Source organism: Dreissena polymorpha, chromosome 1, assembly GCF_020536995.1.
Source record: "Dreissena polymorpha isolate Duluth1 chromosome 1, UMN_Dpol_1.0, whole genome shotgun sequence".
NCBI classification, from domain to species: Eukaryota; Metazoa; Mollusca; class Bivalvia; order Myida; family Dreissenidae; genus Dreissena; species Dreissena polymorpha.
In genome coordinates this window covers 121,127,844-121,199,932 of record NC_068355.1, presented here as the reverse complement: position 1 = coordinate 121,199,932, position 72,089 = coordinate 121,127,844, and the positions used below count along the sequence as shown (strand labels likewise).

Below are 72,089 nucleotides of genomic sequence, written 5' to 3'. Positions count from 1 at the left end.
AACAAAACAGAAAAATCTATTTTTATTATTTTATTTTTAAAAGACCGTCCAACCACCCCACCAAAGCTGACAATGTCACATGAGGATTAATCCTTATCTCACGATGTCGTTTCCGGTACTAGAAAGTCAACATCTCCCAATCTTATCCTCCTCCCCAAAAACATACACGCTGTTCTGTGTTTTTGTAATGGCTCTGTTTGTGTGAGTTAAAGCAAGTATTTTTAATTTGTATTTGTTTGGTTCTTACCTTTAAATTAAAATATTACAACAGTAATTTACCCCACCCACTATTCTTGCATGACATATGACAGTTATCGATCATATTCACATGAAATAGTATATTATTATATTTGTAAGTCCCATAGGTGAGTATAAATGTAGTAAGAATAATAATTTAACTAAACTGCTTTTCAGGTACAAATTGAAACATGTCATAACAAAAAACAATTTTCTGTACAATGTGTTTCATTTACATATTCATTTTTTCATAACATGTTTAATAATTCACCAACAAAAACGTATTTGTTTAAATAAGGATACTATTTTCTCAATTGCTTCAATTAAGAAGCTTACCAAAATCATGGAAAATATAATTATGTTGTTTGTGTCATTTGCAAAAAAATGGTGTTTCCTAGGTTTTGGTCGGCCATCTTGTATTCAGACCCCGTGGGCAGAAACATTGGGAAAGCCACATGCTTGTTTGCTGCGAACCACGAGGACTATCTGATGTTGTAGACGGTCTTGTTTTGTTCTGGTGACGTTTCGCGCACATAACAAAAGAAAAGATCGTCTCTAAGGGAGGTAAGATTCTGAGGCCAGACACGATATGCCTACAAATGTTGTGTCCCGAAGTTTCGTGTCAAGATAAGGAATACTAGCAAAACGTTCACGATGATTCCGATTATGAACACAGGTGGAAGTAACGTACCCTGGATGGTTTTTTTTTGTTATTTATTTTTTTAAGAGCCCAATATATTCAAATAAATACATAAAATCATGTTTAATGAGAAAAAAAAAATTGACAAAGAGCCGTGAAAAAAAATCCCCACCCTCTGATATTGGAATCATAACAAGGTCATTAACTAGAATTTATCATAGACCTGTCTTCGCGGGCCGCAAAAATGTCAAAAGTAGCTTTAATCAAAAGCATCCATTTATCCTCCTATGGGCAATTGGACAACCTTTCAAAAAAGTTCACTTTAAAAAAATCTGTCCAGCCGATAACTCACAGTCGGTCGAAAACCGAGCAATATTTCGAGTCCGTTTGTCAACCCGAATAAATCTTCTACAGACTTTCAAACAATATTTTTGAGTTTTTGACCCTTAATCAATAGCTCGCGTCCTATTCCTTTAAAACAACGAGGCGTGTCAAATAATGCATGCACATGCAACCACTTACCCCTAAAAACTTATTCCAATACAATCAGAATGATAAGTATTTTTCATTTATTTACATTTATTAAAACATCGTTGTTGTTGTTGATTGGATATTTATGTGCCTGGCTCTGTCAGTGTAATTCACTGCTAAGCCGGGTTCAAGAGCGATGGCTACTTTCGTTTTCAAGTAAATCAAATTTAGAGTAATAACAGTTGTTGCAAAGAAAATATAACATTTTGGAATAAGTTTTTAGGGGTAAGTGGTTACATATGCATGCATTATTTGACACGCTTCGTTGTTTCAAAGGAATAGGACGCGAGCTATCGATTAAGGGGCAAAAACTCAAAAATATTGTTTGAAAGTCTGTAGAAGATTTATTCGGGTTGACAAACGGACTCGAAATATTGCTCGGTTTTCGACCGACTGTGAGTTAACGGCTGGACAGATATTTTTGAAGTTAACTTTTTTTGAAAGGTTGTCCAATGGCCTATAGGAGGATCAAGGGATGCTTTGGATTAAAGCTATTTTTGACATTTTTGCGGCCCGCGAAGACAGGTCTATAATAAAGTCTAGTTAATGACCTTGTTATGATTCCAATATCAGAGGGTGGGGATTTTTTTTTCATGGCTCTTTGTCAATTTTTTTCTCACTAAACATGATTTTATATATTTATTTCAATATATTGGGCTCCTAAATAATATATATGAAAAATACTATCCTGGGTACGTTTCTTCCACCTGTGATTATGAATACTGTCTCTATGAACTCATAAATACACTTGGCGTCGCAAGATCTGCAAACGTTAGTAGCAACTGATACACTAGTATTTCGGTCACCATCTGTTTGAAATGGCGTTGTTTTTTATCAAAGAGTGATTTAATACATCTAGTTTCGTGTTTTTGTTTAAATAATTACATCCGTTAAAATGATTGTGTATTTCACCAAAGGTGTACATTTGAAATGATTGTGTATTTCACAAACATAAAACATGTTGACGATTCACCAAGAAAAACTCGTTCAGTGATTGCTACCTAAGCTATTACTTTTTTTATTGAACCACGCAAAACTCTATTTTAAAATCAGATAAAATTATGTATCTTCCGAATTTCCAATGACAATCTGTATCGTTATTGAAATACTGATAACTTAAGTATAGAGGTCCATTACCATTAAGCAATGTAGATCATCATAGAACATGGAATACTGAACAGTTAATCCGCTATTTGTCTTCATATTGAAGTTAACAAGAACATTCATGTAATGTTCATGGGCTCGTCTAAATCCTGTATCATAACAAATTTTAACGATTTAATCAACTTCTGGGAGGTCACTAAAATATCGTAGGCAATAACGTTTACGTAGGCATAACTAAACGCTACATTTCCAAATACGCCCACCCTATATGGCTACTGAATAAAACACTCAACCTAAACATATTAATATAAAATGCTTGCTTCTTACATGAATTTAAGGTTATCTATGACATTTATCCATCACCTTGCTATTTCAAACAATTTGGCTAAGCCGTTGTTCGGTTTATAATAGACTCTTTGTTATCTTTAAAATGTATAAACTTTTTCCAATATCTTGTCAACAAAAAAGCCGGTATGTGAGCAATTGGATTATCGTTATTTATTTAATTATGAATGTTAATATTTGTATGGATGCGTTTCATAGAAGCAAACATTGGTCTTAACATTGGTCACACAATTTATATGCTTGATATACTTGATTGGTGGGAAGAAAAATCTGTTCGGTAAATTATAATTAATTTTACTAAATGTGTTTTTTAAAACATTGTCATTTTTAAATATCGAGACTAATATAATGATATATTTTCTGTTCATCTTTCTACTGTACTGCTATGTTTTTCCTTCCAAATCATACTTTTTTTAGACTGACTAGTACTTTTTGTGTTTGAAAAAAATGTTTTTCTAAAAACAGCATTAATAATATTTTACTCAATCTGGTTTATTTACGGTCAGCGCATGTGAGTCTAGGTTTATTTTCGCTTGTCATTTTAATAAGTGTGAGCTTAGACTAGACATCAACCTTTTTAAAACTCGGACGTTTGCAGTCTTTTCAGAGGCGGTTACCCAAGTTTTAATGACGATTATGTATTGTTAATGTTTGTGTGGCATGTAATGTTGAGTAGTTTAACGACAATGTTTCACTTTCGTTAAACAAAACTTTATACCTTACAAAAAACGTGTAACTAGTAGTGGTGTTGAACGCTTTTATTATGGTGTGTGTGACTTTTGGTGGAAGTGAACGGTATCGCGTAGTGCTATTTTGTAGTATATATTACAATAAACAATATTTTTGGATTATTATTATGATTATTTTTTGTTTAAACATTATTTCAGCCATATTAGGGCGGCAAGTTGACTCATATCCCGGGGTTAGCTAGAGTATGACTTCTGAGTGCCAGCACCTGCTCTCTGCTGAAGTAATGAGTCACTTGATTTGTACTTTGTAAATGGAAACAAAAGAAAACTAACTTGTGTGTAGTTATTGCCAGACAAAGAAGAATGCATATTTTTCCGTCGATATTTGTTTTCCTATAAACTTGAAATCTACACTACTGACTGTTTGGTAGACAACCTTAGTATCCTATATTGTTGGACCTTGGCAGACATTTTTCGGAGGTTTGATAGATCGTCCCACGTGCAAGCTCGGTGGGTTTGGTTACCGAGTTGAACTCATTACTCGTTAATTTCACAATATAAATCTTTGTCTGTTATCATGGCATTGAAATAAGTTATTTGGTGCATTTATAATTTTGTAAACATTGAATATAACGCATGCGTGTTACATTTCAATGTTTTTGGTCGTTCTACACAATTATAAAATGTGTATTTTCTATGACATGCACCATTTTTTATTTTGGAATATTTCGTATTCTCATTCAAATCGTACACCGCTAAAGTTTTTAACAAATTAACATTGCAAAAGAAATAATCAAAATTTTCGCAATAAAATGTGATACTCACTACTTTTATAACAACCTTTTTGTTTAGTTACATCGTTATATAACAATACAATTTAAATTATTAATTACCAAATAAATTACTCGTGACCGCTTGAGCACACAGAAATGGCAATTCCCCAAAAGGAAATGGACAATAATAAAGGATTACTCTCAAAAACACTTATGGCATTTTCTCGCATTTTTTCTCGAATTTTAATATTAATGTTTCACCCTCAGGATATTTCTATTTATGCACACATTAAGCTTCCATACATTTTGCGATTCAGTGAAATGCCAAGTTTTCAAATTTCGAGCAATATTACGTCGGTAGCTTTTAGCTATCAGAAACAATTGTTTTTGAAGTCGATTAACTCAAAACTAATCATAGCATTAGATAAGACGAATTGTATAAAAAGCAACCTATGTTATATAATAAACAATTTAATTCTAAGAATATTTGTTTCTGTTTCAAAATTAACAACACGAGTTGCGAATCAAATAAGCGTCGAAAAACTTGAGTACAATGGTGTAATTTTATTCAATTTGACGTTGTATCACTTATGCTTTATTTTATTTTAGGAGGAATATGCTTTTTGATGAGATTAAAATCCAATATGTTTGTGTTTCTGAAACACTGTTTTAGTACCTACCTTATAAGCACACATATATCGGCCTTCTCGTGGAAGTAGTATTGCTTAGCCATTTCTAGGACTAATTTGAAGCAAAATACGCAAATGTAATTTGTCCAAACATATTGTAACAATTCAATACTATATAGACATTTGCCAGTTTGCTCGTTCTAATAAAGTGAATGCCGCACATTCGTTCCAACGGCACTCTTTTCTACCCTAATTTCGACACAATCGGTTATTCGTTCCTATGCTGTTTTGACAACCTGTTCGTACGTTATTTTGACAATGCGGACAATGGTTACTAAATTTTTGTGACAGCCGGACATTCGTTCCGACGTTATTTTGACAGCCATGAGATTCGTTCCTTAATATAGTGCCAGCCTGGACATTGGTTCTTTCATTATTGTCATCCTGGTCATTATTTTCAGATGTGATCCAAATTTATTTTACAGGGACAAACATCCGATCTGTCCGGGTTGTCAAAATAATGTAGCAACGAATGGACGGGTGGTCAAAACAGGCCCCTATGCAAACAAAGGTCAATGGTCAAAATAACGTAGATACGAATGTCCGTCTTGTCAAAATAAACGTAGGCAGGATTGAAACAAAACAAGTAAAAACATATAAAATTCTGCTTCCTTAATAGGCCACAACTGTTTCAAATGTTGTTGAGTGAACCCATTGATTTCTACAGGAAAACGTGGATATTTACCCAATAACACAAATGTTTTGTTCCATTGCCTTAAGGTTTGAATATGCCAGGTTGTATCACCTTAATCCGGTTGTAAAAATCGATGGTCGAAGTGTCACACGATAAGCGAAAAGAGGGCCGAAGTCTGGGGAAGAGGACAATGACAACGAGCGAGGCATGGTATTGTACCGCGCATGGGGGGTTAGAGGGTTAGGGAAGGGTTAGGAGTAGGGTTAGGGGTCGGGTTTGGGTTAGGATTAGCCTTAACCCTAACATTAACACCAACCCGACCTCTATCCCTAACCTTAACCTAACCATAATCCAGGTTTGTCTCCCCTTATACCATGCCTCGCTCGTTGTCGTTGTCCTCTTCCCGCCGAAGTCTGAAGAAAACGATGTCAAATCAGAGGCGGTAATCACGTGATGATCAAAAGGAAGTCAAGATGGGGACGTCCGTGCCGAAACAGGTATTTCTCGCAGTTTTATACCCTTGATTACTTTTATTTAATAATTTAATGCCGCTCACTTTCAAGCCATAGCAGCAAGAAAGTGATTATCGTTTATTTCGTAGTAAAATTTGCTTTATATCTCGACTTTACCCTCCGCAAATTTTCTTAGCGGGAGCTTTTTGCCATGTAAGTTGTGATCTTTGCTGGGTTTCACTTATTGAATTACTCTCCTGCATACACAAAGATACATATTTATATTCACAATCCGTATACGAGTAGTCTATTTATGTTTATATAGCGGTCTGGTTTTGAGTAGACGTCTAAAACCTGTTAAATAAAGTTTTATGAACGAGAATTGTACATGATCTAACTGGGTTTCAGTTTTAAAATGATCGAAAGGGGGCCCGTTTATAGGAAAACTGAAGTTCTAATTTGATATTTATCTTTGTTGAGCTCATGTAAGTCACGGTATTCAATCAGGTTGCAAATATATATGCTTGTGCGGGTGTGTGAAAATTGGTTGGTATTACGGCATTAATAAAATACTTTAGTATAGCAAAATTGAAATGTCGCCCTTAGTTGTTGATTTATTTTTCTGTTTTGCTACACATATTTCAGGTAATGTTAAAATGTAAAACACGTAAATGCTGTAAATAATGATTACAGTATGTTTTCATATTTGAAACCGAACTTTCTAGGTGAATATGGAATCGAACTCAAACGCGACACGTCTTTGGACTTAATGTGGCCGACAGTTCCAGTTAAGGAGTGGCTTCATGCGTCATGTAACAAAAAGGACAAGCCCCATACCGGCGTTGCGGGAAGATGTTTTTTGAAAGAAACAAACTAAAAATGAATGCTAGCAATCATGTAAAAAAGATCTCGATGATTTGGTGCCTTGTAACCTTGTTATACATTAGATAATTTGCATCCAACTCTATTATGTGATTTAAAGCTTGGATTTTAAGTTGGGATTTAAAGTTAGTTAATCACATTTATATATTGATTTCGGTGATTTGAAACTGTGATTTACCGTTATATTATAAAATTGACAACCAACAATACCTAAATATGTTTGAGGTCGTGTCGAATGTTTTTAAAACTTCTTGTCAGTATTTAATGGATATTTTTTTCTGATCAGTGTTTAATGTATCTGAAATACAGCCAATGATAGAGCTTGTTGTTTTAAATATTTGATAATACGTTGTGAATGATGAAACGAATTAAAGTAACAAAACATATGATTTTTTTTTAAATATATAACTTACACAGGCTGATAGCAAGATGATTTATTATGCCCCCCTTCGAAGAAGAGGGGGTATATTGCTTTGCTCATGTCGGTCGGTCGGTCGGTCGGTCGGTAGGTCGGTCGGTCGGTCGGTCCGTCCACCAGGTTGTTGTCAGACGATAACTCAAGAACGCTTGGGCCTAGGATCATGAAACTTCATAGGTACATTGATCATGACTTGCAGATGACCCCTATTGATTTTGAGGTCACTAGGTCAAAGGTCAAGGTCACGGTGACCCGAAATAGTAAAATGGTTTCCGGATGATAACTCAAGAACGCATACGCCTAGGATCATGAAACTTCATGGGTAGATTGATCATGACTCGCAGATGACCCCTGTTGATTTTGAGGTCACTAGGTCAAAGGTCAAGGTCACAGTGATCCGAAATAGTAAAATGATTTTCGGATGATAATTCAAGAACGCATATGCCTAGGATCATAAAAATTTATAGGTAGATTGATCATGACTTGCAAATGACCCCTAATGATTTTCAGGTCACTAGGTCAAAGGTCAAGGTCACGGTGACCCGAAATAGTAAAATAATTTTCGGATGATAACTCAAGAACGCATATGCCTAGGATCATGAAACTTCATAGGTAGATTGATCATGACTCGCAGATGACCCCTATTGATTTTGAGGTCACAATGTCAAAGGTCAAGGTCACGGTGACCCGAAATAGTAAAATGATTTTCGGATGATAACTCAAGAACGCTTTTGCCTAGGATCATGACACTTCATAGGTACATTGATCGTGACTTGCAGATGACCCCTATTGATTTTCAGGTCACTAGGTCAATTGTTAAGGTCACAGTGACAAAAGTCGTATTCACACAATGGCTGCCAGTACAACGGACAGCCCATATGGGGGGCATGCATGTTTTACAAACAGCCCTTGATCATTTTTAAGTCTACTTAAGATATTTCATATTGATCACTACACAAAGCAGTATATAATCTATTCAAATTTTGTCTACTTGAAAGTTGTTCATTTCAGTAAACATTTATGATTCAAAGTAGTTAACAAGTAGTTTGTTGGCATTAACTGAAATTTATACTCTGAAAGTTTGCAAGTGGCTTTTCGATCTACTTCCAGAAAGAAAAAAACATTCAGAAAAAAATCATATTACTTTCTAAAATACCTAATCACGACTGTAACAATAACTCAGTAACCACTTTGATTCAGTAACCAGACAGGGTAATGACGTGATAGTCAAGATGGCGATGTCCATACCGAGACCGTTATTTTTTCGCCGTTTTATTCCTTTTATTACTTTTGTTTATATTTTAAATGACGCTCACTTTCCAGTCATAATCAGTAAAAAGGTGATTAGCGTTTATTTTGTATTTAAATTCGCTTTATATCGCGAAATTTTCTTCATGTAGCCCTAATTATAAGGTCATCCCGCTAAGAAATTTCGCACCAAGTAAAGGTGAGATATTGAGCGAATATTAGTATGAAATAAAAGCCAGTAACTATTTTGTTAATATGGCTGGAAAGTGAGCGGAATAAAAAATAACTAGATATGTGTTTGTCAGAATGTGCAGCTCCATGAGATACACATGCATGCCAAATATCAAGTTGCTATCTGAAGTGATATAGAAGTTATGAGCATTGTTCGAAACCTAAACGCGACACCTAAATGCAAAGTGTGACAGAAAGACAGACGAACGGACAGTCCGATCACTATATGCCCTCCTTTGGGTGCATAAAAATTATTTTGTATAGTTACAAACCTTCTTTTACATACCATATCTACTTAAAAAGTATGCATATTTACTACACAATAGGTTCGAAAAAGTGAGAAACATCTCTATTTTGAACTTTTCCATTTCAAACTATTTTTAACAATCACTTTGACTGCGCTTTTTCTGGTAATACTTTTAAAACATATACTCAAGTAATGCAATACCCTGTATAAATTTACCTCTCAACAAATCCAGATGGTCAGCCAAGGAAAGGTATTTGCTCATCCCCAGGGTGCTGTTTTCCCACTCCTGTTCCCCTTGAGCTGGCAAACTTGTGCAGGGTACCTTGTCTAAAAGTCCATACATCATGAGGTAACATCTCCCTTTCGCTCCATTTTTGGCAGCCGATGTGCACACATTCCTCAGGATCTTCTGTTAAACGTAAATTTTGCCTTGGCCAAGAGTTTAACCTTCAAAATTAAAATATAAAAGTACTCATTAAATATGTGGGAAAGCAATCTGTTTAATATCATGACCAGAAATAGCTAAAAAAAAAATAAGATTACAATAACCATAAAACCCAGCCATTATAATTCACTGTACAAAACATTTACACTTTTTCATTTGTATGTTTATGTATTTGTGTTTCAAATTGTGTTTTTTCCCTTTAAATTGCAAAATAACATAAGAGAATCTGCCATAGCTATCTTATATCTGAAAAAAGCTTAACATTAAGTGGCAGATTTTTTGTTATTAATTTTACAGGGACAAACATCCGATCTGTCCGGGTTGTCAAAATAATGTAGGAACGAATGGACGGGTGGTCAAAACAGGCCCCTATGCAAACAAAGGTCAATGGTCAAAATAACGTAGATACGAATGTCCGTCTTGTCAAAATAAACGTAGGCAGGATTGAAACAAAACAAGTAAAAACATATAACATTCTGCTTCCTTAATAGGCCACAACTGTTTCAAATGTTGTTGAGTGAACCCATTGATTTCTACAGGAAAACGTGGATATTTACCCAATAACACAAATGTTTTGTTCCATTGCCTTAAGGTTTGAATATGCCAGGTTGTATCACCTTAATCCGGTTGTAAAAATCGATGGTCGAAGTGTCACACGATAAGCGAAAAGAGGGCCGAAGTCTGGGGAAGAGGACAATGACAACGAGCGAGGCATGGTATTGTACCGCGCATGGGGGGTTAGAGGGTTAGGGAAGGGTTAGGAGTAGGGTTAGGGGTCGGGTTTGGGTTAGGATTAGCCTTAACCCTAACCTTAACACCAACCCGACCTCTATCCCTAACCTTAACCTAACCATAATCCAGGTTTGTCTCCCCTTATACCATGCCTCGCTCGTTGTCGTTGTCCTCTTCCCGCCGAAGTCTGAAGAAAACGATGTCAAATCAGAGGCGGTAATCACGTGATGATCAAAAGGAAGTCAAGATGGGGACGTCCGTGCCGAAACAGGTATTTCTCGCAGTTTTATACCCTTGATTACTTTTATTTAATAATTTAATGCCGCTCACTTTCAAGCCATAGCAGCAAGAAAGTGATTATCGTTTATTTCGTAGTAAAATTTGCTTTATATCTCGACATTACCCTCCGCAAATTTTCTTAGCGGGAGCTTTTTGCCATGTAAGTTGTGATCTTTGCTGGGTTTCACTTATTGAATTACTCTCCTGCATACACAAAGATACATATTTATATTCACAATCCGTATACGAGTAGTCTATTTATGTTTATATAGCGATCTGGTTTTGAGTAGACGTCTAAAACCTGTTAAATAAAGTTTTATGAACGAGAATTGTACATGATCTAACTGGGTTTCAGTTTTAAAATGATCGAAAAGGGGCCCGTTTATAGAAAAAACTGAAGTTCTAATTTGATATTTATCTTTGTTGAGCTCATGTAAGTCACGGTATTCAATCAGGTTGCAAATATATATGCTTGTGCGGGTGTGTGAAAATTGGTTGGTATTAAGGCATTAATAAAATACTTTAGTATAGCAAAATTGAAATGTCGCCCTTAGTTGTTGATTTATTTTGCTATGTTTTGCTACACATATTTCAGGTAATGTTAAAATGTAAAACACGTAAATGCTGTAAATAATGATTACAGTATGTTTTCATATTTGAAACCGAACTTTCTAGGTGAATATGGAATCGAACTCAAACGCGACACGTCTTTGGACTTAGTGTGGCCGACAGTTCCAGTTAAGGAGTGGCTTCATGCGTCATGTAACAAAAAGGACAAGCCCCATACCGGTGTTGCGGGAAGATGTTTTTTGAAAGAAACAAACTAAAAATGAATGCTAGCAATCATGTAAAAAAGATCTCGATGATTTGGTGCCTTGTAACCTTGTTATACATTAGATAATTTGCATCCAACTCTATTATGTGATTTAAAGCTTGGATTTTAAGTTGGGATTTAAAGTTAGTTAATCACATTTATATATTGATTTCGGTGATTTGAAACTGTGATTTACCGTTATATTATAAAATTGACAACCAACAATACCTAAATATGTTTGAGGTCGTGTCGAATGTTTTAAAAACTTCTTGTCAGTATTTAATGGATATTTTTTTCTGATCAGTGTTTAATGTATCTGAAATACAGCCAATGATAGAGCTTGTTGTTTTAAATATTTGATAATACGTTGTGAATGATGAAACGAATTAAAGTAACAAAACATATGATTTTTTTTTAAATATATAACTTACACAGGCTGATAGCAAGATGATTTATTATGCCCCCCTTCGAAGAAGAGGGGGTATATTGCTTTGCTCATGTCGGTCGGTCGGTCGGTTGGTCGGTCGGTAGGTCGGTCGGTCGGTCGGTCGGTCGGTCGGTCCGTCCACCAGGTGGTTGTCAGACGATAACTCAAGAACGCTTGGGCCTAGGATCATGAAACTTCATAGGTACATTGATCATGACTTGCAGATGACCCCTATTGATTTTGAGGTCACTAGGTCAAAGGTCAAGGTCACGGTGACCCGAAATAGTAAAATGGTTTCCGGATGATAACTCAAGAACGCATACGCCTAGGATCATGAAACTTCATGGGTAGATTGATCATGACTCGCAGATGAGATCTATTGATTTTGAGGTCACTAGGTCAAAGGTCAAGGTCACGGTGACCCGAAATAGTAAAATGGTTTCCGGATGATAACTCAAGAACGCATACGCCTAGGATCATGAAACTTCATGGGTAGATTGATCATGACTCGCAGATGACCCCTGTTGATTTTGAGGTCACTAGGTCAAATGTCAAGGTCACAGTGATCCGAAATAGTAAAATGATTTTCGGATGATAATTCAAGAACGCATATGCCTAGGATCATGAAACTTTATAGGTAGATTGATCATGACTTGCAAATGACCCCTAATGATTTTCAGGTCACTAGGTCAAAGGTCAAGGTCACGGTGACCCGAAATAGTAAAATGATTTTCGGATGATAACTCAAGAACGCATATGCCTAGGATCATGAAACTTCATAGGTAGATTGATCATGACTCGCAGATGACCCCTATTGATTTTGAGGTCACAAGGTCAAAGGTCAAGGTCACGGTGACCCGAAATAGTAAAATGATTTTCGGATGATAACTCAAGAACGCTTTTGCCTAGGATCATGACACTTCATAGGTACATTGATCGTGACTTGCAGATGACCCCTATTGATTTTCAGGTCACTAGGTCAATGGTTAAGGTCACAGTGACAAAAGTCGTATTCACACAATGGCTGCCAGTACAACGGACAGCCCATATGGGGGGCATGCATGTTTTACAAACAGCCCTTGTTCATTATTAAGTCTACTTAAGATATTTCATATTGATCACTACACAAAGCAGTATATAATCTATTCAAATTTTGTCTACTTGAAAGTTGTTCATTTCAGTAAACATTTATGATTCAAAGTAGTTAACAAGTAGTTTGTTGGCATTAACTGAAATTTATACTCTGAAAGTTTGCAAGTGGCTTTTCGATCTACTTCCAGAAAGAAAAAAACATTCAGAAAAAAATCATATTACTTTCTAAAATACCTAATCACGACTGTAACAATAACTCAGTAACCACTTTGATTCAGTAACCAGACAGGGTAATGACGTGATAGTCAAGATGGCGATGTCCATACCGAGACCGTTATTTTTTCGCCGTTTTATTCCTTTTATTACTTTTGTTTATATTTTAAATGACGCTCACTTTCCAGTCATAATCAGTAAAAAGGTGATTAGCGTTTATTTTGTATTTAAATTCGCTTTATATCGCGAAATTTTCTTCATGTAGCCCTAATTATAAGGTCATCCCGCTAAGAAATTTCGCACCAAGTAAAGGTGAGATATTGAGCGAATATTAGTATGAAATAAAAGCCAGTAACTATTTTGTTAATATGGCTGGAAAGTGAGCGGAATAAAAAATAACTAGATATGTGTTTGTCAGAATGTGCAGCTCCATGAGATACACATGCATGCCAAATATCAAGTTGCTATCTGAAGTGATATAGAAGTTATGAGCATTGTTCGAAACCTAAACGCGACACCTAAATGCAAAGTGTGACAGAAAGACAGACGAACGGACAGTCCGATCACTATATGCCCTCCTTTGGGTGCATAAAAATTATTTTGTATAGTTACAAACCTTCTTTTACATACCATATCTACTTAAAAAGTATGCATATTTACTACACAATAGGTTCGAAAAAGTGAGAAACATCTCTATTTTGAACTTTTCCATTTCAAACTATTTTTAACAATCACTTTGACTGCGCTTTTTCTGGTAATACTTTTAAAACATATACTCAATTAATGCAATACCCTGTATAAATTTACCTCTCAACAAATCCAGATGGTCAGCCAAGGAAAGGTATTTGCTCATCCCCAGGGTGCTGTTTTCCCACTCCTGTTCCCCTTGAGCTGGCAAACTTGTGCAGGGTACCTTGTCTAAAAGTCCATACATCATGAGGTAACATCTCCCTTTCGCTCCATTTTTGGCAGCCGATGTGCACACATTCCTTAGGATCTTCTGTTCAACGTAAATTTTGCCTTGGCCAAGAGTTTAACCTTCAAAATTAAAATATAAAAGTACTCATTAAATATGTGGGAAAGCAATCTGTTTAATATCATGACCAGAAATAGCTAAAAAAAATAATGTGTAGAATACAGATACTACTGCACAAACCACTGACTCATGAGCTGGGAACTGCCTATCATCAAGTGTTTCTATCCTTTAATCCCAGGACACTCTCCAGGCAGTGGATCCGTAGTGTTGGCCAAACACTACGGGTCAGTGGTTTAGCGTCCAGCTCTTCTCCTCTCGCATCATCCACAGCCAGTTGGATGCTTTTTCTGCAGCTTGTCCAAGTCTGCCTACAGCCCTCTTCCTGTCACCTCCCTTGATCCCAATGTTGCTGAGCATTCTCCATACTGATTGGGCTGGAAATCCTCTGCACCCTATTTCAACGGGGAACAGCCAGGCACTCCAACTACGACTTTTACACTGTTCTTGTAGCTCAGTGTACTTTCCCATTTTCCGCTCGTAGGCCTCATCACACCTAGTCTCCCAGGGTACAGTGAGTTCTATCATCACCAGTTTCTTGTCCTTGGGAGACCATATAACTATGTCTGGTCTCTGTGTGGTATGGACTATGTCTGGGAATACCAGCTGTTTTCCTAGGTCGACCTTCATCTCCCAACGCTCTGATTCATCAAGGATAGATGTTGCTGCGGTTCTTGCCTTCTTGGCAGTTTGTCCTTCCTTGACGAATTTGATTGTTGGTACTGCCTTCTTGTTGGTAGGTCTTGTCTTCCTTCTCTCCCGCTCTAGTATGTCTGCTAGCTCCTTGAGGACTGTGTCGTGCCTCCATCTGTAGCGGCCTTGTGTTAGCGCTGTCTGGCAAGATGAGAGGGTGTGCTGCATGGTTCCTGGTTTGTCGCACAGCTGACACTTTGGGTCTTCCACTAACCCCCATCTGTGTAGATTGACTGGAGATGGCAGCAGATCATATACGGATCTCAGTAGGAATTTGAGTCGAAGTGGTTCGTAGTGCCAAATGTCTACCCATGTCAGGTGTCTTTCTGTGGTCTGCCATTGTGTCCATGCGCACTGCCCTCCCATCCCGACTGCTCTGGCGCGCCTGTCTTCCTCTTCTGAAAGCCTGATCTCATACTGGACCATTTGGCTTCTTTCTTTCTTACCGGCAGTGCTCCAGCGTTGTGGTTTTGAACTGCCCAGGCCTTGTCTTCCTATAGCTGTGGTGCCTACGATGTCTTTGTGTCGTAGCCTGCTTTCTGCCTGGGCGACTGCCTGGCTTGCTGACCACTTTCGCCCTGTGCGTGTCTCGATGCCTGCCTTCCATATCATGTCATCTGATGACTCTTTGAGGGTTACCACCAGTCTTCCTTTGGCAACCTTGAACTCTTCAACTAGTGAGGTCATTGGGAGTTGAAGTTGGTTGGTTCTGCCATACAGTCCAATGCTGGTGAAACTAGGAGGGACACCAAGCCATCTCCGGAGATGCCGGTTGATCACTCTCTCGAATCCTTCTACAGTGGTTGTAGCTATCTCGTACAACATAAGGGGCCACATAAGCCTAGGTAGTAACCCATGTTGGTACAGCCATGCCTTAAACTTGCCCGGGAGTCCTGTCTGGTCTATAAGCTTCAGACCATCTTGGAGCTGGTTTTTGACTCTAGTGATGTTGTTAGTGTCCTTCAGGCTGGCGTTGTACCACTTGCCGAGGCACTTGACTGGACTGTCAATAATGGATGGAATGTCTTCCCCTTGCACCTGTAGAGTGAATCTTTTGGTGACCTTTCCCTTCTTGATGATTAGGCTCCTTGACTTCTTGGGTTTGAACTTCATTCGTGCCCATGTGACCGTGTCCTGTAGGGCTGTTAGTACCCAGCGGGCCTGTACATGTGTGGTGGTAGTGATGGTCAGGTCATCCATGAACCCCCTGCTGGATGGGAGGTGAATACCTGACGCTGTTTTTGGTCCTCTGGTTTCCCTCTTCGCGGCATTGATGATCAAGTTCATGCCCATCACGAATAGTACCACTGAGATGGTGCAGCCAGTTACTATCCCCTTCTCTAACCTCTGCCATGGTGTTGTCTGGTCACCGATTGAGAATCGAAGCTGTATGCCATCAAAGTAGCCATTTATGATCCCCTGTATATGCTCTGGGATATGATAGTGCTTCATTGCTTCTTCAATAAGATTCCAATAACCATAAAACCCAGCCATTATAATTCACTGTACAAAACATTTACACTTTTTCATTTGTATGTTTATGTATTTGTGTTTCAAATTGTGTTTTTTCCCTTTAAATTGCAAAATAACATAAGAGAATCTGCCATAGCTGTCTTATATCTGAAAAAAGCTTAACATTAAGTGGCAGATTTTTTGTTATTAATAAATAAATTAAAGTATTAGTCATATTGCCATTTTATTAGGTCACTGTATTTTTAAGCAATTAATCATTACAGCCATGTTTGTTTTGAAAAATACACACATACAACTTTGACTGCATTATGTCTTTTATGTAATGTGGAAATACTGCAAAGCTAACTGGGTTGAGCATTCATTTTAAATGTTAACCATGCACCTGCCAAAACAGATATTACTAAAACAATATTATTATAATAAACACAGCATTATAAGAGAACAATACAAAGTAAATAAAGACACAAACCTGTTCAGTAGTTCAGAGCATTTAAAAAAGGTCCATCATAACTCACTGAATCACTCTTTTCAGCTTTTTTTACACACAGAATGTTGATTTCTACAGTTTACCAAACTATTCAGAATGTTCATCAAAGTACATTATTTCATCATATTATCAAATCTTCAAATGAAAAAGTCCAAACATTGCTTTAAGACTACATTTCAAATTTTCAAGCCAGTCAGTAACAAGTCTGGCAAACACCGCGGTTATTTTAAAAATTTCTGATTCACTCTGAACCAGGGTCGGTCTTATCAGTGTTTGTAGCATCAAATTACCCATTAATTATGCCCCCCTTCGAAGAAGAGGGGGAATATTGCTTTGCTCATGTCGGTCGGTCCGTCCGTCCGTCCACCAGGTGGTTTCCGGATGATAACTCAAGAACGCTTGGGGCTAGGATCATGAAACTTCATAGGTACATTGATCATGACTTGCAGATGACCCCTATTGATTTTAAGGTCACTAGGTCAAAGGTCAAGGTCACAGGTGAAGGTCACAGTTACTGGAAATAGGCATTTTAAGGATTTAGCACGGTTCAAACAAGGGAAACAACTACCGTTTATGCATGTTCTTTTTATTACAGCATTTGCCTCCCTTTAATTCATTTAAAATCTCATTTTACAGCAGAGATTCCAAATCTGACCTGTAAATGAGCCGCATATTTACTGCCAGTGCTAGGTTACCTTTTCCCATTTGATCATTCTTAAGTATTGGTATTGTAATGCTGCTGCTACTGCTACTGCTGCTGCTGCTGCTACTACTACTACTACTACTACTACTACTACTACTACTACTACTACTACTACTACTACTACTACTACTACTACTACTACTACTACTACTAACTCCTCCTCCTCCTCCTCCTCCTCCTCCTCCTCCTCCACCACCACCACCACCACCACCACCACCACCACCAGTTCACAGTGACAAAAAACGTATTCACACAATGGCTACTTCTACAACTTATAGCCCATATAGGGGGGCATGCATGTTTTACAAACAGCCCTTGTTTTGCTTTATTTGTTTCTGCATGCATGTCCAACAGTTTCGCTCTAAAAACAATCAAACCCTAAAACATAAAATTATCTATTTTTGTGATGTTTCATCCTCCAGTTAATAATAGGATGATCCAAGACGATATTTGTGTCGGAACATACTTGCATATTTTCCACAATGTTATTAATTACCTATTTGCAAGGGACAAACACGCCATCATTTGGTATTGTTTACAAACCCTGAGATGGGCTTGAAGTGGGCATGATGGTGTATCTGACTTTGTGTAAACTTTCTATAAGAAGTTACCTGGGCAACCCAACCTACAAACATGAATGGGGCTATGAAATTTTGGTTTTCTTGCTGTGAACAAAAAAGAGAAACTCCATTTGCTTTTTTAACATGTTTGATTTAAGGGAAGGAAAGTATCAATATAAAAGCCAACGCTTTCTGAACATACTGTGGATGAAGTTGAAAAGTCAAAATAAAACAAACACACTGTATAATTATACTTTATTTTATGCTTTCCGGTGGTTTATAGAGAAATATCAGTGAAATAAAAGTGGTATTTCACTGTTTCAAACAGTGAAACATAACAGTGAAAAATATCGTTATTTTTCACTGTTTCAGTTAGATACTGGAACTACTTCCCCAATAACCCCATGGTGAGCCTCAATTGCAATTTTCATTCAAGGGAGACTAGTTTACTTGAACCTGAAACACGCATTTACCTCCCTTAAACATAATTATTTCGTCTGCTGCTTAACTCTTTAACAACAATGGATGAATTGGAAAACAATGAAATAAATCTTCTTTTCTCAAATATCTTTGACTTTGATGACTTTTTTAATGAAATGAATGAACAAGATGATGACAGCGCTTCAAAATCACAAGAAATAACATCAGCAGCACCAACAGCAGGAGCAGCAACATCAGCCCCACATCCACTGGTAACAGCATCAACACAGGAAGAAAAAGAACAAAACCCAACATCAACACCAACAAGGAATTTCAGATCTGTAAGTGTGGATAGCTTTCTGCTTGAAAACGAAAATTCAAATACAAAAAAGAAAACCGACAATGACATCAGACTTTTCAAAACTTTCCTAAAAAGTCACAAAAATGAGGCAAGAAATATTGAAAATATACCTCCTCATGAATTGAACCCTCTGGTCTGCGAGTTTTTGTTGGGTGTGACTAAAAAAGATGGATCAGAGTATGAACCCACATCTTTGAGGGCATTTTTAAGCTCAATCGACAGGCATTTAAGGCACATGAACTACAAGCACTCTTTGATAAATGACCCTGAATTTGCCAAAGTGAGGGAAGTATTAAAAAGTAAACAACAAGAGTGCCAAACTGTCACAAGATACGCCCGTTTTAAGACTTTGGACAACTTGATAACTTTACCATGACCCATATTTGAACTTGACCTACATATCATCTAGACACAACTTCTGACCAAAGTTGGTGAAGATCTGATGAAAACTACTTCAATTAGAGAGCAGACACCATGCTAAATGCTTGAAATGCACTACGGGACCTCGTGACCTAGTTTTTAACCTGGCAAGACCCATATTTGAACTTGACCTACATGTAGATATTGTCTAGACACAACTTCTGACCAAAGTTGGTGAAGATCGGATGAAAACTACTTCAATTAGAGAGCACTTGCTAAATGCTTGAAATGGTTTAAGTGACCCTGTGACCTAGTTTTTGACCTGGAATGACCCATATTCCAACTTGACCTAAATACTGTCTAGATACAACTTCTGACCAAGTTTGGTGAAGATTGGATGAAAACTACTTCAATTAGAGAGTGGACACCATGCTAAATGCTTGAAATGCACTAAGTGACCCTGTGACCTAGTTTTTGACCCAGCATGACCCATATTCGAACTTGACCTAGATATTGTCTAGATACAACTTCTGACCAAGTTTGGTGAAGATCGGATGAATACAATTTGAATTAGAGTCCGGACAAAGTGGCGCCGTTGAAAATGCACTAATTGACCCTATGACCTAGTTTTTGACCCGGCATGACCCATATTCGAACTTGGCCTATATATCAACTAGATGCAACTGCTGACCAAGTTTGGTGAAGATCGGATGAATACAATTTGAAATAGAGTCCGGACAAAGTGGCCCCTTTGAAAATGCACTTATTGACCCTATGACCTAGTTTTTGACCCGGCATGACCCATATTCGAACTTGGCCTAGATATCAACTAGATGCAACTGCTGACCAAGTTTGGTGAAGATCGGATGAATACAATTTGAATTAGAGTCCGGACAAAGTGATGCCTTCCGCCCGCCGCCCGCCCGCCGCCAAGGGGTTTCACATAATACGTCCCGTATTTATACGGGCGTATAAAAAGCTCTGAAAAAAGAAGGTTATGGAAATAAACCGCATCAAGCCCAGGCATTAACAAATGAACATATTGAAGCTATGTACGCAGCTAAAACTCTGGGAGAATCAAGCCCAAGAGCTCTATTACACTCAATGTGGCTTATATGTACAACCCATTTTGGGATGAGAACCGGCAAGGAAATTCACACCCTATGCTGGGGTGATGTCAGCCTTGGAATCGATTTTGAAACTGGTGAAGAATTCATCACCTTCGACACTGAGCGTCAGACAAAAACCCGTACTGGTGAAAATCCTAGGGATATAAGGTGATTTTCCTACTTTAATATATTTGTACACAAATCTGAATTGATAATTTTTTATTTATATAAAAACTGGTACTGTTTATAAAATATTTAAATGGAATTTTTCTTTAGTAAAAATAATACAAACATGGAGGATATTTGTTGGTTAAGGTAGAATATCGATTTTATTTCACGAGTGATCATAGAAATTATTATTTTTACGAGTGGCGAAGCCACAATTGAAAATATATATTTTCTATTATCACAAGTGAATTTATAGACCTTTTTTTACAATATAATTCTTATTTGTATTATTAATATACAGTAGACTTCACTTTTGGTTGAATAGTATTTAATTTAAACAAAACATTTAATGCAACACACATTTTAACTATTCATAGGAAAGTCAAGCCACGGGCATATGCAGTTCCCGAACAACCTGACAGAGATCCGGTGCATCTCTACAAGCTATATGCCGACAAACGCCCTGTTGACATGATGACAGAAGACAGCCCCTTCTTCTTAACTCCTGGCAACAAGACACAGCAATGCTGGTTCAGGAAGTCTGCCATGGGAATAAACAAGCTATACAGCATAATGACCGAGATGAAAACAGATGCTGGTATTCAAGAGCCAAGAATCACCCCATACAGGTCAAACCCCATATTATATACACTACTTTCATAACAAGACTAAAATATATAATAAAAATCACTTACCTCCCATTTATTAAATAGGTGTTGTTTGTCCAATTTACATGCTACAACACTCAAAATTTTAATTCATAAAATCTCCTGTACTCGACTAGTACTATTCCTCTTCTTTCCGGTTCCATTACATCCAGTACTTGACAGACCACCATGTATTTATTGAAGTGTTTCAAGAGCACACAAAACAATTACAACTTATATCTTATGTAATATGTCATGTGTACCGTTGAATATCGATTTTATTTTTACCATAGAAATAAACTTTTTTCAGTGCAAGAAAGCACTTGATTCAGAAGCTGAATGACGAGAATGTTCCTGCTCATCAAATAATACAGATTTCAGGGCACAGAAATATTAACAGCTTAAATAATTACAGCAGTTTGAACAAGGAACAGTCAAAAAATATTTCAAAAATACTTTCTCATTCAAACCAGTCAGTTGAAAAGCACAACCGCACAGCCACTGCCACTGCGTCAGCCACACCTGCATCAAGTGATTTTCCGATGGCCCGAGGATTTTTTGTCAACTCACATTTCCAGGGCAATGTAACATTTAATTTTCACAACTCTGAATCTTACATGGGCCTTTCCCAGACACAGAACGTAGTCAATCACCAGAGGCAATCTCCATCCCGTACACCGGCGGTAACCGCAGATTCCCCTGTACAGCGACACTACAAGCGAATCCGTCTTATTGCAGTGAGTGACAGTGATTGATATCGAAACCATTTAGCACAAAAACACTGTTGAAATATGTTTGCGTTCCTAGTTTAATCCAGTTATGTGTTATTAATCCAGCAAGTCGTAAAAGTGTTGTTCAACATGGCGAGCACTTTCGTAACTTTGAGATCAGTTGAATACACAAATTACTACGCCAGTATATGCAACACTATTAATTTCATAATAATTTAAATTAAACTATTGTTTGTAATAATATTGAATGTATAAAGTATGAAAAAGATATATGTTGAATAAAACATTGATTTTAATAGTAATACACTTTTTACAGATGTGAACTATTTTCTTGTGTAGTAAGTTCTTTGTGCGTTCTAAAAATTGAGGCACCCCACGGGGAAACTTAATGAGGCAAATTCGGAAAATTAACAAAACTACAAAAATAAGCATAAAATAAAAAGAAAATGTGTTGGTTTCGGTAGCATATCGAATTTAATTCACTCGTGATCATAGAAAAAAATATTTTCACTCGTGGCTACGCCACTCGTGAAAATATAAATTTCTATGATCACTCGTGAATTAAATTCGATATGCTACCGAAACCAACAAATATCCTCTATGTACTGTACATATTGTACAAGTAACCTATTATCTCAAATGTCACATGTAAATCAAAAGTGAAAATGGTTTAACCAAAAACAGAGGCAACATTTATTTAAGCAGGAGAGAAATGTTAATTATTAATTTGCAGATAATTGATGATGGTCACATTTGATTTAAGGTCAAGGTCACTTCTTAAGAAAAAAAATATTGTCAAATGTATAGCTGACTAACATAATTTTTTATACCTTTGTTCTGTGTCACCAGTTACTCAACAATTATTGATGCAATTATGATGAAACTTTGCCAGCAAATCAAGCAGCACGTTAGGAGAAATAACTAGGTCACTTAATGGAGTGAAAGAAAACACATGTAATACTCTTCATGCTACATTTATTTTCAAAACTTGTTGAAAATTTGGTTAGAACATTAGTCCCTATGATATTACACCAAGTTCTGGGTCTCATGGGACAGAAACTGGGTCACTAGGTTGAATTGAAGGAAAAACACTCTTGATGCCATATTTATGGCTCAATCTAAATGAAACTTGGTCTGAAGATATTTGTCTCATAATTTCTTGGTTGTTTAGAGAATATATCAGCCCATTGAAAAATATGGCTGTCATGAGGCGGGGCAGTTGTCTTTATCTGGATATAGGAAAACCATTTAAACTCTATAGATATAACTCATCATAGAATTTGCGAAGAACATGAAAAAATGTTAAGATATCTTGGCTGTGTTCAAAAATGATTGTGGTTTGTTAAAAAACATTGCCAGGTTTTTGTTTTAGTTTAATTGCGAAAACAAGTGAACACTAAATGCTCATAACAGGTAAAAACTCTTGACTTTCAGGTTAATTCCTTAGGGCCTTTGGGTCCCAGGTTAATGCTTTAGGGCTGTTGGGTCTCAGGTTAACATCTTAGGGCCGTTGGGTGTCAGGTTAACGCATTAGGGCCTTTGAGTCCCAGGTATACGCCTAAGGGCCTTTGGGTATCGGGTTAACACTATATGGCCTTTGAGTTGCATGTTAGCGCCTTGGGGCCTTTGGGTCCCAGGTTAACGCCTTAGGGCCTTTGAGTTGCAGGTTAGCGCCTTGGGGCCTTTGGGTCTTAGGTTAGTGCCTTAGGGCCTTTGAGTTGCAGGCTACCGCCTTGGGACCTTTGGGTCTCAGGTTAAAGCATAAGGGACTTAGGGTCTCAGATAAGCGCCTTGGGACCTTTGGGTCCCAGATTAAACGCCTAAAGGCCTTTGAGTTGCAGGTTAGCGCCTTGGGACCTTTGGGTCTCAGGTTAACGCCTTAGGGACTTTGGGTCCCAGGTTAACGCCTTGGGACCTTTGGGTCTTAGGTGAACGCATTAGGGACTTTGGGTCCCAGGTTAGTGCCTTGGGACCTTTGGGTCTTAGGTGAACTCATAAGGGACTTTGGGTCCCAGGTTAACGCCTTGGGACCTTTTGGTCTCAGGTGAACGCATAAGGGACTTTGGATCCCAGGTTAGTGCCTTGGGGCCTTTGGCTCTCTTGTTTAGCAAAACATTACCCTTTCAACTTTTGTGGTGTGTAACTCAGTCATTTAACGTACAGCAGCTAAATAGCTGAAACTCTACAAACATGTTCTTGCGTGTACCCTTGCACACCTCCATATTTTGGTTCCATTTTTCCAACAAAAGTGGAGTTTTCCTACATACATGTAGGCCAATTGTGGTGGCACATTCATGTTCTACAGATTCCTAGTTTTCTGAGCTTGATGGAACTAGAACAAGATTATTGTGATCTGCCAGATGTGATTGTGTAAATAAATAGCACAGTTTGAAAGCTGAAAGTTGTCTAACAGATTGCAATCCTGGGTGAACAGGCCTTCGCCCTTGAGAGGAGGGCATCAGCCTTTATTTTGCAATCTGAAAATATCATTGAAATACTAGAGCCTTGCTTGGTGAAAATTGTGCTTAATGCATGTGCCTAAAGTAGACCAAGATAATGCAGTGCCTAAAGTAGACCAAGATAATGCAGTGCCTAAAGTAGACCAAGATAATGCAGTGCCTAAAGTAGACCAAAATAATGCAGTGCCTAAAGTAGACCAAAATAATGCAGTGCCTAAAGTAGACCAAGATCCCCATCAGGGACAACACTTTCCACTTTTAAGGAAATTTTCTTAAAAAGGAAGTTTCTTCTAAATAAAAACCAGTCTAAGCAAAAAGTTTCGCCTCCAGTTAACTTATGCAGACTGACCTGGCTAATATGGGACGATCCTTTACCCACATGCATTAATTCCTGTTTTCTCAGAGAGGGGCCCAAATAAATAATATCTTAGAATATCGTTGTTTTTGTTAAATTTTGTCAATTTGTCAGCAAAGGAAGTAAAAAGTACCAGTAAGCAATAAACATATAATAGATGTCTTAATTGTAAATTTTTCAGATAAGGTCATCTAGATCTTGATAGCCAAAAAATTATTTACTTTGTCAGCTTTGTAATGCAAGTTTCTATTTAGTCTACTTTTTGGCAATGATTTACTTTTAAAATTAAGTGTGCAAAGTACACTCCAAACAAATGGCTCCATGCAGTAGAAACCCAACATGTTTTGAAATCCATCATTCTGTTTCCATCGACCTTTTATTCAGAAAATTCATAGTACATTCAGTGTACAACTCTTCAGTGTTTTGCCATGGCAAAAGCAAGAACCATTTTACTATTAATTTCCACGGACTCTCTTGAAAGTTCATAGTTATACAACCATGGTATACCATGGTAGATCAGGTTTGATAAAAGGCACATTGTACAGAAATGACCTTGTTGTAACTGGTCCTTTCTTGTTCTTGGTTGTTTGTAAGAACAGAAGACAGAGGCCGCCATGCTCAAGAGACAAACCTAGGTCTTGTAGCACCTAGTAGTACACTGCATCACCTCAGTTTAATAGAGTCATGTTCTGGGAACATCAGGCCAGATTCATGTGCCTAAATTGTTGAAAAAAATCCAATGTAGGTGGAAAGTATCTCTTTCAGTGCGGGAACCGAATTTTGAAGGCCTATGCAAACAGTTTGGATCCAGATGAGACGCCACAGAACGTGGCGTCTCATCTGGATCCAAACTGTTTGCTTTTCTGATAGTATTCTTTGAAAAAAAGAAGAAAATGCTTATTTTAGAAATTCAGCAGACGACATTTTAGCAGACTACAAATTTCCCAGCATGCAAAGGGTTAATGGAGTCATGTTCTGGGAACATCAGACCAGATTCATGTGCCTTAATTGTTGAAAAAAATCCAATTTAGGTGGAAAGTATTGTCCCTGATCACTCTGTGCAGACTGGCTAATCTGGGCAGGCACTTTATGCACATATTAACCCATTTATGCCCAGTGGACTCTCCCATCCTTCAAAATTGGATCAATTTATTTCGAAAATTAGGGATGTCTAGTATACTTATTTCTATATTTAGAATATTTCTTACAGAAATTCCTTTAAGCAAACAGCGCAGACCCAGATGAGACGCCGCATTATGCGGCGTCTCATCTGGGTCTACGCTGTTTGCAATGTCCTTTTTACAGGACGCTAGGCATAAATGGGTTAAGCCCAGTTTTCCAAGAACGGGGCGTAATGTTTCATGGGGAAGACGAGTTGGTGTTGGTAAGGTTGTAGAGGGGGTTTGAACCAGCTACCCATGGGTTGTGTTTTCAGTTCTTAATCACTATCAAATGGCTACTGGCCTCCCTTTGTTTAATCTAGACAGCTAATTACTGTAAGTGCATTCAGTGTACCAACCCCTGGATTTACCGCTTATTTACACTTTCTGTACTAGAACCTCTCTATGATAAAACAGTCAAAGTTTGAGTTTTTCTCATTTTCTCACAGTAGCCCACAAGCATGTCTACAGGGTTTGAAACTCAGAAGACCCCATGGCGAATGTTGATATCCACCCTGTCAACCATAACATGTTTAGTTTTTTCAAAAGACACTCTAAACATGGGGTAATGTTTGGCTGGCGTGGGAACATGCAGTTATATCAACAGTTTGTGACATCTGGCAGCTGACTAGACATGATAGTGTGACAAATGTAGGCAGATATATCGAAATGTAAACATGCATGCCAGATTGCTGGTAATCCCACTTTTGACAACTATTTTGACATGCTGATTCATTTATATTTAGTTATAAATTACTGCTTGTTCTTATTATCTAACATTTTTATTACTGACTTAGGTATATTTTTATTAAATTCAAATTGAACTAATACATATATTTGAAAAAGATATTCGGAATATATCCTGACTTTGGAATAAAGATAGAAAATTAATGTTTTTAAATGAGTCGTGTTTTAGAAAACAGGGCTTAATGCATGTGCGTAAAGTGTCATCCCATATTAGCCTGTGCAGTCTGCACAGGCTAATCGGAGACGACACTTCCCGCCTAAATTGGATTTTTGCTAAGAAGAGACTTCATTTTAGCGAAAAATGTCATAAAAGCAGAAAGTGTTGTCCCTGATTAGCCTGTGGGATGACACTTTACGCACATGCATTAAACCCAGTTTTCTCAGAACGTGGTGTATCTCCCAAATATAAGAAAGGAAATCAGTATTAAATGTCACATTCCAGATTTAAACAGAATCTATTCTCAGTGGTGTCATTTTAAACTAAGGAAAACCCGTGATTCCTAAATATTTGCTACTATGTTTGTATGAATTACCCATATTCTATTTAAATTGTATGAGCTTTAGGTGTTAACTATGTATTATAACTAGATTATTGATACGTTGTTGATGTGCTTAACAAATGCAAACATATATTATTTTGGTGATGGCAAATTAAAATACGTTCCATTACCAAATAGTGCTTAATACTAAATGTTGTAATATTTAATTAAATAACTATTCTACGAATTTGTTTCATTTATAATTTCTTGTTACTGACCGAAGATTCCGAAAATAATTATGGATATTAAAACCATGTATAACAATAGATAGCTTTCTTGTATGATTCATTTCTGTGTGTCTGTTATGTTTTCAAAATGATTCAGGCATTGTACAGAATATGAGATATAGTTTCCTAACATCTTATTAATGGCAATGTTCAGAGGAAAGCTGACACATCACACCCCCTTGGGATAAACTATTCTTTATGGGGAAAGATGGTAACCCCCCCCCCCCCCCCCCCCACCAAGTTAAATAATACAAAACAGATGGAGGGTGGGTTTAGTAACTGCCATTTATAATCATAAATCTGCTATGCATTTAACCCATTTATGTCTAGCGTCTAGAAAAAAGGCCTTGGCAAACAGCGTAGACCCAGATGAGACGCCTCATCATGCGGCGTCTCATCAGGGTCTTAGCTGTTTGCTTTAACGAATTTTTGTAAGAAATATTCTAAAAATAGAAATAAATGTACCAGACATCCCTAATTTTGGAAATTAATTGATCCAATTTAGAAGGATGGGAGAGTCTATTCGGCATAAATGGGTTAAAATATGACTTTTTATAACATCTTAAGGATTTTGTTTTACATAATTATCTTTGCAATGTACCGCATTGTGGAATGGTTGCTAATTCCGAACTAGAAATTGAACAGATATTTTGGGTGAATACCTTAAAAAACCGGTATCCTGTTCAGCCAAGATCTGACTTGAAAAGCTTTGACTAAATTTTGCTGTTAAAATTTTTAGTTCTTTCTTATCTAATTTGTTTATGAATTACAAAATATGTTAATGATACCAGGAAATTAACAAACATTCTGAAATAATATTCAATGAGACATCGCATGCCTATGGCCTTTGATGTTAAATGGGTCATTGTGTTTTCTTCCTTTGATGTTCTATGAGACATTTCATGCCTTCTTCCTTTGATGTTCTATGAGACATTTCATGCCTTCTGCTTTTGATGTTCTATGAGACATTGCATGCCTTCTGCTTTTGATGTTCTATGAGACATTTCATGCCTTCTGCTTTTGATGTTCTATGAGACATTTCATGCCTTCTGCTTTTGATGTTCTATGAGACATTGCATGCCTTCTGCTTTTGATGTTCTATGAGACATGTCATGCCTTCTGCTTTTGATGTTCTATGAGACATTGCATGCCTTCTGCTTTTCATGTTCTATGAGACATTGCATGCCTTCTGCTTTTGATGTTCTATTAGACATTGCATGCCTTCTGCTTTTGATGTTCTATGAGACATTGCATGCCTTCTGCTTTTGATGTTCTATGAGACATTTCATGCCTTCTGCTTTTGATGTTCTATGAGTCATTGCATGCCTTCTGCTTTTGATGTTCTATGAGACATTTCATGCCTTCTGCTTTTGATGTTCTATGAGACATTTCATGCCTTCTGCTTTTGATGTTCTATGAGTCATTGCATGCCTTCTGCTTTTGATGTTCTATGAGACATTTCATGCCTTCTGCTTTTGATGTTCTATGAGTCATTGCATGCCTTCTGCTTTTGATGTTCTATGAGTCATTGCATGCCTTCTGCTTTTGATGTTCTATTAGTCATTGCATGCCTTCTGCTTTTGATGTTCTATGAGTCATTGCATGCCTTATGGTTTTAATGTTCTATGAGACATTGCATGCCTTTTGCTTTTGATGTTCTATGAGTCATTGCATGCCTTCTGCTGTTGATGTTCTATGAGACATTTCATGCCTTTTGCTTTTTATGTTCTATGAGTCATTGCATGCCTTATACTTTTGATGGTCTATGAGTCATTGCATGCCTTCTGCTTTTGATGTTCTTTGATTCATTGCATGCCTTCTGCTTTTGATGTTCTATGAGACATTTCATGCCTTCTGCTTTTGATGTTCTATGAGTCATTGTATGCCTTCTGCTTTTTTGCTTTTGATGTACTATGAGTCATTGCATGCCTTCTGCTTTTGATGTTCTATGAGTCATTGCATGCCTTCTGCTTTTGATGTTCTTTGAGTCATTGAATGCCTTTTGTCTTTGATGTTCTATGAGTCATTGCATGCCTTCTGCCTTTGGCATTCTATGAGTCATTGCATGCCTTCTGCCTTTGACGTTCTATGAGACTTTGTGTGCCTTCAGCCTTTGATGTTCAATCAGACATTTCATGCCTTTGTTATTAGATGTTCAATAAAACACTGCATGTCTTTTGCTTGTGATTGTCTATGAGATAGTGCATGCCCTCTGCCTTTGTTTATCTATGAGACATTGTGTGCCTTCTGCCTTTGATGTTCAATCAGACATTTCCTAACTATGGCCTTTGATGTTCTATGTGAAATTTCCTCCAAATGGCATTTAATGTTCTATGAGACATTTTGTGCCGATGGCCTTTGATTTTCAATAAGACATCACATGCCTATGGCCTTTGCTCCTTATTGAGACTTTGAGGGCCTATGGCCTTTAATGTTCTATGTGACATTTCCTCCCAATGTCATTTAATGTTCTATGAGACATTGCCTGCCTTCTTCATTTGATGTTCAATTTGACATGTCTTGCCTTTGGCGTTTGATGTTCTATGAGACATTTTGTGCCTTTGGGCTTTGATATCCAATGAGACAATGCGTGCCTATGTCCTTTTCTGTTCATTGAGACATTGAGTGATTATGGCCTTTGATGTTCAGTGAGACATTGAGTGCGTATGGCCTTTGATATTCAATGAGACATTGAGTGCCTATGGCCTTTGATGTTCAGTGAGACAGTGTGTGCCTATGGCCTTTGATGTTCATTGAGACATTGAGTACTTATGGCCTTTGCTGTTCATTGAGACATTGAGTGCCTGTGGCCTTTGATGTTCAGTGAGACATTGAGTGCCTGTGGCCTTTGAAGTTCAGTGAGACATAGTGTGCCTGTGGCCTTTGATGTTCAGTGAGACATTGTGTGCCTGTGGCCTTTGATGTTCAGAGAGGCATTTTGTGCTGTTTGTATTTGATGCTTAGTGAGACAGTGTGTTTCTATGGTATTTGGTGTTTCGTTAGAGATTGGGTGCCTATGTTCTTGAATGTTTAATGACAAATTGCATGCCTTCTGCCTTAGATGTTCCATCAGACATTGCATGTCTATGTCCTATGATGTGCAATAAGACATTCCGTGCCTATGGTCTTAAATGTTCAATTAGACATAGGGTGCTATGGCCTTTGATGTTCTTTATGACATTGTGTGCCCTCTGCCTTTATGTTAAGTGAGACATTGCCTTCAATGGCCTTTTATTTTCAAATGGAAATTGCAGGCCTTCTGCCTTTGATGTTTATAGATTAATCCTGTGCCTCTGGCCTTTGATGTTGAATTAAACATTTTGTTCTTTTTGCCTTTGATGTTCATTGAGACATTTTGTGCTTTTTGCTTGCAGAACTGACAAGCCCAAGTCTTCTACTCGCTTTAGCCAAAAGGACCGCAAAGGAACGGGCTTCACATTTATCATAACAGCTTATAGCGATGGTATGTATGATGTAATGTAGCATATATTATATGCATGTATGAAACATAAATGGCAGTTTTAAGAGAAAATTATCTTGTACTTAAAATCATGTGAAAATTTGTGTTTTTTCCTGAAAATTTGATTATTTTAGAAAAAAATTATGACACAATACGATTATTTTGAATGAGTGTTACTTTCACAAAATAAAAAAAGTCCTTAAGAAAAAGTGGGGAGACTAGTAGTGGTGTGCACAGTGTGTGTCTAATGTGACAATAATGATTTCAAAAGTGTTACTTTTCCTGTTTATTACAAATGCTGTTCATTGAATTTCTCTAATCAAAATGAATGATAAACCAAAGTTGTTTGACAATTTCAGTTTAGCTATTTTCAAATGAACCTGCAAAGTTGCATGAGCCAGTGTGTTAAATAAAGATCAATTGATAAAGATCAGCATGCTGCCTTCCACGATCATTTTAACTGGTAATCGTTGTAATTATCATCTAGTTAATGAATCATGGAGTAAATAAATTCCTTTTGAGTATTGTTAGTGCATGACAAAAGCAATTTTTTAGGAAACCAATTTGTTTTAAAATCTGTATTTGAGTAGTTTTAGTTTGTTTTTTGCCTGTTTCAGAGTTTTGGCCATTCTCTTTATGAATACCCATATTTTGTTACTGAACGCAGAATCATTTGCAGTTTCAAAGCTAACAAACCATTTTCCTTGAAATAAACACCATTGTTCTCTCCAAATCTCCACCTCATCAATTTTTTAATTTGATTTTTTAAGTATGGCTGCTGGTGTGTTTCCTGTAATGAAGCTCAAGATTTGCTCCAGCAATAAGCAGAAAAATAATTGACTAAGATATAAATGAAAAATATTATGATGCTTAGCTGGTAACAATGAACACTTGGTGAATTATTAATGCACAGGAAAGTAATTTAATTGTAAAGACATTTCTTGCCACCTGCCTCCTAACATTAGTTACTGGCAGCTATGGCAAGTAATATGTTGCAGGATAATGTGTGTGATAGATATGAGCAGCAATCTGGGAAAATGGGGTTAAATGCGTGTTCGTTAAGTGTCATACCAGATTAGCCTGTGCAGTGTGCACAGGCTGATCAAAGGTGAAATTTTATGCCTTAACTGGATTTTCCTTATGAAGAGACTTCCTTTGAACAAAAAATTCTATAAAAAGCAGACTGCGCTGCTAATCTGGTATAACACTACGCACATGCATTAAGCTCCATTTTTCTAGAGCCAGGCTTATTTATGATTGATAGTTTACTATATGGATGGGGAAAATGGGTTCAAACTTAAAGCAATTTTAAGGCAGTGTTGCATACAAAATCAATCTCAAAGTCCAAGGTCAAGGTTACACCTGAAGATTCAAGGTCAGATATAGATTTTGGCAAGAGCTTAACTTTGTTCACTATGGAAGGATATGCAAGTCACTCAAACTTGGCAGAAACGTCATGCATGATCATTTGATGCGTGTCCATAGGCCCAAGGTCTAGATCAATCTTGAAGGTCAAAGGTCAAATGTAAGATTTTAAGCCATAGTGCTTTAACTCATAGTTATGGAGTGAGTGGATTAATTGTCATGGTATTTAATGTTACTGCTCAATAACTCAAGAGAGACAGAAGATATTTTAGTGCAAGAACTTCATGCATTGATACCTTCTATGAAGACATAGCTTGGGATTGAAAAACATAACCATAAACTATATATTGATTTTCAAAAGATTTCTTATCAAAAAAGTCCTGTGTTTGTAGCCCTGATGGATTGCAGATTGGACCAAAAAGAAGCAGTGTTAAATATAATCTATTAAATCTATTCTACAATAAATTTTATCCCTTCATAAAACCTAGCCAAAACTTGGTATGAATATATTATTACTACATCACTTATTCAGCAATCCAATTGAATTTGGTCACAAACAACCTTTCATGGCATGGTCTGAAATACGAAATTATTGAAGCGATGTCTTTGCAACAATTTTAATATGCTTATTCTAAAATAAGAAATTCTGAGATTGTTTTGGAAACCTACTGCAGGTAATGGCATGCCTTGTTATACATCAAGCTGTGTCCAGCAGCCTCATGGTGTCTCTCATCCGACCTCTGTAATACCATTATCCCTCATTGTCTCTAGAGAAATAACAGAGACACAGCTTTGGTTATATCCTGCAAGCAAACAAAGATTGCAAAGGAATTAATATGTAGGCAATGAGACATTGATGTATTCATTGTAGATTTTGTCTGTAATTCAAGTGGATTAAAAACTGTCTGGCCTTTCTTTGTTTTAAGACAATTTTTGTTGGACTACATAAAGTTTTGTTTTGGCGTAGCTGTTGAACGTAACTTTTGACCTTACCTGACCTTTGGAAGTGTTCAATAAAATTCAAATAAAATTTCCAGCGGCTAGACACGAATGAAAACACTTCATTTAGTCCATTGGCAGATTTGAGCATACCACCAGAACATTAGAAACATGGCCGCGTCTTTGTAACACTGTTTTACTGCGTGTTCAGCATGAAACAATTTTATCTCTAATGAAAAGGATTGATAGATAGAACAGTTTTACACTTAACTGTTGACATCAATACAGTTTGTGCGTGCACCTTTTATTTTCAGAGGATTGCCAGAGCCAGAGCGTTTGTACTTAAAGGCTATGTTCTCATATTTAGTAGTTACCTCCATATTCCTGTCTGTGTACTAGTATATTTAAGTTCATAAAAGTAGCGTTTTTCCCTATCCTGATATTCGTTTTGGCCAAACCATTTAAAATTGTTCTCGAAATTGAACATTTAACATGTAAAAGTATAAAGTATTAAACAAGCCGTCGTTCCAGCAGTGGAAGCGTGGCCTCACTTAAATGCATTACATTCCAACCCGCAATGTAACCAGAAATATGTTAAATGAAGATATTCAGCAATAAAATTATGGTATGCCAATAATATATTCTTAATGCGTTTTTAACAATACCATGATAAATATAATTTTTTCACGAGGCTGTTTTCGGAGAAAACCCGAGCTATTGTCATAGCCAGCTTGTCCGCCGTCTGCCGTAGGCTTCGTGCTAAAACCTTAACATTGGCTCTAAAATCAAAGTGCTTCCACCTACAACTTTGAAACTTCATATGTAGATGTACCTTGATGAGTTCTACATGCCACACCCATTTTTGGTTCACTAGGTCAAAGGTCAATGTCACTGTGACCTCTAATATCAAACTTTAACATAGGCTCTAAAATCAAGGTGCTTCCACCTACAACTTTGAAACTTCATATGTAGTTGCATCTTGATGAGTTCTACATGCCACACCCATTTTTGGGTCACAAGGTCAAAGGTCAAGGTCACTGTGACCTCTAATATAAAACTTTAACAAAAACCTTAACATTGCCTCTAAAATCAAAGTGCTTCCACCTACAACTTTGAAACTTCACATGTGAGATGCACCTTGATGAGTTCTACACGCCACACCCATTTTTAAATCACTAGGTCAAAGGTCAAGGTCACTGTGACCTCTAATATCAAACTGTAACATAGGCTCTAAAATCAAAGTGCTTCCACCTACAACTTTGAAACTTCATATGTAGTTGCACCTTGATGAGTTCTACATGCCACACCCACTTTTGGGTCACTAGGTCAAGGTCACTGTGACTTCTAATTTAAAACTTTAACAAAAACCTTAACATTGCCTCTTAAATCAAAGTGCTTCCACCTACAACTTTGAAACTGCATATGTTCTACATGCCACACCCATTTTGGGTCACTAGGTCAAAGGTCAAGGTCACTGTGACCTCTAAAAAAATAAATATAATAATTTCTGACAAGCTTTCGCAGCCGAGCGTGGCACCCGTTATGCGGTGCTCTTGTTTATTAATTTAACAAGAATTATTCCACCATATTGACTAATGTATTAAGCATGAGCGCGATGATTCTTGATACTGTTAATAATGCCCGACAAACCACTAAAACAAGTTTGTTCGAAGAACGCGTGTATAAATATTTAAAACATGTACGGATACTTTGCGTGTGGCCGGTTGACTCATATGTTTTAATTTCACTTCCATTCTTGTTTTGGTTTTCTGTTTTGTATCTAGTATAGGTTTATGACCAGCAATATGTAATAATGTAAAATAAGCCACGAAAACTCAGCGTAACATCCCATACTGCGTGTGATGCAGCTAAGAACTGCACTGAAAAAGACTCGCTATCTTTGATCTCATTCATGGAACTTTTAACTTTCACCAACTCCAACCACAATCAACGCCGTATATCTTTTTTAGCTCACCTGATTGCTCATGTGAAAAAACATGGCCGCCAATGGGCAGGGCATTTTTCTATATATGTATATAGTGAAAATATGTGAAAACTAGAAGTAACATTTTTGGCCCAATTTTCATGAAATTGGGTCAGAACATTTGTTTCCTTGATATGAGAGTTGAGTTCGAAAATGGTTCCGGTCAGTTGAATAACATGGCTGCCAGGGAGGGGGGGGGTGCAGTTTTCCTTATTTGGCTATAGAGAATCCTTGTAAACACTCAAGAAGTCACAATTTTTGCCCAATCATCATGAAAGTTGGTCAAAACATTTTGTTTTATTGATATCTCGAGAAACACTAAGAGAATCTTGAAGAAATCACTGATAGAATGCAAATAAAATATAATGCTGATGTATATAAAATATTGAAATAGTGCTTGTTGTCCCCTTCCGGTTTCACCAGAGGGGACTTATGGTTTGCGCTCTGTGCGTCTGTGAGTGTGTGAGTCTGTCTGTCTGTCACACTTTTCTGGATCCTGCGATAACTTTAAAAGTTTGTCATATTTTTTTCATGAAACTTGAAACATGGTCAGATGGCAATATGGAGATTATGCACGTCTTTTCGTTTTGTCAAGAATTCTGGTTGCTATGGCAGCAACAAACACAAAATATTCTGACAATGTTGGAACCGGTAGGGGACATATATTGCTTGGCAATCTCTTGTTTATGATTTTTTTTCTGTAAATTGACCACAGAGTGACATTATTCATCCATATCCAATTACAGTTCTGACTAAGGTCTTGCCAGATAAAGCAGTGGCTGTTGTTGAAAACAGTGGCTATTGTTGAAAGCAGTTGCTATTGTTGAAAGCTTTGGCTATTGTTGAAAGCAGTGGCTGTTGTTGAAAGCAGTGGCTGTTGTTGTAAGCAGTGGCTATTGTTGAAAGCAGTGGCTATTGTTGAAAGCAGTGGCTGTTGTTGAAAGCAGTGGTTATTGTTGAAAGCAGTGGCTATTGTTGAAAGCAGTGGCTATTGTTGAAAACAGTGGCTGTTGTTAAAAGCAGTGGCTATAGTTGAAAGCAGTGGCTATTGTTGAAAGCAGTGGCTGTTGTTGAAAGCAGTGGCTGTTGTTGAAAGCAGTTGCTGTTTTTGAAAGCAGTGGCTATTGTTGAAAGCAGTGGCTATTGTTGAAAGCAGTGGCTTTTGTTGAAAGCAGTGGCAATTGTTGAAAGCAGTGGCTTTTGTTGAAAGCAGTGGCTATTGTTGAAAGCAGTGGCTATTTTTGAAAACAGTGGCTGTTGTTGAAAGCAGTGGCTATTGTTGAAAGCAGTGGCTATTGTTGAAAACAGTGGCTTTTGTTGAAAGCAGTGGCTATTGTTGAAAGCAGTGGCTATTGTTGAAAGCAGTTGCTGTTGTTGAAAGCAGTGGCTTTTGTTGAAAGCATTGGTTATTGTTGAAAGCAGTGGCTGTTGTTGAAAGCAGTGGCTGTTGTTAAAAGCAGTGGCTATTGTTGAAAGCAGTGGCTATTGTTGAAAGCAGTGGCTATTGTTGAAAGCAGTGGCTATTGTTGAAAGCAGTGGCTGTTTTTGAAAGCAGTGGCTATTTTTGAAAGCAGTGGCTATTGTTGAAAGCAGTGGCTATTGTTGGAAGCAGTGGCTATTGTTGAAAGCAGTGGCTATTGTTGAAAGCAGTGGCTATTGTTGAAAGCAGTAGCTATTGTTGAAAGAAGTGGCTGTTATTAAAAGCAGTGGCTATTTTTGAAAGCAGTGGCTATTGTTAGCAGTGGCTATTGTTCAAAGCAGTGGCTGTTGTTCAAAGCAGTGGCTGTTGTTGAAAGCAGTGGCTGTTGTTGAAAGCAGTGGCTGTTGTTGAAAGCAGTGGCTATTGTTGAAAGCAGTGGTTATTGTTGAAAGCAGTGGCAACTGTTGAGAGCAGTGGCAACTGTTGAAAGCAGTGGCTACTGTTGAAAGCAGTGGCTGTTGTTGAAAGCAGTGGCTGTTGTTGAAAGCAGTGGCTATTGTTGAAAGCAGTGGCTGTTGTTGAAAGCAGTGGCTATTGTTGAAAGCAGTGGCTATTGTTGAAAGCAGTGGCTATTGTTGAAAGCAGTGGCTATTGTTGAAAGCAGTGGCTATTGTTGAAAGCAGTGGCTATTGTTGAAAGCAGTGGCTTTTGTTGAAAGCAGTGGCTATTGTTGATCAGTTGACAATGGTGTGGATGCATTATGATTTTTGGAGATGAAATATGCCTTGTTCTGAGAAAACTGGGCTTAATGCATGTGCGTAAAGTGTCATTCCAGATTAGCCTGTGCAGTCCGCACAGGCAAATCAGGGACGACACTTTCCACCTAAACTTGATTTTCGGTAAAGACTTCCATGAAACTAAAAATACCATAAAACGGAAAGTGTTGTCCCTGATTAGCCTGTGCAAACTGCACAGGCTAATCTGGGTTGACACTTTATGCACATGCATTATGCCCAGCTTTCTCAGAACACGACTCAAATATGCTCTGGAAAAAAATTGGGTTTCAAATTAAATGAAGGCCTAAATGTTAAGGCCTGATGAGAAGGAGTTGTGCAAACAAAACCAGATCCCAAAGTCCAAGGTCATGGTGACATCTGAAGGTCAAAGGTCTAGTATAAAATTTTATGTCATAATTTCTTTCCAGAGCATAACTTTGTCCAGCAGTTAAGGATATGCTAATAAACTATACTTTGAAAAATGTGTAGCAAGATGATGTGTATAAATTACAATAAGCTCACTGTATTATCTCAATGCAATTGATGTTAGCTACTAACCAATGTTTGTTGGCATTATCATTATAAACAAATTAGTATAGAAATCTCTTTGTGACATTTTCAAAATGCTGGTTCTAAAATAATACGACTGAGATTGTTTTGGAGATTCCTTCTGAATGGAATTTGATGCCTTGTTATACATCAAGCAGTGTTCAGTAGCCACAATTGGTGTCTCTCTCTCATCCTAACCATGAGCAACCATTGTCCCTCAGTGGCTCTAGAGAAATAACTGAGACTCGGCTTTGGTTATACCTGTAAGAAAGTAAGAAAACACAGGTTGCAAGTGAATTAATAGTGAGTAATATGTGGCAGTCACAATGGAGACAACATGCATTGTTATTTTCCTTTTGTCTATGATCAAACTGGATTGGAAACTGACTTGTCAATTTCTCTTCTTCTTCAACAGATTTTGTATTTTTGATTTCCTTGAAAAATATTTTTCTCGGTTAATGCCAGGCTCAGTTAGAACTGTTCATAACTTTTTCCAGTCTAATTCTTCATACAAATATACATACAATGATACAGTCAATATTGTGCATGCAACCACTTATATTAAGCAACCTTTGTCTTATGCAACCAATTTGAATCCCCCCCAAGCGAGCGTTTTCACTCTTTTTATGCCCCCCTTCGAAGAAGAGGGGGTATATTGTTTTGCATAAGTCGGTCTGTCCGTATGTCCGTCCATCCACCAGATGGTTTTCGGATGATAACTCAAGAACGCTTAGGCCTAGGAAACTTCATAGATACATTGGTCATGACTGGCAAATGACCCCTATTGATTTTCAGGTCACTAGGTCAAAGGTCAAGGTCACAGTGACTCGAAACAGTAAAATGTTTTCCAGATGATAACTCAAGAATGCTTACGCCTAGGATCATGAAACTTCATAGGTACATTGGTCGTGACTTGCAGATGATCCCTATTGATTTTCAGGTCACTAGGTCAAAGGTCAAGGTCACAGTGACTCGAAACAGTAAACTGGTTTCCTGATGATAACTCAAGAATAATTAGGCCTAGGATCATGAAACTTCATAGGTACATTTATCATGACTGGCAGATGATCCCTATTGATTTTCAGGTCACTAGGTCAAAGGTCAAGGTCACAGTGACAAAAAACGTATTCACACAATGGCTGCCACTACAACTGACAGCCCATATGGGGGGCATGCATGTTTTACAAACAGCCCTTGTTGTATATACATGTACATATTAACGATTTGAACAAGTTAAAAAAGTGGAATAGAATGTTTTCATGACATTTAATTTTAGATTTAGTAGTCTTGATTAAGGATTATTATTTACTTCATTTGACATGCGGTCTTCTGTAACACATAGAAGCTGTGTTTCTGAAGGTTCCAACATCGCCTTCGTTTCTGGATAATCTGTCGATATTTTGAGTATTTGATGGCATTCTGTGAATAAGTCTTCAAACCCGTTACCGCATGCATTACCTGTTACTTTTATTTTGTCGTGTAATATTGTATCTCTTTCTTGCTATGTGAAAACAAAGTTCTTTCAGATTTGAATATCATTTTGAAGTAGATTTGATAGATAAGTGTTTATGATGATTAACGATAGTGTTTTTGCCTCCATCGGAGAACTTTGCCGTAATCGTTCTCCAGGCGTCCTTGCAGTGGATGATGAATCCTGCCTGGCTTGGTCTTAATGTCGGAACTTATACTTTTGAACATGACCATTCTTCTTTACCATCGTCTGAAATAATTAAAATGTTGATCTTCAATTAGTTTAACAGCTACTCCTTCATCTTGTACAGGGACATGTTGATGGTATTTGTGTTACACAGATAAGTTTCGTCGCAATAAACTCGTACATATAATTGCATTATTGTTTCACAACAATAAGTTATTAGTATCTGATTTTGTAAAATAGTTTGAAAACAAAGATTTGTGTGAACACAATGATTTATGTATGCCAAAATTCATGGAAAAAAACGTATAAGGCAAAAGATATTATTAAATATGTCTTGGTATGCTTTAATTTGAATAAATTTACCACAGATCGTTTTGTTGCAATGTATACATGACGAAAAAGCATTTATTGTTAAATTAACTATCGCTAATGGCGACATTCATATGTAGCATACTTTATTTATGCTCTTCCTAATGAAAGTGATATTATGGGCATTTTCCACTGTTGAATTGAGCTGAAAAGAATTAACAGGTCAAAAGAGTTAGTTAAAATGTGGTTTCTGACCAATTATCTGCAACTCATCTTGCTACCAGTTGTTTATAAAAATATATTGTATATTCGATATTTTACATGACTCACCCAGTCCTGTAAGCCGAAATGATCCGTAAAACAAAATTGTCTTTGTGTCGTATGAACGAATCTGCACTTAAACTAAATGTAGGTTCACATCGTACATGCGTGATCAGTTGTCAAACAAAAGTACGGTTGATATTCAAATGCATTATTTTTCTCTTTCTGGGATATTGATTTAGTATGTTGATGCTACATTAATAAATATATGTGTATATGAAGTGAAAACCCCAAAAATAAACAACGGTTGCGATAGACACCTATCCATTGTTAGATGCCCATAATATCACTTGAAGCTATTGCAGTATACACGTTTGTAAAAATACTACTCCTTGTAAAATCTATTCGTACCAAGAGCTTTTCGTAAAAGATATAGACAAAGACTGTTCCCCATGAACGTATAAGTATTACCTTTTAAATGTTCAGTCTTTCATGACATTCTGAAGAACTCAATAAATAGTATCAGTTATTTAGACCTCATTGATTGGAATTTTGTTCAGGTTACTGATCTTTCATTAAGTAAAATGTTTTTAAGGTAACGCCGTGCATCGAATAATGAAATTTATATGAAAATATTATGCATGCATACAATAAATTGTATTTGTGTATAATAACGCGTGAATTCTTAATAGTGCTTAATAAATTACAGACAAGAATTATTGTAACTTATTCATACTTACATCCCATGCACATATGATTCTTGTGGAAGCAATTTGATTGACCACACGTTTTCCTGTAAAAATGATAAAAAAGCTGAAAGGCATGCGCAATTTTGAAAAAAATGGGAGCGCCATTTAATAGTTATGTTTGTTTTTGTTGATAAGAGCTTCTAGTTTCGTCCTTGTTAACATGTATCTAGTCAAAATACTTCTATAACGTTTAATTTTACACCAGAAAAGTTTCAACGAGCTAACTTTTTTTTCAGCTGAAATCGGGATTCCTATGTGATCATCTCGAAAGCGGAACCCATTTAGATCGTAAAACCTTTTAAACTTTTACTACTTTAAAAAACGATTCGTAAACATCTTTTATTTTTTACAAAACACAGAAAGAAACATTCAAAGAATACTCGTATATGGATTTTGAATGCAAATATGTCTGTATTTGTATGCAGGATAGTAATTAAATAAGTGAAACCCAGCAAAAATCACAAATAATATGACAAAAGGCTCCCGCTAAGAAATTTTGAGGAGGGTAAAGTCGAGATATCGAGCGAATATTACTTGCTAATATGTCTGGAAAGTGAGCGGCATCAAATAATTGAATAAAAGTTATAAAGGGTATACAACTGCGAAAAATACCTGTTTCGGCAAGGACGTCGTCATCTTGACTTCCTTTAGATCATCACGTGATTACCCCCTCTGAAAACATACCCTCCGAAAATTAAGAGACATTAATTATGGACGAAATCCTGTATGTCCCAAAATTGAGAGTCACGAACAAAATAAAATTGATTCTAAAAATAGGGTGTCCGAAATCTAAGAGTGTCCGAAAACTTAGAGTAATTAATAATTCATAAACATTCGGAAATATTCACTTAAAAAAACTTCTTACACGTACGACGTGAAAATAAAATATAAAAAATACCAACACACATTTGAGAATTAAAGTTATGTATTGCATTATACGGCTGCTGTATATGTTTGTTTTATGCAATTATCGATGTTAAGTCTTCAAACCACATTACCCTGCTTACTCGTAATTTTTTGAAGATTACATACCATTTATAAATATACACAAATAGTACTAAAGAATGTGTCGATGACTTATAATTGAGGTGTTAGATTGTTTATATTATATTATATTTCAATTTTCAATTAATGACTAAATACATGCCTATATGCATATGTTTGACGTTATTGAAACCAATGGCAGTGCTCATGAAAATCCAGAATGTAAATAATAACAATTTCTTTAGGAAGATGAAAAAATAGCAGATTTTGTAAGTTTCATTCATTAATAAAACATAAACAGTGTGTGAATATATAAATGTTAAAAGCGTGTCTTTTTTCAACTTGCGCGAAATGGTTGAGCGAGAGGCGTGTTAAAGCACTCTACAAGATGCTTGTTCACACGTGCTTTTACTTTAAACTTGGCAACAGTTTATGTCCTTTGAGCCGCGTTTTGAAAAAATGGGTTTACTGAGTGTGGATAGTGTCGTCCCAGATTAGTGCTATTCCGTACAGGCTAATCAGCTGCGACACCTTCCTATGAACGAATTACCACACAAGCGGTAAGTGTCGACCCTGAGTAGCCTGTGCGGCCGGCCGAGTGTTCCCAAAACGAGGCTCAAAGTTTCTCAAAGCGCGTTCTATCATGGAAGGTATTGCATGGCTTTTGAACTAATATATATACTTCAGAAGAACAACTCCATTTTCGTTCGGAAGATATATTCTTTTCCGTAAAACACGTTATTTTATTTATTTATCAATAATATGGTTATTTAAGAGAGGCAACTATTTTTCGATCACTGGAATTTAAATAATAGTTGTCCGCCCGTCATATCCGCATCAACAGTTAAATCACATTTTTAACCAGAAAATATTCGATTTTATTTTTTTTTATCCAGATACATTTTATCATTATTTTCCTAAGAATGTTACACCTATAATGTAATGTTATGGCTGAAGATGCATCATACGTTGTGCCTTACCCATACCCATACCACGTTGAATTAAATGCCAAAATATTTGTGATTAAAATACACCCGTGATGTTAACATGGATGTTATTTGCCTTATTTATGTGTTCCATACTATTTAAGAAATTATCGGTAACGCCCCCAAGATCTCAACTGCTTTGTAAATAGAATCATTTTTTGGACTATTAGCCCTCATCCATCTACATACATGTATAATTGAGCCTCGCTTTTGGGACAATAAGGGTTTAATACATTTTCTTATAGTGTCGTCATTTATAACCTGTGAAGTTCGCACAGGTTAATCAAAGACGTCACTTTCCGCTTGTATGGTCTTTTTCGTGTAAAGGAATTGTCTCCTTAGCGAAAAACCAGATAAGGGCGGAAAGTGTCGTCCTAATCTGGGACGACACTTTACACACTTGCATTGAACCCCGTTTTCCTACAGCGATATTATTCATTTATATTAAACATTCATTAACTCGCACATCTTAAAAAACTTCATCGTTTGGTTCGTAACTGGTCGTTTGTAAATAAAAGTAGTGATTATTTACTAGAATGATTTAATAAGTTTTGATATCATATTTACAATTATTGACATTATTGTTCTATGTAGCGTGCGTAGATTTTAAAACGCATGTGTAGTAGAAGTGACTTTCTCGTATAACATATTTGTAATACACGTCTGTAATTTCATTTACATGCAAGTATGTGGGCTCGTTAGGTGACGGTCCCGGGCAATACAAATTACTGCTACTTATAACGATTACGTTGAACGGCTACGATGCGTACGATGGTGCCCCGTTCTGGTACAGTTCTGACATCGGTTGTTGCACCTTAACACTGTTCAGTAACGGTTCTGACATCGGTTGTTGCACCTTTACAGTGTTCAGTAACGGTTCTGACATCAGTTGTTGCAACTTTACACTGTTCAGTAATGGTTCTGACATCGGTTGTTGCACCTTTACACTGTTCAGTAACGGTTCTGACATCAGTTGTTGCAACTTTGCCGTTCATGTACGGTTTTTACATCGTTCCTCCCTTTCGGGATTTTTTTCAGACTGAAATTGTGAATTTTGCAGTTTCTCTTCAATTGAGAAAGTACCTTTTACGGGTACTATATAAAGAAGGAAAAAATCGCTGTAATCTATATTACATATTGCCCAATCAGTGTTTATTTTTAGCTCGACAATATATACTTGCATACTTCTTTACCAACATGAACCCAATCTATAAACAAGAGCAGACAACTGTATCAAGCATTTTGTAAGAAATATGTTCCCTTTTTATACTTAGAAAAATAAAAAAATTGGTTAAGTTTTGTGTTAAGGTTCACTTTATTCCTAAAGCATCAAAGGTTTTGCTTTCATACTTGCAACACTTACTAAGTATCATAAGGGGACTGTGCAGGCAAAGTTATGCAACTCTGACTGGCATTTTGACAGAATTATGGTCCCTTTTTAAATTTTTTTGTCTTAGTAACTTTGAATATTTTGTTAAATGTTGTGTTTAGATCGACTTTACTTCTGAAGTATCAAGGCTGTTGCTTTCAAACTTCAAATATTGTCTTACTATCATGAGGTTACTGTACCTGGCAAGTTGAATGTGACCTTGACCTTTGAATGATCTTTACTCTCCAGGTCAAATTAATTAATTTTAATTAAATTGCCTTTAATTCTATATTTATGATCAGATGTCATTCATACTTAGACAAAACAACACTTACCTTACATACCACAATGGACTCCACCCAAACCATCCCCATGCCCAACCCCAGAATTCCCCCCTCCCCCAAACCACATATTTGTGTTTCCTTTTTCTAAAGATCATCTAATAGATGACCACTCCCGCACATTATACCCCCCCCCCCCCTCTCAGACCCCCCCCCACAACCCCAATCACCCAAACGATTTTTTTTTAATTGACACATGGTTAAAAAAAACAAATATTTATTTATTTTATCTTTTAAGGGCTGTCCAACCATTCCACCCTAGCTGTTGCTATCAAACTTGAAATACAATCTTATTAGTTTGTTTTATGTCTTTACAAATGCTCGACAGATTGTGGAAAATATACCTGAACTCAGAATCGTCTATAAAGAACAACTTCTTCAAAACATAAGCGATCAATATGTAGTCTTTGTAGATTTTTTCAAATTGAATGTGAACGTTTAGTGACCAAACTCATAGGTAAAACGTTTTCGATTATTATTTTTTAAGTTTGAGTCTTATAATTTAGACGTAAAACGTTGGTGAATACAGACCCTGATCTTTTCATTAATGATTTTATTGTATAACTTTATGTTCATAAAAGAAAGCTTCTGCGATGTGGTCTCTTTAACAGTTTCAAGACCCATCCCCTTCATACACAACATGTGGCTGATCCGTGTCATCGTCACATGTCCGTAAAAACATGTCTTGCCTCTCTTATCCAATGTTATGGAGAATGACACACGCGACTGATATTTTGGCCACTCTGTCAGGTTTCACTCGAAGTCCATAATGTAGACATGGAAACCTACGCTTGAGAACGCCAAAAGCTTGTTCGATCCCCAATCTTGTTCGACATAACGATATGTTAAACCGTTCCTGTAGGTCAAACAACATACAAATAATATTGCAATGTTTAAGCATGTAACTTTATTTTTTAGAACTGATTCTATTTAGGTGATATTGCTTTATGTCTGTAAGTAAATATTAAACCTTTTTATGATGATTAGTATTAATATATGTATGTTATGAATTTCAGCATTGTGTGTATTTTCCATATTTTTTTATTAAAAATACTGGTAAAAGAAATTAATAGGATTATTAATTACACCGTTAGTAACTGTCGGTGTATGGGATATTCACTCTCAGTAATTTCATACCATACGAGAGCGATGTTGAATATGGTATTAAATTACTGAGGGTGTATATCCCATACACCCTTAGTTACTAACGGTGTAACAATTATATCTCAACCGACTTTCCATTAAGCAGGTAGTATTGAAATTACTCGGGGTGTATGGAAAATACTCCATTGGCATCGCTTTAAGCCAATCGATTTAGCTCATTTTTGTAGAAGTTGAGATATAGATTAATATATATTATTGTTTGTTAGCAAATATTGAAATGTTCGGCATATTTTATAACCAAAAAAATACCTTGTATGCCCCCGGATCGAATGATCCGGGGTATATTGTTTTTGGCCTGTCTGTCATTGTATGTGTGTGTCTGTCATTGTATGTGTGTGTCCCAAAACTTAAACCTTGGTCATAACTTTTGCAATATTAAAGATAGCAACTTGATATTTGGCATGCATGTGTATGTCATGGAGCTGCACATTTTGAGTGGTGAAAGGTCCTTCAAGGTCAAAGGTCATTGTTTTCTTAAATAGCTGCCGTGCGGCTTCAAAGCGCAGTTGGGCGCATTGTGTTTCACAAACACAGCTCTTGTTTATTTATTTTGTTCAATCAAGGTTTCACAACATTTAATTCTGAATGTATGGTATATTGTTTTAAAGATCCATTTAATAACCATACCTTACAAGGACTGTCGGTGTTTTGATATGGTGTCATAAGATACCTCTTGCATCCATAGCCCGAGTCACCAAGCATAAGACCGTCAATTTCACCTGTGATAATAAAAAAGAATGATCATTTTGCAGCACGGTTACGTTAAACAACGATATAAAGCACTGTGTTATTTAATGCATGCAAGTTTATGACATAGTTATAATGTAATTGTTGTAATATGTTGTTGTTTATATTTCATTTATATAATAGTTAATTAGTAACTGTGATCATTTTGAATGATGTGATATAAATGGAAGTTCAATCTTTGTTGTTGGTATAAATTATTTATTGGGCTGCTGAGACTCTAATTCAATTGCGTCATTGCGTTAAAAATTTGTGTTTTAAGTTACTTTCATTTGTCAAATGTGATAATAATACATGTGATCGTTTTAAAAGCTGTTGAATAAATGAAAATCAGTTTTCATATATAGATATATATATATATATTATATATATATATATGATATAGATATATATATATATCTATAGATATATATATATATAATATATATATAGGTATATATATATATTATATATATATATGTATATATATATATATATATATATATATATATATATATATATATATATATATATATATATATATATATATATATATAGGATGGTGATCAAACCTATTTGAAAGTGTGGAAACCCTTTAATAAAATCCAATTTTGCTTGTTAGTTTTGATGTAATTATGATCTAGGTCAATGTGGCCATTTTACTTGCTGTTTTTTAAATAAATTGTGCAATGGATGAATAAAATCATAAGACTGAGTAGTCTTCATGTAATTGCCTTTATACCTCTTTCAAAGCGCTAACGTAGGGCGCTTTCACGAAACATCCTAGAATCGTGTACGCTCTCAGGCCACTTGGCGACTACGTCAAGAAACCGAAGGGTGGCATCACATATCATCTAAAGAGAAAAAAATCACAAATGTTAATCAAATCCACACTGCACAATGTCATTTATCTGATATCACATTAATAAAAGTCAACAGCAGTACATTCAATTGTCACCGATTTCGTTTTGCAATTTTCACTGTGTACTGACAACCTTTAAACATACATAATCACAAGAAAATGCCACTTTAGGAAATGTTCATGGACTTAATTTCACTTATTGTTTTACCTGTAAATTAAGAGAGTGAAACCCCTTTTTGTTCGTTTGCGTTAGGTGCTTGAATTCGGATATGAGTGCCATCAACCACATCAACCACTTAGGGGAAACCTTTAAAGACAATAACATTGTTAGCTAAATCGACATTTGTATTAGATAATTATATACTAATTAGAGTATACTACAAACAAAGTGTCCGCAATCAAAATTTTTCGCAAGTTACATGTTCAATCTTCTGTCTTTCATGTCAATACATGTGTTCCCAAAAATAACCATCATTAATAAAAAGTTATGTTTATTATACTTACCAAACACGTATACTTATCATACACGCATTTTTTTCAACACGTATAAATCTAGCATACAGTACTAATACACCGTTTTTAATCGAGCCCGATTCGACTAAGAAACATTTAACTCCCTTTATTTGTTTTCTTGGCAAACAATCAAAGACCATTAAATTGTCCTATTAAATTATATTGAGAGCTAATACGCACCAGCGATGTTATAAAACTGTTTTTGAACCGTCCATTGCACATTTTCGATATTTGAGAAGAACACAAAGTCATTCAAATGTCGACACACGCTGTCCGTGAATTCGCTGACCGCTCTACATACACTGGACCTTGACAGAACATGCAGCCCGGCAGTCACAATGTGATGTGTTCCAGTCGCAAGAAAATGCAATGCCGCTAGAGTTGAAATGAGCGGCGGAAGAGAACACGAACGTTCAGTAGCCCTCTCCAAATTAAGCATATTAACCAGAAACAGAATAGTTTGCAGGAAAACCCGGTACCGTTCACGATCTTCCAACGGAGACAAAGTTTCCAATGGGTTCGCTCGATCACGGAAAACTATCCGATCCATCGGAAACAATGCATTTATGTACCGAGCGCGACGAAGACGTCTTTCAATGTCGGCCATGTTGTTTTTTTGCCATGATGATTGTCATCAATTTTCAATTTGAAACTATCAATGTCATTTTCAGTGTCATTGATTGCAAATTGAATATCGATTTTGGATGTCATTTGACATCGATTTTTATGTGAACACCAAGTTTGAAAACCGATGTCAAAAATTGAAAATCAATGTCATTTGACATTGAAAATCGATTTCAATTTGCTTTGTGAACACGGGGCCAGGATTATTTTGTTTTCCTCAATATGTCTATACTCGTCAATGGCTCCATATATTGTCCATGTACCAATGCCTCATGGTCAACAGAGAATATCACCACAAACCTGGCTGAAATCGTCGAAAATTTAACGCTGGACCCTTCTACGCTGTCAAAGACAACTCGCCGATACACAGTCGCTCCTGACGATCGGACGTCGTCGGCAGCGATGGGCTCATTCGCAATTGCAATTATCGTCGTTTTAATTGGTTCGATCGTGCTTTCAGACGTACCGAATTTGCTATCTGGTCCCAGGTAAATGTGGAGAAACTGCGTTTACTTCAAGAAAAAAACTCTCGCACGATAAATCGTCTCGTTGCAGCGTAGGGACGCTTACAAACACAGCGGAGACCACCCTTATCGTCACCAGTGATGGAGAGTAACTAGACAAAAACAACTCGCAGGGGTTATGTCTCCTACCTGTTAACGGTAACTACGGCTGTCATTGGAGAAATTTTTTCACAATTAATCTAATGCGAGTCAGTTGTCAATATTAACTATTGTATCATATTCAGTTCCAAAAATACAAAACCACCTAAAAATCTTAACGCTGATAGTAAAAAAAAAACTGTTGGTGAACAAGGAAAATCAAACGAATCGTGAATAGTTTTTGCTATCTTATTGGTAATGTACGTTATCGAAGTTGACGGTCTCTAATATCACTTAAACACATATATCTCGTAACTTATCTGCAATCGTATCATATATACTTTATCATGTGTGTGCATCTTATTTATAAGCCAAGATTTATATTCATAAATACTGTTTATATGGTTGATGTGAGAAAAATTGATACTATTTCAATTATGTTTCTACATGATGCTACCTGTTTCTTTAATGTAATATGTGCAACATTTATTTTGATGTGTGATTTCTTTATTATGACACGGACGTTCTTTATCATGATACGTGGTTTTAATATAATGATTCGTACCTTATTTATTTCTTTATTATAAAGCTGCACCTGTTTATTATGAGACGTACTTTCTTTATTTCAATATGCGTATTAGTTGCCATTACAAATGCTATCTGATGTGTACCTTCTTTATTATGATAAGTGCTCTCTTTCTGATGATATGCACCATCGTATGTATGATGAGTTTTTCTATTACGATTGGTACCTTCTTTATTATGATAAGTGCGCTCTTTGCTATGATATGCTCTTTATTATATTATGATATAGAGAATACTAGGTTAGCGTTGAATACAGAGAAGTTTATGTTGCGAGGCTTAGAACGCCGGGAGCGCGAGCCTTGGCGAGCGCTTTCGGTGTTCGAGCCGAGCAACATAAACTTCTCTGCATTTAACGCTAACCTAGTATTCTATTTATCCCATTTTTTCAACGTGACATTTAAAATAGCATGCACATTTAAATACATTACGACCGCGAAAGGAAGATTTTATTAATTTTATTTTCGAAAGAAAATGATCAAAATCAAATATGGCGGCGATTGCTCCTGACAAAATGATGTCGATGCCAACTTACACACAGAGTCGTTCTAAACATAAATTATCAAAAAACTACTCGCCTTATTTGTTCATGGACGCCGCATATTTTGATGGCGTCTTGGTCTAGCCTTCACGTCCTTTAGTTTGCGATCCAAACACAAGATTATCCGTAAAAATTATATAAAGCTTTGAAACACTTGTTGCAAACCGGTTATTTTTACTGAATAGACTTTCTATGATAAAATCACAAAGACGAAGTTTATTCATCAAAGAAAATACCCTTACGTTTACTTACTTCCAAAAGCAAAACGAATAGACTACTGAACCAAAATACACACCATCAGTAGGTATGCTCTACACACACAAATTCACAATTTAAAAAGGCACGCTTATTCTGAAAATCAATAACACGAATTAGCTTGATCGACATGTAGATCTAAATCCTTCGTCTCACCGGTTCCATCCGAGGTAAGTAGTCAATAGAATATGCACTTTTTCATAATTACATCCACGAATCGATACATAGACACGAAAAAATGCGAGTCTTCAATGTTTTTATTCCCAGACATCGCATACTTGTTTCGTGTACACCTAAAGTTTACTAAAGATGACATCACACAAATGACGCAATAAGTATGTCATTTTATGACGCAATCAATCAGCTGATTCATTTTACGGATGGCGAAAAATTAGTGGTTGAATAATTTAAAAAGTAGTCCGTGCACGCGACAGGTATATCCCACAGTGTTGGAGACGGGCTAGTATATTCCATAAGGTGTTATACCGTCAATGTCGCGGTGAAAATGGGATAAAATTCGCTCTTTATTAGGATATGCTCCTTATTATGATATGCTCTTTATTATGATGTTGTCTTTATTATGATAAGTGCGCTCTTGATTATGATATGCTCTTTATTATGATATGCTCTTTATTATGATATGCTCTTGATTATGATATTGTCTTTATAATGATAAGTGCGCTCTTCATAATGCTATGCTCTTTTATTATGCTTTGCTCTTTATTATGCTATGCTCTTTATTATGCTATGCTCTTTTATTATGCCATGCTCTTTTATTATGCTACCCTTTTTATTATGCTATGCTCCTTATTATGATATGCTCTTTATTATGCTATGCTCGTTATTAAGCTATGATCTTTATTATGCTATGCTCTTTATTATGCTATGCTCTTTATTATGCTATGCTCTTTATTATGCTATGCTCTTTATTATGCTATGCTCTTTATTTTGCTATGCGCTTACTTCCCTGCTATCCTCATTATTACGTTTAAGTTATCATGATTACCGGATTACCGGATAATCAAGTGACCTGTTGTTTTACTTTGTCGCCGTCGTTCTATCGCGTAATACTGAGCTTACTATCGGGTTATCCTTTTCGTTTTCTCGCATTGTCACATCCTAATCTCGCGTGTTGTTTTTAAATTGTTTAACTACACCGTAGTTTGTCGATTTATTAAAGTTCTTTTAACGTTATCAGCTCCAAGCTATTGAATTTTCGCCACAGTACACTCGCGTTACTATCACAGCGTTATACTTCCTGAAATATGACATATTTTTTACTGATTTAATAATCTTCATGCAAATACTTTGCGCGGACAGTTTGTTTTCATTATGCGACCATTGCAATCACAAATAGTTTTACCACCTTCAATAATACCAACATGCGGTCAACTGTCGAAATAATCACTTTCTTTTTTGGCGGTGATGTTTTATCACCCAATTTATTCTTCATTTATTAAATTTGATTGCGTAACTGTCCCATGCCATATAATTAGGAACAAAATAAGAACAAATAAGAACAACATTGTTTAGAATACTATCTTTATTATGCAAGTATTATTTTAGATTTAAAACAAAAAATCTTGTATTTTGAAATAAATGTCATTTAAACCTTGCTGATGCCACTTATCGTATACAAAACACATGCAAAAAAACTTTAATAAATCAATGCCTATTCATTTATAGATACAATGCCTTCATAACAAATGCATTCGTTTACGAATGCCCATATAAAGTAATTAGCGCGTATCTGAGAGCGCCCTTTCGACTGAATGATTATTTTGTGCGTGATTACGAGAAAATACCACACTTACTTTCGTCATTCATTAGCCGCACTCGTTCAGTTTTATGTTGTTCAATCGTATCAAAGCAATATCTAAGCGCATTGTTAATGTTGTCAATGTTCATACAATTTGAATACCCGAAATTGTAACGTGTGCCGTATTGTTATTAACATGATTTACAACTCTACCGCAATATTAACATTTCTACACTTTCACAATTATCGTAAGGTTTCTATTTTGAAAGATCAAAGGCAGTTTTCAAGACTAGTATACGCAATTTACGTAACAATAAATTCAAATTTACTATGTTAATTGAAGGCAATCAAAACATTTTTTATGTGGAATAAATGCGCCACATTAACTGTTTCTAAACGAACTACACTCTTTTACATCAAAGGTTTGGGCTCTCTTGCTTTCATTTTAAGTTACAATAATTTGTAATAAAATTATGAAGTCATGCGTTGTAAAAATATAAACGAAAACGTATGTACTAGTATTTGGAAATACAATCGTTTGGACAAATAAATAGCGGCACGTGTCTGTGTGAAATGTTGATAGGTTATGTATGATTTGATATGCGTAAGGTGGCGTCCCATATTAGGCTGTGCAGTCCACAAAAGATAATAAGAGATGAAGCTTTCCAGTTTAATGGATCAATGCGCATACAAAATGTATCTTCCAAACGAAATCCAGTGTTGGCAGAAATTGTTTTCCATGAGGACTGCAAAGGCTAATCTGGGACGACACATAACGTAATGCATTAAACCCAGTTATCCCAGAACGAGACTCAGTGTAACCTACGACTGTCAGCTCAAGTGCATTCATTAGGCTGATAGCACCAAAGAAGATACTTACTGATGGGAAATCGCTGAGGATCATAATAATTAATAATGATTATACAAGAATAAATATGAACATTTTAGAGAATGGATCAAGTTTTCATTAAATAATAGTTTGCAATTGACATTCTATTTGTGTCACTTACATGGTATTATTGATAGTTTTCAAATAAGAATTGAATTCAAATCTCTGTAATACAGCTAAACAGTAAGAGCTGTAGCCAAGATTTCACGAACACATTCAACTCGGTAACAGTTCAACAGCAGTAAGGGCATGCCTTCTTGTGGCGTCATTGGACCCACTTTGCGGCTTGGCACATGCATTTCAAAATTATATTATGCGACATAAATATGATATGTACACACGTCAGCGTAGTATACATATATAATCATACTTCTTATTTTAGTGATGAGCAGAATTATACCTTTTGTACCAATGTTCATTCGAGAGCACGAATCTGTTTATTAAACTAACGTCGGTTAAAAATTGCGCCTGCAGATCACATAATGAGTTCATAATACTGCGAAATATTAAGTTGTCACAATGCTTAGCACTCCATGCGGACCTCTACGCGACATTTGTAGAGCGGAAGTGGATATGGGTAATCTCTGTTGTAATGTCTTGGATCCACCGACGGGAATTCCTCGCCCTCTGGCGGCCGGAAGTGCAGACGCTGAAGTAGTGACGTCAACACGAGGAACAAACGTGACATGGCAAAATCCTCGCCGGGACAGCGTCTTTTACCAACTGAGAACGGGATCAGTCTGAAAAAATCAGAGCAGAGAGTTAATAATTGCCGCTTTATTGACCGTCGCTCATGTTGCTCTTAAAAAAATACTTACATGTTATTTGTGATAGTTAGTATGTTTATCTAATGATTTCTTTTGAGCTGTGATGTAAAGACTATTTTTTTTAATTTGGAATTTATTCGAAAATTATGTTGATTGTTTTAATAGTTATAACACTCGGGGTCATACATAAACAAAGGGTTGCGTGAGAACCTTCGGGCCCTGATATTCAAATAATATTTTAAACAGCCTGCAGTTGAACAAATAACGCGATAAAACCTTATCTGGGATGTTGGGAGTACACTCACGTTTTCATGAATTTGTGATCGGCCGGCAGTAACTTCTTTCCGTCCTCCGCGAGGAAGCGCTCCGGCCGGAAGTCCCAGGGGTCGCCCCACACATCCTCGTCGTGGTGTATGCCCCAGATGTTGGGTAATATCTGCAATATAAGAACAGATTTCATAATTTAATGTGTTTTATGTTTTTAGACTTTCGAAACGTGTCTTGATTCGTTAGTATTATGGTTCGTATACAATGGCTTACTCTATTTGTTGGTCAATTAAAACTATTATTTCATATGATAAAAATGAATGTGCATTTTAATAAAGAAAAATCCTTCGTCCCTTTTTTTCTATTATCAAAACAAGGATTTATCTACTCAAAAGAGCGACCCTACTTTCTGTCTATGTGCTAGTACATGAAGTTTAATAACTACATTGTACTTATGTTGTGGCGTTTGTGTGTATCTTGTCAATTGTCCGATTTCAGATTGGGTTATCACATCATAAACAAGATGGTGACATTCATGCCGAGTGAGGTATTTTTCGCCGATTTATGCCATTTATTACTTGTGTTATTGTTTTAAATGCCGTTCACTTTATAGTCATATTAACACAAAAAATTACCAGGGTTTATTTCGTATTAATATTTACTCTATACCTAATAACAACCCCACTAAGAAAATTCGCAGCAGGTAACGCCGATATATAAAGCGAATTTTAATACAAAATAAACGCTTATCACTTTCTTACTTATTTGGTTGGCAATTGAGCGTCATTAAACAAAATTACTAAAGGGTAAAATACCTCGGCATTTACGTCGCCATCTTGACTATCAATTGATTACTCCCTCTAGATTTAAATAACGCTTTATATAAACATATACAGCTGAAAAGCCTGTGTCACTTCTGAATCAGTCACAAATAATGTTACACCAGTTTAAACGTATAGCCAACTTAGTTTTTGGTTGTAAAGGATTATTGAGTGGTGTCTTAGTTTAATGATTAGTTACGCATACAATACACACCAACGGTCATATTTATTTAAAATTTATCAGCATGACGACCATTGCACAAGTATACAACATCGAGAAAACAAAGGATCCGCTAGCGGACTTTTCCCCAAATAAAGCGGGCTGAAAACGGTTTTGTAAAAGGATGCTAGTCACATCAACGTATTCAATATGGAAAGTAGTCCAAATAACTGATCGCAAGTTTGTTTCATCTGGCAACACGCAAATAGTCAATATACCCACGGTAGATCTACTCGTAAACAATCGCAGTCGTCAACTGACGCGAAAGTATTTATACCCGGCTGCTATCGACGTATTAAATATGTATGAATGAGGTTGATGGAATGTAAGAACGTATTTTTTTTCCATACAAGTGAAACCATTTTGTTTACTGGATATTGAACTAAGTGTTTACGAATTGGCAGTCATTAGATCAATAAAGTATGTCAGTTTAATGAATATTTTTCCACTAACGTAAGTCTAAGATTTTAGATTAACAACGCAAAACTTAAAGCGAGAATATACGATTTTGTCAAGTATTAATCAATTTATATAAAATATGTAAAAAAAACTTATTATATATATATATATATATATATATATATATATATATATATATTTCAATATAAAATAAAATAAAAGTTCAGAAGAACTTGTGTCGACAAATGCGAAATAAGCCTGATATTTAATTCTGAAATCGAAAACGGTTGTACAGTCGAATTCGCCATCATGTATATCATGCATGTAAGATGTGTATCTAAACGGTTCATTTTAAATTCCTGCAACAATATATATTCAAACGACACATGAACACTAACTCTGGTCCTAATAAAAAGACGAATGCTTCGGTTATTGTAGGAAAATATGTTCGTCACAATCGGCTCGGTGCGCTAATTTCTCTTTGCTGCATTTTATTAAATTCGTCTTTAATGTATAATTTATCTTGCCTATTTTGTGTTATTGTAACATATTGTATCAATATATTACAATTTAACACATAAACAAAATCGTATAATATCGCTTTAAGTTGTTCAAACTAAAGCCAATGTTCCACCAGGGCAGAGGGAACATTGACTCTTATGACAAAATAATATGATAATAGCATGTTCACGTTAGCTTAGTTGATAAACAAATCATATTGTATGCGCGGGTTCAGTTGGTAACATATCTTTTTTGTTAATTCAGATGGCAATGTTGAAACATACTGATTGTTTGTGTGAGTTCAGTTGGAATTTACTTCAAACCATCATATTGTTTGCGTGAGTTCGTGAAACTTGAAACCAACAGATTGTGTGACTTCATGTTGTAAACTTGAAACTAACATATAGTTTGTTAAAGTTAAATTTGTAAACTTGAAACCAACATTTTCCCTGTGCGAGTTTAGTTGATAAACATGAATCACCCATGCTTATGTGTGAGTTCAGTTATTAAACTTGAAACACACCTTTGTGTGTTGGGTCCATTTGGTTAACTTTAAGCCAACATATTTTTGTGAGTTCAGTTGGTAAACTTGAAAATTACTGATTTTTTACATGAGATATTTTTTTTCCCCAAAAGGGCCACAATTCGTACCGCTGCGTCCTTTTCTATGGCATATCCATCGAGCACTACGTCTTCATTGCACTTGTGTGGTATTGCGAGTGGGGTTTGACTGACGTAACGAAGCATTTCCATGATCACCACTTGCGTATATATCATTGCTTCGCGATGATTGGTCGATGGCGTTCCACCAGGACCAATGACGTCACGAATTTCTGTGTAGACACGTGATTGAACGTCTTGGTGATGGCACATGAGTAGAATTAGCATTCGGATGCTCTTCATCATTTCGGACATTCCTTAAACAGACAAAAACATGAAGTTATGTCTCGTCGACTTATATCTATACTAGGTGGGCAAATGTCCGTTACAAAGATTACCATTTTCACTGATTGAGTTAAATTTTAACTGGGATACTGTACGGTTCTGCTTATAAGTATTATGTAAATCGTCATCTTTTTTGCAGACAGTATAGAAGTTGGATGAGTTTTTATCTAAGGCTGCACAGCGTTTTATGACACACTGTACACTCGTATATGTGGCAGTGTAAATAAATCGAGTATAAATTTGTCAACTTGGGGCTTCAATAATTGACCCATGTGCACGTTACCTGCCACGACCGTGTCGAGCATAAGCCCCTTGATGTAGTCGTCCGTGAGCCACGAGGTACCGGAAGTAGCTAGCGCCTCTTGTTGGATCCTCAGACAGATGTCGACCAGGCCGCGTACGTGACCCTCCTTGTACGTCGACTGGAATAAATTATGACGTCAGCGTTCAGGGAAAACACATTTCCAGCGTTGTTACGAATTGTTAGTCGGTTTGAAACCCAAATACGTTGCATTAACTGTTCCAAGTCGAGTTTACCCAGTTTAAATCATTGTCTCAGTTTAGTTGTTTGCATTCCATGTATTGTCATGTGTTGTTCAGACTATTGATCTCTGTCCTTCAACAAAATACTAAAGGATGTTTACAAGAATCTCTCTCATGATTTTTTTCCCTGGACTTATATATTTCCCATATGTCAAGATAGTATTATCAAATGCTTGATTAACATAAAAGTCATATCAGTTCATACTTGTCGGGCCCTCTGTGTTAAAACAGCTTATCGCGTGATATGCAATTGTTCAAATTCCTCTCACCAATGCTTTGTCTTAACCCATTTATGCCTAGCTTCTAGTAAAAAAAGGCCTTGGCAAACAGCTTGGACCCAGATAAGACACCGCATGATGCGGCGTCTCATCAGGGTCTGCGCTGTTTGCTTAAAGGAATTTCTGCAAGAAATATTCTAAATATAGAAATAAATATACAAGACATCCCTTATTTTGGAAATAAATTGATCCAATTAAGAAGGATTGGAGAGTCCACTAGGCATAAATGGGTTAAATGGGTGATTAACATTAATATCGCAGAAACCTTCCACACGCTTTGTTGTTTGAAATGCTAGTACGCCTAGTATAAACGGAAAAACGTGATATAAAAATGATTGAAATATTTAGATTGAATTGAATGTGAAAATTGTGGAAAGATCTGCTAAATGTGAAATATATGTTCATGTTTTATAATTCTAAATTGATGCTTAATATTGTGCAACTGCATTTATTATGTTTATTGGATTGACTTATTACATAGGCGACCATAATAGATACGACACATGTTCTGAATTCGTCCTATTAAGTACCCAAATGTTTGTGGATAGTTTTTATTTTAAAAAATACACCAACATAGCCATATCATATGTTATTTAAATTATATTGACCTCATTTCGTGAATTAACAAATATGTCTGAGTTTAAAAGTCACGAACTTCAACATAAATCTACATTTTCCACAAATCATTATATTGGATAATAATATATTACAAGCGACATTTTTAGTGTTATAAATCTAGATTTACTGTTTAATGTATTCGATTTTGAAGCGATATATCATTTTAATTGGTTCAAATAGTATGTACTATAAGTCGTTCGTAAATGATTACAAATTACTTAGCCGTTGTCTGAATTAAGGTGATGTATACATTGCCAGTACATCAACGGTACATTAAAGAACAATGTCATAAACGATGTTTCGTATATTGATATATTTATTATAATAAAGCTATACAAAATAATTAAAAAAAAATTTTCAGATTGACAAAAATTAATAGTCTATCAAACAGTCGTCCGTTGAAATATAAAAAATCAAAACCCAAAATTTGAGTTTAAATTGATGTGATACAGTGATACAACGTGATTTACCTTTTGCGTGTCAAAATACCGTCGCGTCACTCTGTCTCGGGCGTCTATCGCCGACCGAAAGTAACGGCCATGTTTGATTGGCATGTGGCGTAACCATGGGAATGCTCGCAAAGGAGCGTCTATGGATGGCGGAAGTAGACGGTAGAGACTATCGATAAACTCCCACAGGGCTTCCATTTCAGGGTCATCGTCAGGAAGGCTCTCTCCGATAAGCTGAAAAACATCATCATCATCATCATCATCATCATCATCATCATCATCATCATCATCATCATCATCATAATCAGCAGCACCAGCACAGCAGCATTATCATCATCATAATAATAATAATAATCAATAACAACAACACCATCATCATAATCTTCATCTTCATCACCATTGTCTTGCATGTACGTAATATAGAAATATATATTTCGGCACAGGAAGCATATACATAGTTCACAACATACAGTTCACAATATAAATGCATGTAGTTGTATTTGAACCTAAATATTATGTGTTTTAACTTTTTAACGTTAGTATGTCCAATATGGATTAAAATTCGTCGGCTAGTTGTAATTTAATATACTTAAACGATACTTAAAGTTTAAAACGTCGAACAGCTATTTACTTACAATAGTGGTATTAAGCTGCGTGAGAAATTCTTTTATCAACGCGTCGGGGTCGATCGTTTCTGCACCGTTATTAAAGTTCATCGCAACATTGCTTATAATTGTTGAACACGCCTCTACGAAATTGCTATTGCACATTTGATAATGAAGCACCTTCCGTCTCAATACATTTCTCAGGGATACAGTTTGGTCACAAAGATTTGCAAAGCCCATGTGCTTCCGCCCATAGAACACTTCTTTGGTGATATTTTCGGCCCTGTCGTTCAAATGTTTACCAAGCGCCCCGGACGAAAACGCCGCGCGCAGCGTGTCAGCGTCCGAAATTACTACCACATTTTTGCCGAACACTTTCAGTCGGAATATTTTACCATACTGCTTACTCCATTGTGTGAACAGTTGATGAGCTTGGCTCGCGTCGAGCTCAAGACTATTTCCAAGTACGGGTAACCCTTTTGGTCCCGGTAGCACCCGAGAGTTGCTGCCCTTGCAGAGCATTCCCGTCAACGCGTATAATGTCACACCCTTAAGTTTTTGGCACGTGCTTTGTATTAAAGACATAACTTGTAACGCCATGTGTATTACACTATATGTATTTGCTTTTAATTTAATTGTATTGTTATCAATATACAAGTAGATGTGTTAACAAATTGCAATTTACATCATTTTGTTATGCTAACACATTTCTGTCTGACATGAAATAATAAATCGTAGTTAAAAATAGTGCCCTTTTATAACTCTTAAATAGCAACACAAAAAGCGTCCTGAAAAATAACTTTTATTCAAATGTTCATAATATCTGCACTCATTCACCATACACATGTGCTAATAGCTGTCTTAAATTTCAATGTTTTATATACCATTACACCGGGTCGCGTGATTGATTTGTACGCTCCTTTAAAGTACGCCTTCGTATTTATTTACTTTTTTCTACGCGCTTCACTAGCAACAGGTATCGATAAAATCGCTCATTATAGCCAGCTATTTTACTTTCAAATAAAGTCATTTTTTTAGGCTTATGCTTAAAAGCAACGTTCGCGATTTGCAAGACTTAACAGTCTATTTTTATCTGATTATGAAATACGTGATTCGAATACCGTATATTTGACGATGTGGTCTATTGAAATACGTATGTTCGCTACGCGTTTCTATTAGAATAACAACGTCAACGTCAAGTTACGAATAACAATCCCGAATTAAATCATTTGTATGACATTTATGTTGTCTGCATTTATATTATTGCTTTAATTATATGTAGCAAGTTTAATAAACAGTTGTAAACGTGGTAATAGTTTAGTTTTGCGTTGGACGAGATAATGTTGCGTTGTGAATTTTAAATGGCAATTTAATTAATTATTTTTCTAGCTTTCACCATCTTACGTATGTTATAGACTTTGTATTTGTTCTTTTAACAAGCATTTATTGGTTGATTATTATACTAAATAAAACCAATACAGTTTAAATATGTTCACTTTTTAAAACAATGCGCCATCTCATAGTCATAGTATTTAATTTATTTACACATGCGTTGGTGGATAAGCTTGTACTAAGTAAATGGATAAGGGGTCTATAGCTGATCACATTTACATAATGTAATATATCTTTGTTGTTGAAATTCGTAATTAGTAGCGCGTATCAAGTTTAGTAAAACTGAATCTGCGATCGACACATGAGTGTATTGTTTTCGAATATCTTTTACATTTTTTCAACTTTAATTGATACATTTAGAACGGCGTATGTTGATCACGTATGTATTCATTATGATCAAACAAATACGCTATCAAAGCGTGTATATTTTATTTTATGACTTAGCCTATTAACCAAGTGACCGAATACGACCTTTGAGTTAGCGACAATGAAGAAACTGTTTTCACCGACAACAAAGGAACACGTTTTCAATAAAAAATAGTTGTATGAACTCGTGATTGGCAGACATATTTTGAAATTATTATGTCGTGACTGGAACTAGAAATTGTATAGTAAATGAATCAGAATTATGAAAATAACTTACCAATTTCGAGAATATATCACTCAGTAATTGTTTGACATAAACATCCAGTTCTATATCGAGTTGCTGTCGATGTGCAATTGCGCAGACTGTCTTAACAATTTCAGGATAAAAATCTGTTTTATAATGTTTTACAATGATGTGTAGGTGTTCTTTTATTATTTCCTTTTGTTTAGCACTCCTATCGCAATAGTTGTTGAACGAAAATCCATTATTCTCTAGCACATAGTCTTGTAGAAACAGACCTAATCGGCCGTCCGTTGCCGAATGTTGTAAAAATTGCAATGTCGATTCTATCGTGTTTAACACAAAGAATTTTCTTTTTACGAAAGGAAAACGAAAATAAGTCACTGATCCGAACGTTTTACGAATATCGTGAAAATATTGATGCAATATTCCCTTCTTACTAACACTATACGGAACAATATGCATATTCGGACACGTCGTTGTCGATGCCTGGCTTTTACAAGAAGTCGTGTTTGGTCCTTCTTTCATTCCTTCTCTAGAACACATTGAAGACGATGGTCTACGTAAAGCTGTTAGCACTCTTTTTAATCCCATTTAACTCGACGGTATTATTATTTTATCAATGAATACTGTCTATTACTCTTCGGACTTTATATATAACCCTATCAATCGATACACAGAATTGAAGCATTGAAGTTCAAAATAAACATTTGAAATTTAAGTTTGTTATTCGATCGTATGGATAAAGCTATTCAACAACTGTCTGTATCAAAACTTAATTTAAATTATCTACTGTGGCATGCGATAGAATAAGCCTGGCCTAAATTACCCGTTCATCATTCGACCTTATCCGAAGAATGAAGAAATTTTCGGCCGTCTCAGCTGTTATTATACGCACCTTGATATCAGAAATTCGCGACTGGAACGGAGCAGTGGTGATTCAGTTTAGAATTCCTGTATCAAATTACATGGGTTCGACATAGCTAATAAATAGTATACATACATTTTTACAATTCCTTCGTTACTCTTGTTGTATGTACTTTATCTACTGATAAGATATATTGTCATACAAGTGTATAAATATGTGATAACAATACAAGTAACACAATATACGTGTCAAAGATGTCAAATACGAGACTTGAATCAAAGAACTACGACTCAGTGGCTTACCCCCCCCCCCCCCCCCTCCCCCAGTCGCCTAGGTTGACCACATATCCACCATATCCACTTACCCAAGGCAACCTTTAATTAATATTAATAGTGTTAATTTACTTTGCATTTAGCCAATTTTTCTAAGGGCATACGGGCCATAAAGGTCTTTTAAAATGCTTTTTCAGTCGTTCTCGAAAATTATTATAAGATCATTAGTAACACAAAATTTACTTGCCAACACTTAGCACGAATTATCTACACCCACATAATTATCAGAACATGTTACGTCCGAGATCTGCATTGAAGTATGACTTAGTCGAGCGATGAATTGAGTCGCGTTCTGAGAAAACTGGGCATACTGCATGTGCGTAAAGTGTCGTCCCAGATTAGCCTGTGCAGTCAGCACAGGTTAATCAGGGACGACACTTTTTGCCTAAATTGGATTTTTGCTAAGAAGAGACTTCATTTAAACGAAAAAATTATAAATGCAAAAAGTGTCGTCCCTGATTAGCCTGTGCTGACTGCACAGGCTAATCTGGGACGATACTTTACGCACATGCATTATGCCCAGTTTTCTCAGAACACGACTCAATAATGTATACTGTTCCATTACAGTGTGTACTTATTTACAATGAAACTGTTTCTATCTATATAACACATTGATTTGCATCTCATGATTATAAAAAACCTCCCATAATAATCGAGGTTAATTGCAATTTATTAACTAAAACACAAAATGAAATCGTTAAAATGTCTACAAACCTGCTCAAGTAAGAGCTGACGTATATCGTTAAAAATCAATATTTGATTTTCGTCTGGAATGATATTGCAGTGCAAACTTTACACTAATATTGTATTAACAAGTGTAGAATAAAAATGTTAATGTGTATGCAAATCCTTGGATCGATCATTTAAAACATTATGTGATCTATCCTTGTGTTTATAGTTTATTTCATTAGCCGACTAATTGCTCATTACCGAGATATTTAATACGTTTTTATTTTTTCATTCACTTTCTTTCCATTTGTGTTTTTCATATCTGTTGATCTGTAGCATTGGCTTCAATGACTTCAGTAAGTCTCCAATAATATCAAAAATTACATTATATAATACACATTACTATATAAAACTATTATAACTATCATTTCCTTTTACTGTTTTTTGGATTACCATAATAGTAATGTGTAGTATATAATGTAATTCTTTATGTTATATATTTCACTGTAAATAGTATAAATCAGTATAAATAGGAGACAGTCGAGACAGTCGAGACAGTCGAGACAGTCGATAGTATTTCAGAACTCATGTTTATACATATGTTTAAGTCTTGTTTTTCAAATGGATTGAAATCATAATAATTATTACTTCTGAACTGTTTTTTTATTAATTTGTGCATACTTTTCATTTTGAATATAAATTGTACTTATAGTGAACATTTTCCTCCATTATCCTCCATTTCGATGCGCAACGTTGGTCGCAGCATCCAAATATAAATTATTTAACAACCAAATCGATGTATCTTTAATTGATTCAGGTGCTCCGTCTTTTCTCAACCGCACCTCTGAACGATCACATAAAATCACGCTACCGTCTACAGCGCCCATTATCATAGGACGGGATCAGTGACGCATGGCTTCACCGCGTATTTTATCCAGCGATCTGTACAGCTGAGCAGACGAAAGGAAGGCGGCTTCGAAATCGGTAGCAATTCACCGACCCACGCAGTTTTCATGATCGATATGCTCCTTATGAATATGTTATAAGCGATACAATTAAAAGGGCTTGTGAAAGTTGCGTAATCATTCGGAAATTATGCAGCTACAAAGGGTTTGTAAAGTGATGTTTATTGTGATTCATCTTAAGGAATTTGTACGTAGAACTGAACCATAGAGGACAGAGGCCAACCTTCCCATTAACGGGTTTCACGTCTATTTGACTCCATAAATCATACGAATAGACCTTTTCATTTTTTTCCACAAACGTGAAGATAATTAAGATTAATATTTCACAATTTAGCTATTTAAGCCTGAGTTCTGATATACATTGATGACGGATCACAACAGTTATTGAATAATAAAATATGCATTATTTGCATCACACAAAGTTCATATCGCGTATCATTATTAACACGGCTAAATTCAATCGTAAGCTCAAATCATGGTGCATTCAATTCAGTCATTGTTCAAACAGCCACGCACAATCGTAAACTGCGAATATCAGCCTTTGTTGTTTTTCTATTTTTTGACGTTATGCATATTATGATTTGCTTTTGTGAAACATGTTACCTTCTATATATAAACATGTTACCTTCTATATATAAAACATGTTACCTTCTATATATAAAACCTTATATTTTTTATTTTACATACAACGAGGTTTCTTCTTACAAATAGTTTGGCCAGTTGCTTCCGCTTGTTGCACTACCATATTTTATTTCTAAAAAAATAATGGAGAGGCTGTGCCAACGATGGTTATCTTGAAGTTAATTGTAATAACCTTTCAGCGTTCTGTAATACGCAAATATAAGTCCCTTCGACTGAAAGAAAAGTAAGAGGCATGATCGAACGTTTAAAAATGTGAATAGCTACGCATGACGGTGCTTTTTAGGTCAGAATTTTAAAAACAATTATATTGTTGTTACGAACCGCCCACATCGCCGCCATCAACATTTAGATGCTTGATGATAATTTATCTATCGCCATTCGTGGGCTATTATCTTAATTGTACACAATGATAAAAAAGCTTAATCACGAAATTATCAGATAGCCGCTATAGATACGTATCCGTAATCAAATAACAACAAGCCCCCTTAGTTTGAGGCCAAGGTCGGCACGAACTTTGCAAGGCCCGTATGCATCACGTAAGCCTCTAGTAAGCCAATCCTCGACACTGTTAACAAGAAATATCTTTATAAAAAAAAAAGATATACGGCGTTGATTGTGGCTGGAGTTGGTGAAAGGTAAAGAGTTCAATGACTGAGATCAAAGATAGCGAATTTCTGTGCAGTTCTTATCTGCATCACACGCAGTACGGGATGTTACGCGGAGTTTTCGCGGCTTATTTTACATTATTACATATTGCTGGTCATAAACCTATAGATACACAACAGAAAACCAAAACAAAAATGGAAGTGAAATTAAAACATATGAGTCAACCGGCCACACGCGAAGTTTCCGTACATATTTTAAATATTTATACGCGCGTTCTTCGAACAAACCTGTTTTAGTGGTTTGTCGGGCAATGTTATTTGATTCGATTATTAACAGTATCGAGAATCATCGCGCTCATGCTTAATACATTTGTCAATATGGTGGAATAATTCTTGTTAAATTAATCAAAAATAATATTTATCATGGTATTATTGAAAACACATTAAGAATCTATTATTGACATACCATAATTATATCGCTGAATATCTTCATTTAACAAATGTCTGGTCTAAAGAAAATTCCAGTTTACCGAGTTCACGCGATAGCGTCTATATTATATAACGATTATTTTACTGGCCGCGAACTGACCCTGATACCTTGCGGGTTGGAATGCAATGCATTAAAGTGAGGCCACGCTTCCACTTCTGGACCGACGGCTTTATACTTTTACATGTTAAATGTACGGTGGCATAGAGGTGACATTGACTCCTGTTTTTTAAAATTGCACTCCTCTTTTTTCTATCTCGTGGCCACGACTTAGTAACTCGTGGCCAAGAGTTAGCTATGTCGTGGCCACGAGATAGAAAATAGAGGAGTACAAAACTAAATAAAAGAGAAGTGCAATTAAAAAAAGAGCGATGCAGTTAATAAAGGAGGGGTGCATTAAATAAAAGAGGGGAGAATTTCGAGATCTCGAGATCCCAAGTTAGTCAGCCAATCAAATTGTGTGTAACATGTGTAAATATTCTGTACGCATATATATAGCTGGCCGAAGCAGGCTTTTAATGTGATAATTACTTCCCTTTGTATAAAGATCACCAAGGACGACCATTTGGAACAATTTGATTGGCTGACTAACTCGTGGCCACGAGTTAGCTAAGTCGGGATCTCGAGATAGCTAAAATTATCTCCTCTTTTGTTCATGCTTATTTCCCTTTTTATAAAGATCAACATGAACGACCATATGGAACAATTTGATTGGCTGACTAACTCGTGGCCACGAGTTAGCTTAGTCGGGATCTCGAGATCTCGAAATTCTCGCCTCTTTTGTTTAATGCACCATTCCTTTTTTAATTGCATTCCTCTTTTATTTAGTTTTGCACTCCTCTTTTTTCTATCTCGTATCCACGACATAGGTAACTCGTGGCCACAAGTTACTAAGTCGTGGCCACGAGATAGAACAAAAGAGGAGTGTACTTTTAAAAAAAGAGGAGTGAATGTCAGCTCTATGCCATCGTATTAATGTTCAATTTCGAAAACAATCTAAAATGGTTTGGCCAAAACGAATATCAGGATAGGGAAAAACGATACTTTTATGAACTTAAATATACTAGTACACAGACAGGAATATGGAAGTAATTACTAAATATGAGAACACAGCCTTTAAGTACAAACGCTCTGGCGCTGGAAAGCCTCTGAAAATAAAAGGTGCACGCACAAACTGTATTGATGTCAAGAGTTGAGTGTAAAACTGTTCTATCTATCTAGCCTTTTCATTAGAGATAAAATTGTTTCAAGCTGAACACGCAGTAAAACAGTGTTACAAATACGCGGCATGTTTCCAATGTTCTGGTGGTATGATCAAATAAGCCAATGGAATAAATGAAGTGTATTCATTCGTGTCTAGCCGCGGGAAAGTTTATTTGAATTTTATTGGACACTTACAAGGTCAGATAAGGTCAAACGTGACGTTTAACAGCTATGCCGAAAAACCGGGACGCATTTCATAACGAGAGCATACTAGTTTAATTTGCGTTTGTACAAAAGATGATCAAATATCGTTCGAACTAATCACAATATTCATGGCTTGTTTTCATAATTTTGAAATCATATGTCATTGTCGCGTTTGGATAATTACCAACATTTTATATACACAATTTACGCCCTTGATGAGCGGCGTCGACCGAAAAAGGATATGATGTCATATGCATTCGCTCAAGACCAGCAAGTGCATTCCAACAGTCTGGTCATTAGCGGACAATCCGACAACTCATCAGAGAATTCCGATACAGATGATAATACAGCCCAGATAAGTACTAAGGTCCATTTTCACATCACCGGCCTTCTTAATTATTATTTTTTGACTGTCAAAATTGCCAATATAATAATAAATGATGACGGCTTGTTTGCACTTTTAGCAAACAATTTACGTTCGATATCACACACACATATATATATATATATATATATATATATATATATATATATATATATATATATATATATATATATATATATATAATTGCCTGTTATCAAATTTGCTGCTTAAGCGCAATATTTCGTCCATGTGGCGCTGGTTTTGTTGCACATACGTGTAATTTGATACGTCAGTATACTAATACATTCGACAATATATAAATTTTATGACATTTTTGAATAGTGCCCATTTTCATTAAAACATCATTATTTTACTTTGATTGTGCCAGGTATGTGTATTAGATACCTGGAGTGTGCATGTCATGCAAGTACGCCCTTGCATGTGAGAAAACAGGTGCTTTGTAAGCCTATGGCAACTCCGCCGTGTACATGTTGTTATCCTTTATTTGAGAGGATTAGATGTTCTAACTGCAACATGATTTTTCTTCATTATAACATATATTTATAAATTTCTACTCACCACACTGGAGAAAATGTCCAACGTCAATTTTTTAAAGGCCGGATCTGGGTTCACGCATGCTTCGCTGTCACGTGAATGCATTCCCGCGCAAAAGTCAGCAACAGCTCGTAAAGCCACTTCTTCGAATCTTGTCTTTTCAACATGTAGATGGTACACCATAACCTTTCTAAATTAGAGAAAATAATTATATGGATTTGACAAAAATGTGCTTGATGTTACATGCGTATTGTCGCCACTTCGTAATTACGCGATAATAGTGCAGTACTAACGAGGTTGTTCATTCGTACGTATGGGATAGTTTACGAGTGATTAACCCATTTATGCCTAGTGGACTCTTCTCCCATTCTTCTAAATTGGATCAATTTTTTTTCAAAATTAGGGATGTCTAGTATATTCATTTCTATATTTAGATTTTTTTTTACAGAAGTTCATTTAAGCAAACAGCGCAGACCCTGATGAGACGCCGCATCATGCGGCGTCTCATCTGGGTCTACGCTGTTTGCCAATGCATTTTTTCTAGACGCTAGGCATAAATGAGCTAAAGAAAATGTAGTCGTTTTAACACTTTAGGTTAACCGTTATTACGAGGATGTTAGGCCGCATTCACAGTGAGTTAAATGGTACTATAACGTTAGTGATTACGATACCAGTTTGTTTTAATTACGCAATTAGGTTGAAACTAGAAGATAAAGACTAATATTTTATTTTTGCTACTTGTGAGAATAAAAGGATATAGATGTCAAAAAAAGACATTTAAGTCATTAATTCTTATTATTAAGCCTGTTTGTATAGTGCAAGAAAGAAATTATACCCGTCAGAGTGTATGTTAAAGGCACCTATTCACGTGTTGGTAAATTGACAAAAACAATAAAAAATGCGTCAGATTTGCACATTTCCGTTGTAGTTATGATGTTTATGATGAAACCGTAATACTTAACAATCACTATAACGTTTACATATCCGTTATCCAATATTATATGACGATTTAGCAACCTAAAAATGCAGGAACCACACACATTTGGTTATTACACCAAAAAGCTTAAACGGAGTGGTAGGATATTTTCTTTTTTAAATTTATTATAAGCCTGTATTATAGATAAAGTATTTTAATGCTTTTAATGCAAAATATTTTATTTTTTAGACCTCACAAGTCCGAATGCCGTCGACTACGTTTTTAATCATTGAGGGAAGATTCGATCTAATATGACATGTAAAGACTGTAAACATATAATGTGATTACATGGAAATTAAATTCCAAAATTGCGGTGCGTTTAGATAAAAAATATATCTTTTTTTTAATTCACTTCCAAATGCATAAAATATAATAAATGTTTAATTTTCTCGTGTTTGAGCACGTGCACATAACTAAACAATTTATTGGAATTATATTAACTAATTTTTAAAATGCATGCTCCACCCATGGTTTATTGAAGGATTTACCAAACTTAATTAACATCTTTGTCTAGCGAAAAGATTTTTCTGGTATAACAATTCGTTATTACGATACACTGTATTGATATTTTGTCATAAGACGATTATTAATAGCCGGATTGGTAAACATATACTAACAGAATGCTTTTATGGCAATAACAACACATGTGTGTAGCCAAATATGTGTAACGTGATTCAATGAGAAATATAGCGCCCTCATAAACATATGTTTCTAAACATTCTATTACGTAAAACAAACGACTCTTCTTCTAGTGTCAATAAGCCTTTGACATCGATCATATTTAACTCGTAATTTTTTCTTGAGTTTCATTTTGATGTCACGTCAGGAATTCGCAGCTCATTGAAAAACAACAACAGAAAGAGTTTCATCAACTAGAAGCATCAACAAGTTCCAAATACATTATCTGCCAGTATATGTAAGGTAACTATGCATACTTAGTTTAACCCATTTATGCCTAATAGACTCTTCCATCCTTCTAAATTGGATCAATCTATTTCCAAAATTAGGGACGTCTAGTATATTTATTTCTATATTTAGAATATTTCTTATAGAAATTCGTTTAACCAAACAGCGCAGACCCTGATGAGACGCCGCATCAGGGTCTATGCTGTTTGCAAAGGCCTTTTTTTAGACGCTAGGCATAAATGGGTAAAACTGTCACCAATAAATATTACGTATTTTATTGCGATAAGGCGGACAATCAAAATTCGAAATTTAGTAAGTATAGGAATCTCCGATTACAGAGTAGTGATATTTAAAATGTTGGCGCAAAGTGCTCAAGGTGTGCCAATATTTTCAATGGTGTCACTGTCACTCTAATTCCATTATATCTCCTTTCTTTGAAGTGGAATGTCCTGGAATTTTGATAGGACAAATGCGAGCGGTCTGATGCATTGTTTAAAAAGGTTTAAGGATCCGACAATCCTGTCCAATATGCCCTTGAAATTTCAAAAACTCCTACTGATAATCCATTGTTATCAAATACTTATCAAACAATAAGGCGGGGGTTGTAACCATTACGTTAGCACGATACATGCGCATGTAAACGTAAATTGATCGGTTAAATGTCTACAACTATAGCACCAGACAATACAATTATGAATCAAACCAACCAGGTTAGCATTTAATTCATTGGCAAATTTAATTACTTGCTGACATCGTTTTATTATTTCACGACTTTGTTATTTTCTTCGCATCCGTATTTTGAGTATAAATGTATAGATTTACACTTGAAACCCGATGGCTCGAACTCGCCGAGACCCACAACAAACGTTCGAGCCATCCGATAATTAGACCCTCTAGGATTCAAGCCATCCAACAGAAATGTATATGAATATATTCGGAAATTCGAGCCAAGCGAGTTCGAGCCATCGAGTGTCGACTGTGTGTTTTACGTGATTTAACTTCAGCGTCTTACCTCACTTAAACTTATTTGTCTCTAGAGCTTATTGCAGAACCAGTTTTTGAAATTATTTTTTCTTTCATTCTATTCTATTTAATGATGTTATAAATTTTCAGTATGGCTTCTTTAAATCGAGCATAAAAAACTCGATGAAATATTGAAGTCCCGTCTTTTTTTCAAGTACCTACATCTCCACCGTTGCTTGAATTCGACCATCGATAACTCGATAAATCAAGGCCATCTGTCGGCCACTTATCGATTTACTTACCTGCTAAAGAACATGAAGGATGCATTGGCCATTTAACGGAAACGACATTGCCATTTATCATTCAAGAAGGACAACGAGATAACGCGATTGTTTCCACGAAAATCAACTCAAATTTCAGAAGGTAGGTACGGTAAACTTTTTTTGTCAACCTTTTTACTTTATCAAAAAGAGTGCAATAGCATGCAAGAAAAAATATTCAAGATCTCTGTTTGAATTCTCGTATAAGTAATTGTTTGCTTTAAAAAGTTAACGTTAATTTTGGTAAATATGGTCGAGTGAGCAAAAGCTTGCCCAGATATTAATAATTAAGTTAATTTAGTGATAATGCTCGAATCAAAAAAAAAAACGATCGAAAATCAACATGGAAGAAAAGGGTAACGTAAGTTAAATCACAAACAACTTTTAATGTTAAGCCTTATTGAACTTCATGGTATCGTTCTCGTCTACGTCACAATCATTGTTTTTACACGTATACACTGATGATATAATCGCTTATCCTTTTTAAAGAGGTTCGCAGTTGTTTCGTGCAGTTATGTTCGATTCGTTTCAGCGGTATTGTTTACATTCAAAATACCCTTAATTGATTTACTCTCCAAATTGTATTAATAATAATAACGTT

At 36.1% G+C, this 72,089-nt stretch overlaps 3 protein-coding genes and 1 long non-coding RNA gene across 9 annotated transcripts; 1 reads left to right on the top strand and 3 right to left on the bottom strand.

Moving 5' to 3' along the window:
• Positions 1-14,383: 14,383 nt before the first annotated feature.
• Positions 14,384-16,342, bottom strand: LOC127847310 (uncharacterized). Its single transcript, XM_052379179.1, has one exon. The coding sequence runs from the start codon at positions 16,340-16,342 to the stop codon at positions 14,384-14,386; it is 1,959 nt and encodes a 652-aa protein (XP_052235139.1).
• Positions 16,343-17,582: 1,240 nt separating this feature from the next.
• LOC127847248 (uncharacterized) lies at positions 17,583-49,005 on the top strand (the record flags this gene model as incomplete). Its single annotated transcript, XM_052379072.1, has 5 exons — positions 17,583-17,711; positions 24,173-24,237; positions 30,729-30,817; positions 48,673-48,877; positions 48,945-49,005. Coding segments are annotated over 5 exons (549 nt in total), but the record flags the coding sequence as incomplete, so codon positions are not given.
• LOC127847273 (uncharacterized) lies at positions 32,660-47,630 on the bottom strand. 2 transcript variants are annotated; one of them, XR_008033895.1, is made up of 8 exons: positions 47,461-47,630; positions 47,133-47,244; positions 46,295-46,386; positions 41,436-43,832; positions 40,815-40,867; positions 39,157-39,567; positions 38,046-38,108; positions 32,660-32,982 (listed from the first exon to the last, which is right to left on the bottom strand). It is a non-coding gene; the product is annotated as an uncharacterized LOC127847273 (long non-coding RNA). The 2 variants fall into 2 exon arrangements; XR_008033894.1 differs by lacking the exon at positions 32,660-32,982 and having other exon boundaries at positions 35,379-38,108; positions 47,461-47,629.
• Positions 49,006-51,894: 2,889 nt separating the features above from the next.
• On the bottom strand, positions 51,895-68,521 carry LOC127847240 (cytochrome P450 2U1-like). 5 transcript variants are annotated; one of them, XM_052379019.1, is made up of 6 exons: positions 68,348-68,521; positions 58,847-59,059; positions 57,221-57,359; positions 56,644-56,909; positions 54,090-54,220; positions 51,895-53,757 (listed from the first exon to the last, which is right to left on the bottom strand). In XM_052379019.1, exons 1-6 carry the CDS (start codon positions 68,504-68,506, stop codon positions 53,541-53,543), a joined length of 1,125 nt encoding a protein of 374 aa, XP_052234979.1. In that variant the 5' UTR covers positions 68,507-68,521; the 3' UTR covers positions 51,895-53,540. The 5 variants fall into 5 exon arrangements, with proteins under 5 accessions (XP_052234979.1, XP_052234989.1, XP_052234998.1 ...); XM_052379029.1 differs by lacking the exon at positions 68,348-68,521 and adding an exon at positions 65,977-66,048; XM_052379038.1 differs by lacking the exon at positions 68,348-68,521 and adding an exon at positions 62,328-62,459.
• Positions 68,522-72,089: the final 3,568 nt, after the last annotated feature.

Bases quoted from the DNA above. Each gene is read 5' to 3' on its own strand.
- LOC127847310 (XM_052379179.1), bottom strand. From the start codon at position 16,342: ATGGCTGGGTTTTATGGTTATTGGAATCTTATTGAAGAAGCAATGAAG.
- LOC127847240 (XM_052378997.1), bottom strand. From the start codon at position 60,030: ATGGCGTTACAAGTTATGTCTTTAATACAAAGCACGTGCCAAAAACTT. The intron at 57,360-58,846 runs GTAAATCACGTT...AATTTATTCCAG, and splicing joins GGTATTTTGACACGCAAAAG to TCGACGTACAAGGAGGGTCA. The intron at 54,221-56,643 runs GTACGAATTGTG...CTTATATTGCAG, and splicing joins CCATAGAAAAGGACGCAGCG to ATATTACCCAACATCTGGGG.